Raw genomic sequence first — 61,737 nt, 5'->3', positions numbered from 1 at the left:
TTGTTTTAATGGCTTTTGTTATTGTTAGAACATATTTTCCCAAGGCGTAGGTCACTTGGTCGATACCAGAGGCCTAGAAATCTTCCACAATACACTCTTCCTTTGAAACCACACCCTGCTTTGTGAGCAGCAGCCTTCTGCTTCAGGGCTCACTGTCAAATACCAACAATTCCTCCATCCTGTTCCTCAAGAGCTGGAGCCTGAGGCTAGTAGCTAGCCCAGGTGTCGTGGGGCAGCATCTCTCATGCAGATGTCCTCTGTACCAGGGTAAAAAGTATCTAAGGATCTCTTGCACCAAATGTGGCAAGACCAGGAATTAATCTGGCCGCAAACAACCTATGTGGAATGATTCAATGTGGCACCTGTGGCTTTTAGGTTCACAGAGTGGTGGGTTAGTATCCTTTGAGATGCAGTAAAGAATAACTCAGCAGGAGAAGGACAGCCTGAATGCCAGAGTTGAGACTGCTGCTCTAACACCCCAAATTCCTTTGGCAATTGCATGGAAAGGTCGAAGTCAGGGCCATCTTAGGTGATGTAGTGCTGATGGTTGTTAGATGGTAACTGGGGGCTTTTCATGGACATGAATCTCTTCACCACCACACAGAATTTCTTGTCCCAGCAGCAGTGCAACTGTAGAACATTGCTCTCCCCCTTGCTGTTCATGCCTCTTTTTGTGGCCCCTTGGTTTGCTAAATGCTGCTCTGATTATCTGTCTTTGTGGCTGGGCTTAAATGCAGGGGCTGGAAACCTTTAGTGGAACTGCATAAAAGTCAGTTTGGTTTCGACTTTTAAAAAAAGAAAATCAATTACTGGTCGTGCTTCCAAGGCAAAATTAGCCACTGAAGCTGCCCTTTTAGCACTGCCAATTAGAAGTTTTAGAATAAAGCAGGTGTTCTGTGCTGCAGTTTGACAGTGGTCCCTGGTCCAGGTAGGTCAAGAGATACATGCTTGTTCCATTTTTTCTCTTTGGTCAGCAGTTTGACACTGCTGTTCCCTGGATGTATTTAATGGGATCTGAAAAGGGATAGAGTGGCTTGAGAAGACTCAAAGCAAGTAGGACCAGGACTGTAGGGAGTGTGTGATGCCAATACTGGAAACTCCATTTTTCTTTCAAAGGTCAGGGGTTGAGGCATGGACCCTGTGAGGGTCCCACTGCCCTCAGACAGCTGGTCTCCTGCAGCCTGCCAGGCACGTGCTGAGTGACCTCTCGCTGCCCTCTCATCTCTTTTGGAACCTGTCAGGAGATGTCTGTGGCCTACGAGGAGCCAACAAATAACAGGTCGAAGAGGAGCCAGGGCTGTGTCAGAGGGTGCCCTGCTTTCCATGGGCACACGGCCTGGTGTCCACAGATGGGAAATTGTCTAAGTATTAAGAGATTTGGTTTGATTAGCTAAAATCTCCTGTTGGCAGCACATTTCCAGTCCCTGGAGCAATGGAGATCAGACAGGTTGCCAAGGCAACGTGCAGCCTTCAGCGAGGGGTTTGCTGTTGCATCGTCCTTGGACAATTGATGGAGTAGGGTTTATTTAGGTCTTTGGAAAAAAAAAGAGACCAAAGCTGCTGTCCAGCCTTTTGCTGTGGTGAGTCATTGTGCCTTGGGTCAAATTGGTGAAACTAAGAACAAGGTTTCGTGGATGAGAAAAATAAGTACATGAGAGCATAAACATCCCAATTAGATTCTTCTTTGAAGAGGTGAGAGCACTTCAGTTCTGAGTGGAGACAACTTATTCTTTGTTATCCCTCAAATAAGAGAAACAGCAACTGAGATCCTCCTTTCTCCTCCTTCTCCTCCCCTTTTCTCTGTCTCCCAAATGTAAAATACTTATTTTTTTTGCTAGAGGACTCTCTGTTCACTGTTGGATTCTTGACTCATACCAGAGATCCTTCCAGTTTGACCTTCTGTCACTGCTTTGCTAGTTGCTCTCTCTTCTCTGTTGCAGAAGCCTTGTTCAATTCAGCTGATACAAGTTTTCATTTCCACTATTCCTCCTTTTGCACCACCTGGGAGATGAAAAGCTCATCATTGCACCACTGTGAACACCACTCTGGCAGTGGTGTATGATGAAAGTCATTGTGTCTGTGATGTCCTATTCATTGTTCTGGACTCAAAGTCCAGGAAGTGTACTGGGATGTGGAGATCTCTCACTAGGATTGTTCCCTGGATTTACTGACATAACAGAATTGCACCAGTGGTGTGCAGAGCCTTCTCTGAAATTTTGGGAGGGATCTGATTAGATGTTCTTGTATGCGTGGTCAAGGACGGAAATGCCATTGTGCTGCATGCAAATCTTTCACTTGCTAAGTTTCGGTCAAGGACGGAAATGCCATTGTGCTGAGTGCAAAGCTTTCACTTGCTAAGTTTTTTTTGAAAGGAATTCTGGCAGTGACAGGAAAGATTCCAAGGCTTGTGCAAGACACACGTGGTGAGCTCCAGGTGGTATATTTGAGACGCCATCAGAGGACCCCTTTTTTTTTCTCTTACTGTTGAGATGAATGTGGGTTGTGCTCAGCAGTAGATACCTTGTTAGTTCAGGAAAAAATCACTGTACAAGCAAGAATTGCATAGCAGTCATTGCACAGTTTAATGTGGGGAGCCAGACTGGCATTTTCTGAACATGCAGGTGCTGTTCTCTTGTGAATGTGCACCTCAGCTGGTGTCATGTAGTATAGGGGGAAAAGAAAGAATTAAAAAATAACTCTAGACACTGCTGTGAGACAAATTCTGACCTTCTCTGTCATAAAACCAAGGCATGAACTTTATAGACAGCAACTTGTATGTGAGAGGGAAAAATTTGAAAGGGTAAAGGAGCCTTTAAACGTCTGCATTGGCATCCTTACTTATTTACCCTTTTTGAGAGGATGGCACTTGATAGATGTGTCACTGTAATGATGCATGGTTATCTTCTTTCCCTGTCTCAAAATACTGCATTAGTGATACCATGGCAACAAAGAAGTTGTCTTTTAGGGGAAGGAGGAAAAAAAAGCATGACATCAGTGTTCAAGAGAGGTGGCAGACTGACAGCCCTAGTCTTCCCTTTCTACCAGTAAGGCAGTGTTGGTGTCAGCTCTGACAAAAGGTATCCAACTATAAACTCTGTGTTGTACTGTGACTGAAAACAAGCCTGGGACATGTTCAAAGACAAACCTATTACAGAGAGAGGGCTGAGAATCTTCTGAGAAAATGCTCTCTGGTTGGACAATTAAATTCTCTTTAAATTACAACTTTTTCAAAGAAATGCATTATCTTGAAAAAACCTTCCTCGACCCAAGTTGTGACATTTTTCAGGATGAAATTCCTCTCTGAGCAGAGCATGTTGATAGTGAGAGAAATCAGCTGTTCCTTGCTATTGTGGTAGGTTTTCTGGAGGTCAGACAGTAAAAGCTCACATGGGAGGGGCTAGTTGAAGCCTCTGTCCTGCTTGATTCTATCTTGCATTTGAATACAGGTCTCATCTCTAACATGAGAGCCCTAGGCAGCAGGAGATTGGCTTTTAGGGAGTCATTTCTTTCTCTCATATCACAGAATCAATTAGTTTGGAAAAGACCTCTGAAATAATCGAGTCCAACCTGTGACTGAACATCACCATGTCAACTAGACCATGGCACTAGGTGACACATTCAGTCACCACTGACCTGGACACCTGTTCCAATGCTTAACAACCCATTCTAGGAAGAAATTCCTTCCTGATGTCCTACCTGAACCTCCCCTGGTATAGCTTGAGGCTATGTTCTCTTGTCCTGTCACTAGTCGCCTGGGAGAAGAGCCTGACCTCCACCTGTCTACAACCTCCTTGCAGAGAGTTGTAGAGAGTGATAAGGTCACCCCTGAGTGAATTTGACCAAACTTGATCTAATCCAGATTGTATAGTTACCACTACAGCCGTTTTCTTGCTTTCCTACATGTTAGTTGAAAGCCTTGACCTCCAAGTTAGTCCCCTCACTGCTTTGTGTGATGGCTGTTTTTGCAATGGAAACTAGTCCCAGCATGCAAAACTGAGAAATTAAGCCTAACTTGGAGATTAGAGTGAATACTGAGATAGAGAAGAAATAGCAGAACAAAGACTTGAATATAAATGTATCTCATAGATTGTGAACTAGGAAAGTAATTTCCAGCCTGGTTCTGATTTTTCTTCACTGGTCTGAAAAAGGACTGAGACAAGCAGTTGTGAGGCTGCAGGTTTCACTTTGATTATCTCAGCTGTGGGCCCAATTCTCAGCAATCCTGGCAGATACTAGTGGTGGTACAGGAGGACCAAAGCCTGGATAGGTACCATGAGGTTCCTTATGCTGTCCCCATTAAATCTATTCAGCCCTGACATGGAGGGGACCAGCTTTCAGTTAATGAATGACAATTCAATGGCTGTGCTGCTCAAATTCTCAGTCTCCCTGACCCTGTTAACTTCAATGAATTTTGAATACCATGCTGAACTGGAGCCATTTCGAAGGTTATTACTAAAATTGACAATAAGTCTCTGAACCACCCTTTGGAGTGACCTCTATTAGACAGCATGAATGCTCCCTGTCATTAGGACACACTGTTCCCTTGTTCCATATATGTGGTGTGTGTGCTCACAGATGGAGGAATGGGGTGCAAGCCAGGACTCTTCTGGATGCAGAACATCAGGTATCATTGCAAACATCATGTACTTGCTGTTGTCTTGAGCTAGTGCTCCACACTTCTTTGAAACTCATGCAGCAAAACTAAATCTTCATCTTTTCTAATTGGAAAATGCCTTTTGTTGAAGATAGAATATTTCACAGAACTGTGTCTGCATTGTAAAAATGTCATCAGGAGCATTGCTCAAGGCCAGGGTGGGATTTCTGCTGCTGGGAGATGCCTGGACTCCTTAGTTGTTGCCATGGTGTCATCTCTAGGAAGATGCTGTAGATGTTCTATTTGGGAGTCTCAGCTTTCAGGTGAAAAGTGAGGTATTTCTAGACACTGAAGTGCCTGTGTAGATGGATGTAACTTTTCTTGATTTTTCTTTTTGGTCCAAGTTCCATCATTTTGGGCTGTGTCTGTGCTGTGGCTCCCCTTCTGTGGAGCAGTTGTGTTAGTGTTTCTCTGCTTCAGAGATGTGCTGGGGGGCTAAGAGCATTGAAGCCTGCAAGGTGTTTGGGCATTGTGGTTCTGTGGGTTGCAGAAGAAAGGGAGATGAAATTGCTGAACTGCCTGTGAGATCTTTGAACTTACATGCCTATGTCATAGGCCATGAGAGCAGCTTAAACTTTTAAAGGTGACCTGCAAATACATCATTAGCAGCTACAAGTGGGCCCATTCTTCCACCCTTTGTTCAGTGAAATTTTGCAGGCGAATAGAAGCCGAAAGTGCCTTTACCCTTTGTTCAGTGAAATTTTGCAGGCAAATAGAAGCCAAAAGTGCCTTACAGTTCTTCATCTTCCTTATATAAAAGGACTGGAGAACCTCCTCATTCTTTCTATCTGTATATCAGCACATAAAAATAAAGGGTGTGAAACTGAGCTTTGACGCAGGGCAAGTCCTCCTGCCTTGGATGGGAATTTCACTTCTGCTACAGCACTGAATGTGGTCTGATTGCATTTTAGATAATGTATTTGTGGATCACCTTGAGGAGAAGAGGAGGAGTTATACAACTGTTCCCTCACAGTGCTGTTAGGAAGGGTCGGGCTTTGTCTCCTTTGAAATAGATATCAGGAGAGAGCTGCAATCCTGTGAAAACACACATTTATTTCTGAAGTGTTTGTGTATTGTGTGTGTGGTGCACATGAATAGAATTGCCACCTGTCCGAGGCTGATAACGACGAGCAGTGGTCATGAGCTCCTTATTCTAGCAGTTTGCTGTATGAAGAATCAGCTCCTGCAGCTTCCCTCAGCCTGAATTTATGAAATGTTGCATGCAAGGAGTCACTTCACCCTTTGTTGCACTTTCTGAGCTTGCATAGATACAGATTTTTTTTGAGATTTTGCTATAATGGATACAGTGTTAGCTGTGGCTCCTGAAAGCCCTTCACCTTTTTTCTGTCTTGCTCTCTTAGAAAGATCCCATTAGTTACCCTATTCCTTCAGGAATCCACATATGGCACTGTTTTCCTTTCTAACCTTGGCCTCAGCTTGTGAGTGGGCAAAGTGACAAGATTCTGATACCCACGTGCTTTGGGCACAGAGTAGAGGAAGTGACTGAGAAACCTCCTTGGTGTTTCCATTGCACCCAGCAGGGAACTTGTCCTTGCAGAGAGGCTGCTGTCATCATTTCATCCCACAGAACTTTCCTTCAGCAGTTGCTGAGCCTTGATAAGCACAAGGATGGTTGCAGATGGACTCTTGGGCTTTACTGTGCTATGACACTGCTGATAGGGATGAGGATATGTAGGTATGCAAGTAGGTGGAAACTTTCTAATACATCATAATAGTAATAATAATAGTGTACACTTGTACTGCCTTGCAGTTTTTGCTAGAACTTCTGCCCACGCATCAGCCTACTTGGTTCACAATGCAGTGTGCATGCTAGACAATTAGTGGCTGATAATGAAAAATGTCATGGGAACCAGCAGGAAAATCATAGCTTACTCCAAATATATAATGAAATGTAATTAGCACAGACAGCAAAACAGACAATTTATGGGTTTTTTTAATAATTAAAAAGTACCAGTAAACATCCCTTTTGCAGGAAGTTTGGTATCAAATGAAATTAAAGAGCTATTGTCAGGAATAGGATTTTATGCAGAATTTAACCCTTGTGTAGCAGAACAGATTAAGGTCTTTCTAGTTGCAGACTCTCCAAATGAATCTACTGTGATGCTTCTTGCATTCATTCTCCTGGTCCTGGTCTGTCTGGAGGGGCCAGGTCTGCTAGCAGAAGTGCTGTGAAACCTGCTACAAGCCAAACACTCAGCTGGATTCAATGCATGTAGTGGTGTGAGCTGTGAAACCTGCTACAAGCCAAACACCCAGCTGGATTCAATGCATGTAGTGCTGTGGCCAATACTTCCTTCCTACAGACTCTCCCTGAACTCATCTTGGAGTGTGGAGGTAGCTTTGAGGGAGAGGATGGAGCTGGAACAGCATTGTAATGCCTTGTGCTCCCTGTGTCCTCTGTCAGATGTCTTCTGTTGACCTCACTTCCATTTCTGGTCTTCTCTTTTCTACCTTGGGGCCATTCACACTGCACTTATTGTTTGTGCTTGAGCAGCGTATGCAAAGGAATGTGTGCAGTTACATGTGTTCCCTCAACTTGTCAGGAGCACAAACACCACTTCTTGGCTTGTGCTCTCATCTGGAACAACAGAAAGTGTCACTCCCTGTGGCATCACACAAAGGCATCTATGGCATTAATTTCTTGGTGTAAAAATGGGAGACCATCTTAACTGAATGGACTCTTTATGTTCCAAAGCACATGGTGGCCAGTTCCTTCCCTGGCCCATGGGAGCCTAGAGTTGAACCAAGATTTGAATGTCTCACTATGTCTCTTCTTCTTGCTCTTAGGTACAGTCTGTCGTCTGTTGATGAACATTTTACTTGTGTGAGAAACCAACAAATTCCAGCAACTCTATAACACAAGGGACGTGTGTGCATTTCTGCTCCTTTCCTCCTCAACTCCCTCTCAGGCTCAGACATCCCACCACAAGCCAGAACAGAGCTCCAAATCAGTTTTACAGTCATTTCCAAGGTGTAGCCTTAGCCTAGAGTCTCAAGTTTGCTGAGAAAGCCCTTCAGCTGAGGGTTGAAAGGAGAGCTGGGATGCCTGGTCGGGGACTTACACAGGTGCAACATGTTTCCTCTTGCTGATGGAGGAGCAGAGCACCAGCATTCCTCCCCTCTCAGAAGGATACGAACTTCCAGCTGGAGTCAGGTGCACAGACTGTAGCGTTTCTACCCACGTATGTGAGGCAGTGCTCAGGTGCAAACTCAGAGCTCTCCTTCAGAGTCACTGGCACAAACTTCTAGTATCTGGCACGAATAATGTGAGTGGGAGAAGAGGAAAGTTCTGCTTAAAGCTGTAGAACAGGATGCATAAGCTTTGTTGCCTTGCGCTGCAAAAGTCCCAGCCACGTCCTCACAGTCAGACAGACCATATTTAGAAGAGGGACTTGAGTTTGCTGCAGCAGCAGCACCTCTGCAGAAGGTGTCAGTTCTTGCCAGAGCTGCAATGATCCTTCTGGGGCATCTTTCCTCTTCGCTTGGTGCCTACAGTGGAGGGAGGTGAAGGGATCTCAGCCCTTGTTGGTAGCTGGCTGATGGTCTTTGCTACACAGGGAGGGTCTGTGCAGTTCCCTCTTACCTGTTCTCCCCAAACCTTTGCCTCTGTGTGGACTTTCTGTGTTTGGCTTTGAAAGCTTCCTCCTAGAAGTTGCTGCCAGACCTTTTGTGAGCTCTGATAGGAAGTGCCTTTTATATTTCTACCCCAGGGAGTAAGGGAAGCCTGGAGGGTTGTCTCAAGTCCTATGCCACTGAGCTACTACTTTGTTTTATCTCTCTAGCTGACCAGGAAACAGGAATTAGACAGGCAATAATGCTGTAGCACTAGTCTGAGTTTCTTTGGAGCAAGTAGATAGCAGGTGATAACTTGTCTCTAAACTTTCTTTCAGAATGCCTGGCCTAGTAAAAGATCTGCTCTTTCCTTTGCAAGATACTGTGAAGGTCTGTTGGAGAAATGGGCACTTTGAGGGTTTTTAAGCTGCGGGTCTTATAAGAGAGCATGTGTTGTAAAACTTGTGTTTAGAATTCCTGATGGCTTGCTTGTGCCCTGTCTGAGAAGGGGAAACCCTGGCATCTCCTTGGGCTCACTGAGATTTTTATGAAAGGGTTTAATAAACAGTAATAGTGGTGTCCTTGCCACCCCTTTATATCACATCCTCTGCAATGAAATTACTCACATAGAGCCTTCAAGACATGATTGTTGGTTTGCTACATACCTGCTGCAGCTTCCCACACAGACACATATGTGTATGCATGTGAGTGTGTGCACACAAACATACACAGGTGCACACACACACACACACCAACACACCTATACACACACTGGTGTGCTGAGATGTGGTGATCCCAAGTGTTTTATATGTAAGGCAGAGCATAATCCTTCCTGCCTATGCTATGCTCAGGAGAGAGACGAGTCAGTGGTGGGACCCAGCTAAGCTTTCATGTATATTCTGGGGTTATGGCCACTTGGATTTATACTCATCTCCTTTGATTTATGCTTGGCTCCAACCACCACTTAATAGTGACTTCAGCAGCTGAAAATAGTCAGAGTCGATGGATTACTCAGCCACTCTCTCATCCCCAGCCTTGCTCCCTGGGTTGAGGTGTGAGGGGAAAAATAGGTCTGAAATGTGCCTGCCAAATTATCTAGGGAAGCTGTGGTACCAGATTTCAGTGCTGGCAGGGAGACCCACTGTCTATGTGGGCACTGCTTAGTGCTGGTGTGGCACAATGCAGGCACAGAAGGAATGGCCAAGGAAGTGTTCAAGGCCAGGCTGGATGGGACTCTAAGCAACCTGGTCTAGTGGAAGGTGTCCCTGCTCATGGCAGGGGATTGGATCTAGATGGGCTTTAAGGTTCCTTCCAACCCAACCCATTCTATGATTCTATGAAGTGTGTGTGTCCATGCAGAAGAGAGCAGCGGAAATGTAGACTTGATCTTGTCATTTAAGCTGCTGCAATTCAGTGCATATTTCTTCTGTTCCTTCCTTAGGCTGGAGTGCAAAAGGTCAGAGCCACCTCCAGAGTTTGTATAACACATATTCCTTTGGGTTCAGTCCCAACCACTTATCGGTTTTGCACGTGGGATGCTGCTATGCATTGGTGATTTTTGTTTCCTATTGAGACATGTTGGCTTGTATTAATTTAAATTTTTTAATCCCCTAGATTGTAGTCCTACTGTGTGCTATCAAGGCTGTAACTGGAGACAGTGTAGCTGTTCTAGCCTAAGTCTTTCGCTGAGTCAAGTCTTATAAATTCCCAGTGGGAAGTTTCACAGGCAGGGCTGGCTCTGTTTACATCCTTTCATCCCTCTCATCTCATCTGTAAGCTGCAGCTTTGTAATCACAGGCATCCCTGGTGTGCCACTGATGCTGCTGATGTTTCATTTTTATGGGGTCTTTGACTTGAATTGAACAGCTGAACTTCACCCCTTCCTGGTGAAGTAATTACCAGAATAACGAGCCAATTCTTATTTTTTTTGCAGATGGCACTGAAAGTTTTTGACACGTGCGCCCTTGCCATCCACATTAGATGATGTATGCAGTGTTTGTCCCTTGTTTTGGCATTTTGATATGTGTGAGAGAGGTGAAATGGCTTTAAAAGCTTTTTGCTGGCGCCTGTGGTTTGTTGCAGACCCAATGGTATAGGCAGAGCATGATAAATTGAAGTAAGACTCTTTCTCTACAGTTTGACATAAGGATGTTGATGCACAGGGCTAGGGCATCAGCTAATGCAAAACCACTGTGCTTGTCATCTAAGGCCAAACCTGACATTTAAGGGGCTAAACTGCATTACCTGAGCTGGAGGCTTGGATGGGGTTTTTGCAGAAATTAATGGTAATTATGTTGTACGATAATATACTTCTTACTTAAGGGAAAAGCAACAGTTCAGTGAGGATCATAGCCTATACATTAAGCTGGTTCTTAGTAAAGGTAATGAAGTTGGTGAGTAACATTATGTGTAATCTGATTGTTTTAAAGAACATGCATGAATTGCAAAGGAGGTGTTGGGGCCTTCACCCCCAAAACTAATCATCCTTGCAGCATCCCCTGAGGATTTGCCCCAAGCTGCACAAAACTGGTTTATGACCAACTACCCTTTCTTGGCTGGATCCTTGTTGCAGTGTAGGTGGAGAGTGTCCCTCTTGAAGTTGCTGGAATTCTGCATTGATACAAGAGTTTATTAAAATCAGTTAGTGACTTTCCAGTGTTAGGAGTCATCATGTGACAGAAATGAAGACCTTAATTGGAACCAAGTCTGGGGTGTAATGTATCCTGTTGTTGATGTTTTCATTAGACTGGCCCAATGTGAATGTTGTATCCATTCAATGCAAACCCAAGTTCTGCTGGATTTTATTTCTCTTTCTTCTGTGGACATGATGGGGGAGCAAAGCCATGGATACAGCTGTGGTTAAACCAAGTCTTTCTCTGGGCAGTTTTTCCCCCTTGCACTGATGTTTTCTTTCTGACTCTGTTCCTAGTTACTCCTGAGGCCACTGAGTTTTTGTCTGCAGCTGGAGTCTTCATTATCCTCCCTCCAGTCCTTTTCCACTTCATCAAGAAGAAGCTCTCCTTTGAAAAGAGAGGTGGGCTCCCATGCCTGGAACAACAAGGGCAAAGAGAACACTACAAAGAAAAATCCAGAGCTCACAAGGGCCTTGGTAAGTATCACAGTATTTTACTCCCTTTGATGTACAGAATCTTCTTGAGGCATTGATTGCTGGGATGGCAGACCCATTTGCTGTGTCTCAGGTTATTTGTGTGGAAAACAGCAGGGGTTTGGGTAGGCTATAGTAACCTATCAAACTTGATCATATGGCTATGCAATTGCTGCCATGCTCCCGTTATCTTTGTTGTCTGGAGTAATCTCTTGAAAAATGGAGGGCAACACTGGGGGAAAAAAGCACACTCCCTGCTCTCTGTCTGTTGTGGGAGTGTTTTGTTTATCCAGTGAAGAGCAAAATGTGAGCAATTCTGAGTAATGACTCTGCCTTTCTGCTCACAAAGGATATGCCTGTCCTGGTTTTCCTATAGTAGCTATTACATGATCCTTCATGTGTCTGTTCTTTTCTGGAAACGTTATGTCTTGAGTAAACCCAGGAGCCCTGGAGTCAAAATAACTGGGAATTTTACTGTGTTACAAAAATAAAATTTTCATATTTCTCAGCAATCAAAAATGCATCCATTTTGGATGGATGATAACCGAGAATTTGGTCATTTCTTCATGTATTTGTTTGTAAATCTGCATGTTGTATGTGTATAATCAATGAAATAATCACTCAAGAAGAGGCCTCCGAAACCTCCCAATTAAAAGGTCTTCTTTTTGGACCTTCAGTCTTAAAGCTAATTGCAGATGGACACAACCACAAGGGGTGGAGCCCCTACAGGGTTATTTTCTTGTACATTTTGCTTTGTACACTGAGTTCAGTGTATCTGTTGCAAAGGGCATGATCTGCTCATACCTTAAAAGTCCAGGATTCATGGACAGCCAAAGGCTTGGATGCCACGTGTGAGGGGAAGTCTGTGGGACTGACTGCTTCTTGTAAAATGCATTAGTGAGCCAGAGACAGGCACCAAAAAGTTACAAGTACCAATGGTACTTGAAACGATTCCCACCCACGCCCCTCTCCATTGAAAGTCCTAACTTCAATGCTTCTAAACAAAGACTATGAGTTTTTTTAAATAAGTTTCCTTCATTGCTATTATTTTTAAGTCTTTCTTCTCTTCGCCTCCCATCAAGTGGTGTAAAAATGTGGCTTTTATTTCGGTTTTTAAGATGACACATCTCCCAGGAGCATGTGGGTGTTGACATTCTATGGAGCTGTCACAGGCTATCATGTAAACATATATTTGCACTGCTTTTTAAAATGTGAATTATTAATAAACAGAGTGGCTTGCTTTTTTTTTTATTTTTTTTGGTGTTTTGTTGCTTCCAGATTTTGAAGGACAAAAAATTGCTTCCCAGCTGACACTCTCAGTGGTAATTTTCATTTCAGACTAAATCTCATGTGTCTGAGTGATAAACCTTTGAAAACATGGGTTTATAATGGAAACACTAATTCAACTTTAACTACAGCTGTGCCGTACAAGCAAAATACCACATACATTAATGAGGTGCTAAATCTGATACAGCAGAGGAATGTGTTGTAATCATTAATTACAATGGAAGCTTAAAGTTGGAGTCTGCTTTTTCCGTTCTAACAAAATCAGCTTGGCGAGTTGGAGCTAAGAGTTATTTAAAAATATCATCTCTATATTTAGTTTAAATTTCACCGTAGCGTTTTGATACTTGTAAAGCCAATATGGGATATGTGTGTAGGAAATGCCAGTGCTTTTAAAGGACAGCAGCATGAGGGAATAGATTAAACCCTGGGCTAACATAGTGTGTCATATGGCGAATGTAGAAACCTGGAGGCTGAGCTTGGGCTGGGAAGCCAGGGAAGGCTGTTTCTAGCACAGTAGTTGCCTGGCGAGGGAACTCTCTCAAGAGGAGTGTTGACAAGCAAGAGTTTGCTTCAAATTCTCTGACTTTGCTTAGCAGAAAGGAGCAGGATGGGAGTGTTTGCAATGTGCAACTTATTGGTTAGGATTCACTTTTTCACTTAACTTCTGGTGAACTGTGTTTGTTACAAGGAGATCCTGATTCTAAGGACTCTGCTGTTCTTTAACATGTAACCCACTAGTTTTAAGCTTTCAAATTGGGGAAATCTTTTTGCTTCTCCACATCTGGAATTAAGAGTGGTTAGAACATATCTGTCTGCTATGACTATCAGCTTTGTAACTATCTGAATAGGAGAGAAGGCATTTTCCATTCTGACCCCTCTGGCATCCCTATAACATTTGCAATGGGATGAACCCCAACATGTAACCTAGAGGTTTTCAAGATGAGACTGGATGTGCACTTAGTGCCATGGTCTAGTAACCAAGGTAGGGTTGGACTTGATGATCTTTGAGGTCTCTTCCAACCCAGTTGATTCTGTGATTTTGTATAACAGCTTAGGTAAATGAATGTTGTGGCCTGAGAAGGTGTGTATGGGTTCTGTGCATGAGCTGATTCTCTTGTCCTTTGATCTAGTTGAGTTTTGAGTTATCTACTGATGAAGAAGAGAGTTGGTAGACAAACATAAGCAAATCTGTCTACTTTGCAGGTGCACAGGCTGACATTCAGAAAATGTATTGTAAAATGTCATAGCCTTTTTGTTGTTGTTGTTTTTGCTTTTTTTGTATAGAGCCTGACCTCAGAACAAGGCAAATGACAATGTAATAGGTGTTTCCATCATCATATGATTAGGATACCTCTGACTGGCTTGTTCCTAATTGAATTTTAATTGCATAGTTTGTCTATACAAAAGGAATGAGATAAAGAAGAGATCCTGTGAAAATGAAGAAGTGAAAACCTTTCAGGAGACTCCAGGACAAGGACTCTTAATTACTGGGACACAAAGGATAGTGGTTCTTTGGTACTTGAGGCTTTTGTGCATCCTATTCTTGACTGGTTCATTGACCTTAGTGATGAGTCTATCTCTTGAGCAGGGATGTGCTACCCTGATTGCTTCTCACTGAGCTACAGGAGTCTACTCACCAGGAGGGCTAGAGCTCATCTGGACACAGCCAGCATTTAGGATGCACTTGGCACAGCAAAGGAGGCATCAGAGCAGGCTGCAAACAGCAGAAACATCAAACATGCAAACACCATGAAGTTTGAAGAAACATTTTTTTTCCATTTTTCCTTCTATTTTATCAGCCTTGAGAGTGCCTTCAGTTCATGTGCTCAAGCTGTTCTGCACAGCCACTGCTCCAGCCTCTGGGGCTAGCAGCACACTTAAAATAAATACACAAACTGAGATGCAGTTCTTACATAAACCACTCACCTCCCATAGCTGAGGCTTTACGGAAAGCATCAACACTTATAACACTCAACAAAGGCAGGAGTGTTAGCAGTGCTGCCTGGGAGCTGACCTCTTTCTGTCGGTGCAGCCCTGGGCCCAGCCAGGCCCTGGGGACCCATCACATGCAGTGTGTGGGACTGTCGTATGCTAGCAGAGGCAGAGATTCATGTTTAGAAACAAGCAACGTGGGTGAGCATGACAGTACCAGTCTGGTGTGTGCAGTGCACTGGCTTCTTCCAAAACTGTGGTAAGTTGTAGAAAACCCAGGAATGAAATTCTCAAAAGAAATACAATTGTGGCTGGTCTTTGTAACTCTGATGCTGAATACCCAGTAGCTCCAGTGTCCTCAGCAAGTGCAGATGGGAAATGAGTAGCTCAGCCAGGGCATTATGTTCTTTGACCAGTCATTGGCAGGAAGGAGAGAAGCTTCTGAAAAGGAAGTTTCTCAGTGCACAAATGTAGTTGCTCTTCTAAATTGCTTTTTCTCTCAGTTGCTTCTGTAGAGGCATGTAGGAAGAGAGATTGGACATGGGGCAGTGTCACTATTGCCACTGATGCCTGCCTCAGACTCTAGAAAGTCTTGTTTGCAACAAGGTTGAATTAAATGAAGAATAAGAGTAGCTGAGGGAGCAGTTCCTAAGATGGTAGGGACAACTGCTTGCTCATATCTAGGGCTCCAAATGCTTTTAAATTCTTTGAATCTAGGGCTGGTTTTCCCAGTGACCCCTCAGCATCTCAGTGTGTCCAGCTGGGCTGGTGGTTGAACTAGTAGAAGCAAAATGAGATGGGAGATACAGACTTAGCCATGTGTGCACACAAAGATGGATAACCAGGAATCATCCACTGCATTTTTGGTTCCCAAACAGCACTGTCTGCACTGCTTGATGGTGGTCCATAAAGAGCAATTCCCAGAGGCTCTGTGAGGATGGAGTGTGTGCGTGGGGGAAGGAGTAGCAGTAACTGGGTGACTCCTCAAACTGTTTCTAAAATATCTTCATTCTGTTAAACAGCTAGACATGTTCTCCCACTGCTAATTTCCATGCAAGTAATTGCTCTGATTGACCCTGGCTTGTTTAGTTGCTGCAGACTGGGTAACATGATTGCAGGCAGGGTGGAGACTGGGTCTGCAGGGTCTGCTCTATGGAACAGCTTGACAGCACAGGTGGGTGGGTTCGAGGGGTGGTGTAAATTGGTGTTTCTTCAGCCTTTTGAACTTGTGATTTCCTTTTGGCTCTTCTGTCTTCTTGCAAGCCAACAAATGACAGCAGCTCAATTATGGAATGTGCTGTAATTTCTGACTGCAGGTTTCTTCTTTCATTCCCCTAATCCAGTAATTACAGATGTTTCTAACTCCTTTATCCTGAAAGAGCACAGTTGCCACTACTAACAGCACTTTTCTAATACTCCAATGATTTGTGAATTTCTTTATGCCCTTTTTGTAACCCCTGGTTGGAGAAGTATAAATAAAGTTAGTCATTGCTGCTTTTTCTCCTACGACTTGGCACAGAACTGCTAGCTTTTTTGTGCCTAAGGTGACAAGTGGCTCTTTAAGCACAAAGGGCTTTATTTTGATTTGGAAGATGTGACTGGCTTTAGTGGAGTGACTCTGGACTTAACACCAGTGCCAAGTCAGAATCTGGCTCTCTGGTATACCAGGCCAAATATTATGGTCAAGGAAGGTGTTTCCATTTTCTCTCTCCTGAAAATTCCCTCAAGTTTTGTATTGATATTTTGGTGGCAATAGGATCTCCCTGTGACAGATTTCCTGTTCTGTGGGCACACTGGACTTACATGAAATGAACACACCTCTGAGTTCAGGAGGCCTTAGGTCTTACAGTCTAGGCAAAACCAAATGTGTGAAATGGTCAGCATAGTAAATCACCATGAGCTCCTCAGCCTCACTGCTGGTGGAGCTTCTGAGAATAATACTTGGATGCTGGTCTTCCAGGAACATTTGTTTTGCTTGAATTTATCATCGTATACTCTGTATGATGAGAGACCTGGTTCTTTTTGGAAAAGGCTCCACAATTTTGAACGATTAATGTCACATTTGCATAATTCCTTTTTTCTTCTATCCCTTTCCTCTTCTTCCCATCCCACTGAAACTGTGAGGATCAGTAGTTGTTGCCATTATTAGTGACAAATGGAGAGCATGAACAAAGGAATGGGAAGACAGGAGGAGGCATCATGGGGCTAAATATCCTGATCAAAACCACTTCTGTCATTTAGGTATCAATTTTTACAACTAATTTGGCACAGCATCACTAGTGAGCTGCCTACAAAGACATGAGATGATTTGGGAGTGAGAAATAAGTCTGCAGGCTTCCTCTGCGTAGGCTGAACCCCGTGCAGCCAGGCACATTGGTGTCTGTCTGATCTCATCCTTGTTTTCACTTCACCCTTTTGGGGCTTGCAGGACCAATGTGTTGCAGCAATGAGTTTATTGCCGTGTTGATTTGTAACCCGTGAATGTTTCCAATGAGCTGTGTCTAATTTATTGGCATAAACCATTAGATTTTCCTTGAATGCCCTGGAGTTTATGATTCACCAGCTGAAAACTATTATTACAGAGCACATAATCACTTGGAAAGTGCCTCTGTCTTCTCTTTTTTTTATGTGTTAAATTCAGCTACATAAATAGCATTTTTATAGCACTCAGGCCAAAAAGGTACCAAGATGTTCTGCATTTCTGTTTTATTTTTACCTTAGGGAAGCTTGGCCAGTAGTGATGCTCACAGGTGATGTGAGCTTTGGGCACTGTGTATAAACTTACCTCATAATGCTTCTGCAAGGGGCTCCAATCAATTGAACAGCTTCAAGTGCACAGGCTGGGTTTGGCACTGTGACAATTTTAGCTGGAAGTACATTTTCATCATAGCAGTGTTTGGTTATCCTTCACTGTAAGGGTGGAAGGGCTTTGCTAGCATCTTGTTGGAAGTAATTCCCGCAACTACGAGAGTAGCAGAGAGCCCAGATTGTTCCCAGAACTAGGATAGAGGATTTGTTGGCCAAGTGTTGCTATGCCTGCCTTCAGCTGAGTACATTTCTAATCTCTCCTCTGCTATTTTAAATGAATGGTAATTGGGCTCCAGTCCCGAAGGAGGATCAGGCTCATTATAGATTTTAATAGCTTAAAAAGAGTTATTAAATCATCTTACCCCTCCAAACCTTCCTTCCTTCCTCCTTTCATGAAAAGCAAAATGGCCCTGCCTTTTGCACAGACCCTGGGTGTTTTGGGTATCAACTTAGTTTCACATCTTATTTTAGGTTTTTCCCCCTAAGCTTGGAGCAGAGCTTAATGGTGTGTCTGTCTACTGCTATTCCTTGATGTCCTAGGCAAATCTTTATCAATGTCTTACTTAAAAGTAGAGAGGTAGGGAAGGAGGGAATCATTCCTCTGGGTACATGTAGTATAGCTGTTTTAAGTGGAGACCCAGCACAGTGCTCAGAGCTGTGGTTGTAGACAGATGGATTCAGCAACTTGGCCAAACTGCTGAGAAAAGCTTCTCGGTACAATTTTCTTGGCAGTGGTGAAAGAAGTGCATCATTCTAAAATAGTAATGTGACAAAGGTGTCTTCTGCTCATTGGAAGGTGAGAGCTGGCTCCCTCTTCTGTGTCTCTACAGAGGACAGGATATTCCCAGGCAGAGAGGTGAAGCTGTGCAATTCTTCCTCATCTGGTATTTCAGAAAGAAGCACTCACTTGCAAATTGTTCAGTTGGCTTATGCTGGTGCACTATTTTTCACCTGTGCTCCACCAGCCTCCCTGCAAGGGAAGAGTTTAGTAGAAAACTTTTGCAAGGGCCACACAGAAAGTGACTGAAGAAAAGGAAATTTGTGCCTACACTCTGCAACAGATTGAATAAGGGAAATTGTAAGAAAAGCACATCTGATGGCAATTTTTTAGGAACCTACATATCTAGGAGATTGAAAGACACTTTGCTAATATTACAAACCTCTGCACTGTGGTAGTGTTTGAAATTCTGCTAATAGTCTTCTTTTTTTAGCCATACAGTAATTGCACCTCTCAATGGGAATCCTACTCAGGAATAATGATGCTATCAAGACAAGGGAATATAGATTGTAGTAAAGGTTATGATGGTTTCTGTGAGAGGTTTAACATTGATCCTTTCAGCTATCTGATTTTTCAGGAGGGGACAAAAACCATAATAACTTTGAGTTAAGCATGTGATTTGGTGTGAGAATTCTCATGGTTGTTTTCAGAAGATGAGACTTGAAGTGAATTCGCTAAACTGTTTGGGTTTTTTCTCTCTTTTTTGATGAATACTTTTAAAAAGAAACCGATTTTTATTTTCCACACATTTTATGCTTTTCTCAGTTCTTTTTTTATTTTTTTTTCTAATGCAAGTCAAAACTGTTAGAGAATTCAAAAGTTAAAATCCGTTATGTTGAAAAGGCCATGTTGTGAAATATATCATAAACACCCTGTTAGAGAAGTGTCTCCTAATTAAGGGAGAGAGCTCCTGGGGAACAGCAAGCCTGCAACACAGCTCAGCCCCCTTTGATCCTCGGTTGAGTTTGTAAAATTGCTGCCCGCCTAAACTTGTCTGCAGCTTGTTACACATTTTATCCATCTGCTGCGAGAACAAAAATAAACGATTTATAATTCAGTTGAACTCCAGTTGTTCAGCATATGACTGACTGTGGAGTCTTCAGTAAGAGGAGGAGGACTGGAGGAGAAGCAAAGCAAAGTCTAAACAGAGTCAGGCACCCTGGAAACTGCATTTCTTTTGCCTGTAGGCAATATATAGTCACTGGGCTGCAAGTTATATAGGAGAGTTGCAGGTGTTGCTGCAAAGTGGTTTAGATTTTTTGGGGTGAAATAGAGTTCAATGTCTATCCATTGTCTATAAACTAAAATCAAACCACTTGTAGGGGGTTCTCTGGCTTTAATCCAGATAAATTTCCAGCTCTTGGGTAGAACTGTGGATTTCTATATATGAGTGTATATGTGTCACGTTTTCCTCTAGCCTACTTACAGCAAGGTGATCCAGGCAACTACTTGGTATATGAAAGTTCTTGTTCAGGTCTTATCTGCCTCCTTGGATGACTGGGTGACCACATCCAAGCCCTGCAGGTGGCTGTAGGTCACTACTTTAATTCCCTTACTGAAGTAAAATCTTGCCTTGAAAAATTCCTCCATCTTTATGGCTGTGATACCAACCTCCCTGTACCAGAGTCTCTTGTGCAGGACTGTGATGTTTGCCTGAGCATGTTGCAGTCACCACAGCATCCAGGAGAAGTGGGATGGCTCTATTGGACCAATTAGATATCAGCTCTGAAATCTAATAATGAGAGGAGCTAATTATTCCCTATGCAAATATCACAAGGCTATGTTCTGTTGATTTTTAGAACAAATCAGCACTTAATTTTAGCACCCATATATTTTATCTGCTTGTTTAGCTATCATTCCTGGATGCTTGCATCCCTCTGAGGGCTACTGCTGCCATGTATCTTGCTGCTGAGGTGGAGGCAGAGCATTATGATATTCTCCTTTCATCAGAAATCAGAGATTCATTTGTTCTTGCAGGTGAATAAATGACAGGTTAAAAATGTATCCAGTATTCAACACTTACCCACCCGAGTTTGTCTCCTTCCATGCCTGGGAGAATCCCACTGTTACAAGTAACATCTCCCAGTGACTTCTCTGGTGCTGTGATTTACCAGTAGTGAATCTGCATTATGCTAAAAATGTGTTCTTTGGAGTGTGTAATCTCTTTAGGTCTATGAGAAAACAGGTTGCACAAAGCAAAGAGGTTTGCCAAGGGCAGGGTTGGAAAGAGGAGAGTCAATGAAGGGAACAGCTCAGCTGGGAGGTTAGGCTATGACATTGTCTGTTCCTTGCCAAAGATTTAATGCATGGCAGGGAGCTTTACCTGGGTCCCAGCGGCTGAGCCAGAGGCTGGCAGCTGACAGATGGATACTGGAACAGTGTATGCCCTGAGCCCAGAGAGTCTGTAACAGCCATCAGCTTCTAAAATGGCTTTAGTAACCTACATTCATTTACTGACCTTGTTAGGACTCCAATTCTTAGTACACACTGAAGCTGATAATAAACCTGTTGGAAGTGTCTGCTGCATAAGTCAACATCACTGAACAAGATTATCTGGCATAGTTATTTTAAAAGGTAAAGTTCTCTTGAGTTGCTGATCTCATCTGTAAGAGTTGCTCACCAAGTAAGGTGGAATCTGCTTAGTCCATGCTCCATTTAAAAATCCAAAACAATGGAATTCCCACTACATTTCCCTGGAGACCATTGCACAAGGTAATACAAACTGTTGCTGAGCTTGTTTTCTCGCAGCTTACAATGTATTTACCCTTTTATAATTTGATTGCTCTTAGACCTCTCAATTCAGTAAGGCACTGAAGCTTCCTTTTTGCTTCTTTTTAGTTGTCTTGTAGTCTAAAATCTGCAACTATTTAATTCTTTCTTCCAAACCCATCATCCTATTTGTAGGTTTCCCCTTCTTCTCAGAGTTCCTAAAAGCATATCTGTCTTGTGATAATGTGGGAAGATGTATATCGGGCAAAAAGGCACACTAACTTTCTGCAAGATATGTTTTTATTTAGAGTTTAGATGAATTTTGAGAAAACATCATATTGACATCATACCAATGCTTTTGTTAACTTGCTTCTGTTCCCAGTAATTTCATACCTGTAATATTCCACCTCCTCTGTTGGTTTTTTTTCATACTATGAAGGGCAAAACAGCTCTGGGTTGTGTTACTCTGGACAGAGAACTTCCTTAGAGCCTTTCTGGAGCAAATAATTTGAGATAGTTGTCTGCCATGGCCTGGTATTGAATGCTTTAGGCCTGTCACTTTAATCAATCAAAACACTTCTCCCCAAATTCTTCTCCCTTCAGTTTTCTCACCTGGACATGCTAATATTAAGGATATGGTGGAAGTTGGCTCCAGGAGATTATTTGACATTTTTGATTGCAGGTTGTTTTTGTACCTTTTTTTTTTCCAGGTCCATTGACAGCTGTAACCAAAATGTGTGTGCTTCAAAAAGGTACTTGTGTTCCAATGTTCTATGTTTTTACTTTTATATAAGGTTTAGCAATTGAATAAAAGCTTTCCAGATCTCTACAGGAATATGTGTAATTTGTCCATCATTTCTGGATTTCTAGTGGTATTCTCAATGGGTAGAATTGCTTTTCCCATTTTCCCTCTCAGTTCTAGACATCTTATGTAGATAGTGTGTCGACAGGTGTTGATGGACAAGCAATTTACAGTAATCTCTTATGGTGCTTATTCTGTAGCTCCCTGAATTATAAGTGACATGCTGGCAAAGCTGAACAACTGATCTCCAGATACTGGCATAGTATTAAACATGGCTTCTGAGGCTGCTCAGAATTTCCTTCAGCCACTGTCTTCTTGGATGTCTCAAATATACGAAGCTATCCAACAAGCAGGAGACTCTATATCTACTTCACTGCTGAATTTGAGTGGAGTGGGTCGTAAGTCAGAAGAAGAGAGGAAGGAGGACTTGGAGAATAATGGAGGAGTTTATGAAGATTATTCTGAGGAATCAGATGATGAACAACACCTGGACCTCTGGGATGAGGAATATTTATATCCTAGAGAAGATGGTTACATTGGGGGTCCTGATCTTGCTTCACAAGTCCTCCCTCATGGCTCAGACATGGGTCCACACAGGCAAAACCAGGTTAAAAATACCAGCAGCTTACCAGAGCAGTGTGTTGAAAGCACAAGGTCTTTGACAGTCAATGGATCCTACTGGACGAGTGAAGATCTCCAGCCACTTGATCGTCTTCCTCCCATCGCTGAGGAAGAAGGTGAGCCCTCTGTGAGGATGGGAGGTCATGAGCACAACCTCAGCTTGGGTGGCTCCTTAAAAAGTAATAATGTCAAGGCAAGTTTTGCAGGTAAGCAGCTAGCATGTACCCTGACACTATTACCCAGACCTTTCTTTTCTGGTATTGATTTCATTTAGTTGCTAATCTGCTCATTATGTTCTGTGTTGTCTTTGTTTCCCACGGCTAAAATAAAACTCCCCAAATCCCAAAGAAAAATCTAACCTTTCCAATTCTTCTCTTGTTCGTGAGACTAATCTCAATGAAGTAAGTGGAAATCTCCAGGGTGAAATGCTGTGTATTAGAAGGCAATCAGGCCTTGTTGCTGTAGCAAGGAGTGTTTTGCTCCCCTCCTGTTTAGTTTCTGGTAGCAGGACCCTTCAAAGGGAATGTTTAGCCTTAAGCCTTTGCTTTGAGAACCATCTGCCTTTGCGTCATTGCTATTAAAGATATATATAATCTCAAACCTTGTTTCTTTGTGCCAGGAATCTCAAGATGTTACTGTGCCATGTGCTGTGAAATGCTGTACTAAAAAGCCAGCCATATCTCATGATTTTATGGATGAAAGGCTCCCAAATCGCTTTCCTCCCCTCCTACCACCCCCACAGGCTTTTCAAATAAGACTGAAGAGGACAGCAGGCAGGAGATTATGGGAAGGAGAACTGAGTTTGATATTTCCAGTTTTAAATAGGCCTAACTGTGACTTCTGATCATTAAGTGACAGGAACAGCTTTTCAGGCAATTGTGTTCAGGACCGAGTTTCAGCCGTGTGACTTGTTCTCACTCACTATCTCTGCAAGTGTGGCTGGAAGTTTCCTGGGTCACAGAGGTCTGATGGAGATGTGTCCTGACTACACACAGGAAAGCTGCACTCCTGCTGGCACTATCCTTGGCTCTAGCTGGAATAAAGTCACTCTTGATGAGCATCCTAGGAAGGGGGATAAGGGAGGAAAGGGGGTGGGGAGGAGTGGGTCTACGCTATAGAGCTGATGAAGACCTCGAGACTCACTGAGGATCCTCAGAATTTGGCTTCAGATATCTAAACTCAATTTTTTGAAGCAGGCAGTAGATGCTCTTGAAAATGTGTGTTTTATAATGACCAAGAGCTTTTCATCACTCTTGGCTTCTAGGGAAGTCTTACATATTTAGCCTTTTCTGAGCAGACTGGGGAAGATCAGCCTGTTTGTTTTTGTATTCAGTAGAAATATCAGACTGAGAGGGTATAAACCTTGACGGTGTTCTTTAATGAATATTAAAATTACTATTTCTTATACTGGTATGGCCAGGGAGTAAATAATAAAAAAGAGCTTTTGCTCTAGCTGTTCTGTCTCCCAAACTGGGACTGCTTGTTTCATATTCCAAATGAACGATTGCCAGTTCTCAGGTTAAGTGCCTCAGAGCTGTATCTTTTGGATCACAATCCCCCTGTACGTTGCCTGTGTGATATCCTTCCCACAGGGTTTGTTCATAGGCACTGAGTCAATGCTGCTGCAGGGCTGGATTTACTGTGTGTGCTTGGATTATGTTCCCAATGTGTGCACAGAAGTCATGGAGCAGGACACACAGTGTCCTTTCAGGGAGTGCTGGGGCCATGGGTCCTCCTGGGTAAGTACTACCCAGTGCTTAACCTTGTCTCCTGCAGAGTCTGTATCCCGCCAAGAGGAGCTGTTAGAGTGATTCATGGCAAATTCTGTGGCTCAGCCAGGTGTCATATGCATCACTCCAACTGCAGCCTCCAGACCTTTGTCCTGTCTTTGGACTTCACCCTTGCTCACCGTGGATGGGAGGAAAGGCAGTGAGCTCTCAGGGAAATGGGGTCCAGTAATGGGGAGCTGTCACTGTCAGAGCAGTTGGCCACCTGCAGGCTTATCTGCAGGGACACCTGAGAAATGGTCCTTAGGAGTGTGTGATGGACCTCATCTGGTTTCCTGGTGAGGGACCTTAGAGTGACAGACAGATGCCAGAGCAGCCCACGACTGCAGCTGAACAGGAGGGTCACTCTGAACCCCTCTCCCAGCTGAGAGGAGCAGGCACTGATCAAGCTGCTGTTGGAATCTGTCTTAATATTTATTGATTTTCCTTCTCAGCAAGCTGTCTGGAGCCATTGTGGACTGGAAGGCTGGTCTTACAGAGCTCCCCAGCACCTACATTGCTGCTTCCAAGAGCTCTCTGCCTCCACAAGAAACACTTTAGGGAGTATTGCATAGCTTTTTACACCAGAGGGAATGTCATTCCTAATGCTCTCAAATAGGCTTCAATCTTTTTATCTCTGCAATGCACTGCACAAAGGACCATCCAATGGTCTCAAGACTTCATAGTCATAAAGTTGGTTGTTTGAGGGTTAGAGGGCTGGGAACTTATACCTTTCTTTCTCAGAACTAAGTTGTATAATGGGAGAGAAAGTGTCGAACTGTGATTTGAAAATGTCTTCCACAAGCTCTTTGATGTGGAAGAACTCGTTTTGCTCTTCTAAGTGAACTTTCACTTCCAAAACACACACATGCTCTTTGTATTTTATTTTTCAACTCTTTATTTCCTCTTTTTCCTTTAGATTCATTCTCTAACATCAAGAGTGTGAACTCTTCTGATGGTAACCTAGACATGCAGAGAGACTGTAATACCCTGGCAACTTAAAATTTCAGTCATGGATTAAAATGATCAAGAGAAGATGTTTGAGGTACCCTTATTTCTGTTAGCTTTGTTACCTAACCCTAAGTGACAAAGTAAGTGAGCCTATGGACTTGCTGACATTCAGCAAAGCCGTTCAGTAGCATCAGTATTAGCTTTGAAGATTTTTTCCTTCCATTTGGCATTTTTTCCCCCCATTTCTGCAAAATACATGTTTCCTGTTTATCCTTATATTCTTTTCAGAACATTGCATCTTGACTTTATTTCACTTAATGTACCATATTTCTCTCCACAATAGAATATTTTAAAGCTAAATTGGCACAAAACAGTAGCAATGCTGAATGCTTTTTGTTGCCATGGAAATATTTCTGGGCACTTACTGAAGACCTGGTTGCCAATAGTAATGTAACAGAGAAAATAGATATGCTTCATTTAGCAGCCACTGGTGATTAAAGAGCCACAGAAACCTGTTCCAAGGTCATTCCAATATATAGTTTATTTGGTTTAGGGGAAAAGTCCCCACAGCCCTAGATGAAAATCATTTTGTTTTAGAAGACATGCAAAACAAAATCCAATAGACGTTCCCTTCTCTTAAACTGACAGCATGCTTCTGAGATGAAATAAAATAACATTGTAGTTAAAAACCATCATTACTCCTTCTCCTTTTTATCAAATATGCTTTTGATCATATTTTTGCCTCCCAGGAAATGTTTCCTAGCTCCCAGAGTAGATTTTCTTAGCCTGTAAAGCAACACACACATTATTGAAAACCATTTTTAGGCTTAGGAATCTAATAAAATGTTGGAGTAATGAAATTTTTGGATTCTTAAGTCAAATGTCTGTCAGACACTGTGAGGTATGCTAATCACAGGGTGCAGGTTTGGCTGCTGCTGAGTCCTGGGCTGTAATTAAATGATGCTACTAAAGTTGTAGCAAGGTTTCAAGCAAATGCAGGGAAAAGTTTTTAACTTTGGATACTTTTGGTCTGCAGTTTAATAAGGAGAACGTAGTTCAGCAAGAAATATTGCAACACGGGGTGTTTGCTTTAAGAAGCTAGTGATGAGAAAGCAGAGCCTTCTGTGCATGCAGATCCTTGCCACCACTTGCAAATCATGTAGATGTGAATTTTGCAAGTACAGATGAACTTGCTCTTGCAGACCCTTGTCCATTGTCTGACCTGTGTTTCTGACAGATAAATGCACTTACATCACAAAGAAGGGAGAGAGTAGCCTCTGCATCCCCCTGTGGCTAAGATATTGCTGCTCAGCTGACTAGGGGTGGCTGGCAAGAGTGTAGCTGCCAAATCCATCATTGCACATTTGGCTTAAGAATTGGAAAAATATCAGTGGAGCAATAAGCCACATCTAAAAGTAGTGCACTGCAAGGAGAGGAGTATTGCTGGCCAGTCCTTCTGCTTCCCAGCATGAATCTATAGGGGGGAAAAAAGTAATAATGAAAAAGGTGAAGAACAGCAATAACTGTGCCATGAGAGCAATGGCTTTAGCCCACTTCTTCCTCAGGGCCCATGTTCTTGGCAAAGAGAAAGTCAAAGTGACCATTAAGACATCAGTTTTGGCAGACACTGCCCTGAAAAGGCACAGGGACAGACACACCAGCAGAGCTGAGTTTTCTGAATCAGAGTTGAACTATTTTTGCATCGTGAATTCTGTGATGGAAGAGTCTCCCAGGCTGTCTGACACTGTGTTCCTAACACTGGGGTAATATATAGGTGAGCACAACACTTCAGCTGCATGAAGTCCCTGGAGATTTTTCCTCCCATCAATTAGACAATCTCAGTGCTAGCTAAAGGTTGCATTTCAGTTGCACCAGAATAATTTTTGTGACCTTGGTATGCTTGGAAGTGTGACATCCTAATAAGAATCTTGTCTGGATGGCTGGATAGTTCTCAATGCATGTGTAAGGGGAGGCACACCTCTGAGGCTCTGGGAGTTTTTAAAACTAGAAAGCACGATTGCATTTACTCACCTTGGCCTCCAGCTTAACAGGGGTCATTGATTTTTGCCAGTAATTGCTGTAGTAAAGGAAATCATTCTTTCTGCAGTATATGAACACTCCTGACCTCAGTAAATGACCCTTCATATGGCCAGGAAATCTAAGCAAGGAGTGAGTTTTCATTAGGACCTATGAACCCATATAGCAAAATATGGGTTGATATGCTATATGATGATCAGCATCAACAAAATGATGCTGATTATGTGATAAATTAAGCTTCTGCTTGAACCTGAGACTGAAATAGATAGATGGCCAGTTTCCATGTAAAGATGTAGAGTGTTTATGAATTTTATCACCTGGAGCCAGCCAGTGCTCTAGCCAGAATGGATCCCTATAAAAATCAGTGCCTGTAGCCCAAGCTGGACATTTAAAGAGGCTATGTTGAATCAATACCATCACAAGGACTAAGTGGAGGAAAGCAAAGAAAGACAGTGGACAAAAACACTTCACAGAAAATACTCCTGGCAGCTCAAGTGGGACGAAGCACAAACGTGACTGGGGACATGCATTTGGCCTCTGGAGTATGCAGTACAAGTCTGCAGCTTTCTGAAATGAAGTGCAGATGTGAGTTTGAATGCTTTCTCTCTGGGAAATTCAGAACCACTCAAAGTGTTTGTGCACAGACTTTTGTCCTTGTGAAGGTGGCAACATGTTCCTATTTATATTGAAAGTACTCCTTTGCAGTTCTGTCTCTTTGAAGTTTCAAGTTCTAAGGGATCTTCATCCATGATGCCAGAAGTGAGTGGCAATGAGAATACACAATAGCCCTGAAAGGAGGGTGGATGCAGTATGTTAGCTTTACAGCTGGAGAAATGAAGCCAAAGAGTGGTTCAAAACACAATTTTTCAAAGATGGTGCCATTACCAGCTCTGCCTTGGGCCTGTCAGCATTGCTGTTCATCCTCAGTCGGTGATTTTAGACACAGTATCTTTGTCAGCCCACAGTAGATCAGTAGTTTGGGTTTTCACCAAGTTCCTTGTCTGGTGGGTAGAGCTTCCTCATGCCTATCTCCCTAGGGGCATGAGGAAGGATGCTCTGTTCAGGAGTACTTGTCATCAGCTCTTGTCATCTAGAAGGTTGCATAAGCTATATGGAGAAGGATGTATTTGAGAGGATGAGATGGATTTTGCCATTCAGTGCAGTTACAGAACAAATCGTGTGTGTGAGCGTGTGTGTTTGTGCATGTATTTTCTGATCCACTTTTGCTAAGTGACATCCTCTTCCCACTCCCCATATGGCAGTTGCGACTCTATCTTCCCCTGGGAAGGTTGTTTAGGACTCAAGAGACTTCATTTACCAATAAACAGCATCTTGGCAGCATCTGGGAAGTGCTGCCTCTCTCCTAGAAACCCTGCCTCCTCACCTTCCATCTCCTACTACAGCCGAGGCAGGTGTGAATGAGCTCATTGTGTTGTGGTGGAGGTTACGTGCAGGCAATACTAGCAGCACTCTGTGCAGAGCTGGAACATAGTATTTCTGTGTGCTGATACAAACAGTAGTACTTTTTGTCTTTCTTTTGTGTTTTTGTTGGGGTTTTTTTCAGTTGCAGTTGTTGCTAGCTTGGCTCACATGGGCTTGATGTAAGCATGGATAATCCATCTCAGTTCCCTCCTAGCCTCTTCGCATTGCTTAATAGCACAAAACCACTCATGTAAGCTTATATGAGATGGGATCACTCTGCCATAGAAGGTGAGCTGGTGCTGACCTTCACATCTTGCCAGATAGGAGTGTGGATATGACTTCCTTATGCCCAGTTAATTTTTGGCTATTGTAATGACCTGGTGGCAGCAACCTTCATTTTGAGTGGCCTCACAGAAATAGGTTTAGTAACCAAGGAGAAAGTTTGCAATGAAAGAAATTACAGTCATGGAGGTAAAACTGGGCAGTTTTATAGACTATGTCACTGTTGGGCTGTGGGTTTCTTCCAAGTAATGAGGAAGGTGTGGTTGGACTGTACCTCTGCAGATGCTGTTTGTGTGACTCTCATGCAGATTGACTTAGGGAGACATCATCTGTACTTATTTTTAGACTTAGGTTGAATCTTAAATCAGTCCATAGCAAAATCTGTAGAAAATCCTTTCTAATGACCATGAAAGTAGCTGATGTTCTCATGGCATCATCACCCTACCTAAAATTTCCCTTATGTTCAGGCAAGTGCTTCCCTGTCTAGAGAGCTCCATACTCATGTGAGATGAAACATCCCTGAAGGGTCTTGTTGCACTGGGCCTGAGGACTTGCTCCCTCAAACTGGGTGCTTGGAGGCATTTCTGTCCTCAGGCTGAAAGAGATTCAAACCTATGTAGTCTATACAGTAGCAGCATAATCTATGTGGGAGTATTTTCCAGCAAACAGTATGAGAGTGGTGGTGCTGGAGAGAAAGCCCTGAATTTGGATTAATGAGAGAACTGAAGTTTGTTGAAGCTCTCTGTCTCAGGGTCAATTTTGGGTCTAGGCTTACTGCCATAAATAATGAACCTGTAAAACCCTTGGGCCTGAGTTTTGCAGTTGCCACTAACTGATGTAAAACTGAAACTGAGTTACAATGTCCTTCCCTGATCACACTGTTGTGCTACTTGCCATGCCTGACCTCCCTCCCTGTTACTTTTGAATCAGGTGAGTTGGCCACAGGATTGCTGAAACTGAAACAAGGGGAAGAGGGGAAGGGGAGTAGCACAGGGTTGTCCCTTTTAGGTGTCAGCTTTGGTCCTGAAGGCATGTGAGTCATGTTGCATCACATCCTCTCCCACTGCTCCTCCCAAAGTCAGTGATTTTCCCAGGAGTCCTATGGGTGTTACAGCAGCACTAAAGGGGGACTATGGTGAATCAACCCTCTGGCAACAAAGTTTCAATTAGAAAAATCAGTGGGAAAACAAAAATCTGTCTTGTTTCGATCCAGTTGTTATCTGTAGCAAATCCAAACAAATATCTCTGTGATGGAGTTGATTTCCACACTGTTAACAAAGCAAACAAAGGCTTGTGGGTGTGAAGCTGATGGTTGTCAGCTTGTGTGCATGGCATGTGTATACACAGGTTGTGAGTGTGGAGTAGTGAAACCACTTTAAAGAGGAGCAGGAGTCAATGACCTGGGTTTCCTGAGCAGTTCCTTGGCCAGTTTGTTTTCTGCTAGGTAGAAGGAGCTAGTGCCAATTCAGAGAAACTTCTTAAATGTAGTGGAAAGTGCCTCTCTTGCATTATAACTGCTTAGCCAAGAGAAGCCAAATAAGTAGAAGAGGCAATGGATGGGGAACCTTAAGAAATTCAACACATTGGGGCACAAAAACTGCCATAAAAACAATACTGATAAAGCGAAAGGTTTTTTTTTTTTCTTTGTAAGGAAATGACAGTGTTTTCTGCTTCACTGCCATTGGCATCCAGCAGTTTGTTTAGTTTCCAAGTCCATGAGCATTTACAGCCCCATGCCCCAGATCACACACAGATACACCTGTGCCCTGCGGTGTCCCCAGCATAGACACAGCATCTGCTGATGGAAGATGCTTTTCTGCCTCTGCAGCTGCATGTTTTCTGCAAACAACCTAACCTGGGCTGTCAAAGAGGTGTAGGCTGACTCATGGTTCTAACTGCATCCACACCAGGGGTTTTCCTGGCTTAGCAGTCTCCTACAGTGTGTAATCTCTTTTTTCTTTCACTTCTCCACAAATCCTGGGCCTGTGCTAATAGAACCTAGTAGCATAAATGAAGCCTGACTCATACTTACTCCACATGTAAAATGTAAAGTAGGTGATTGGGAAAATCAGGGATGATTGTCGTTCAGCCTCTTGTCTGCCATTTCCTATAACTATGGAAGAACTTTAGGCAGCAAAGTGAGAGTCAGTTTGAAGTTGAGTCCCATGTTCCTATTTTTAAAATCCAAATTTGGGAGTATGGAAATATGAACAGGGAAATATGTTGGTTAAAATCCAAATTTGGGAGTATGGAAAAAAACCAACAGGGAAATATGTTGTTTTTCATGCTGTTTTCTGTGGGCAGTTCCCTATTTCTTTGCGCAGCAGTGTGCAGAATTGGAGTGTGTTGCTCTGACTGCTGTATTGTTCTGCTGTAGAGATGCTTGATGGTCAGAGCCAAATGATGTCTTCTTTCTGATTGCTCTCTGACTTCTTTTTTGTTTTGTTTTGTTCATTTTTTCTTATTTGTGTTGGAAATATCCCCTGGTATGAAGGCTGCCAACTTGTGATTCTCTCTGCCTGCATTGCATATGAACACCCAAATGCACTTGCCTCGGAGAGCTTCCCAGTTGGCTTGATCATGGGGTGAGGACAGATGAAGAGGCAGAGACTGGTGTGTTGCAAAACTGTCAGCTGACATTCAGCAGAGAGGGGTTGACCTCACCTGTAACACCAAATGGTTCTCTGGTTGGTATACCTAGCACAAAGGGGCAAAAACACACAGGGGTGGGTGCAAGGACAAAGTCCAACTGAAGGCTGCCTTCTCCTCATTAGTAAATGACCAGAGGGTGTAATTCAGTGGTGTCCAATCATTGTACACAGTCTCTTTGTCCATAATGGCATGTGAAGATGCTTGGGTCTGCTCCATTCGTTTCAAATACATCTGGGGTCTAGGGGAATGATTTGGATTGGGTGCTCTCCTCATTAGTCAAGCCTGCAAATCAGGTAGTTGTGTTACTTTTTGTCTTCAGTTTGACCTCCCAGTTCAAATGGCTGAGAGGATGAGCAAAAAGATGACTCCAGAATGAAAACAACTACAGAATGGTAGTTCCATTGGAATTGGTAGGAGCAACTCCACATGGGTTGCTGCAAGTTCCCTGTACAAAATGTTCCTTCTTTTTCTGAGAAGCTTTAACAAATCCCTTGTTTTCACCAGACCTCTCCATTTCTCCAAAAGAAAAGCCCTTTTCTTTCTGTGTGCAGTTCTGGGTTTTGCTGAGGTAGGAGCTGTTGCAGATCACTGTTTCTCTCTGTCATCCTGATCATGAAAATTTTAAGGCCAGGCCTATGTGACTGTTTCTGTAATAGCAAAGAACATGGCAACGAGTGCTCCTGGGATCCTCAGAGTCTATGCATTATGCATAGATGTACTGATATTGTCTTGGTTATATGATCAAATACATTTTTTTGTATAGTACTTCTGCTTCCTTCAGGGCTTGGTGATGTTCCCATTGAAACTCTCACTGACTTCTGAAGAGCAGAATCCAAATCTTTAAGAGGAAAGTGGATACACAAGGGCTGCATTAAAAGTACAGCAAAACAGAAATTTGGCATTTTCAAAGTTTTCATTGCTCAGCCAAAATGACTGTTGTTTGTTGGGTTTTTTTTTACATGCAGGCAGACAGATGCATGCAGTACATCTACAGTTCACACCTACACTATGTATTTCATTTGGTAGTTTTTTTTTCCTTGGGTAAGCTTGGAGCAAATGATGAGTTATTCTTTATACTTGGTAACACTGCAGAGAATTCTTGAATTATTTATTTCATGCATTTTAGCTTAGTGTATTTGGCTGCCTGTAAGCTAACTTTGTAACTGATTGGGTGTTTGAAATTTCTGAATAAATAGTGGTAGTTTGGAATACCTTGCCAGAAAAAGAGGTCACCCTCCTTCCTCCCCCACTGTCTCCTCTGGGGAAAAAAAAATAAATCCCACATGCCTCCTTAGGAGCAGTGGGAAGCTGATTTGTAAAACAGATGCTGCATAGAAGTAATTGAGTTGAAGTTGCTAGAAATATGTATATGCTACACAACATCTGCAGATCTCAAGATGTATTCATTATCTTTCCAGAATTTAGATTGTAATTATGGGTCCTTTATTTAAGTTTCCATGGTGATATAGAAAATGTTTCCTCCTTGCCCTTTGCTAATCAGGACACTTGTATCTTTGAATGGTGATCGTTTTCCTCTCCCCTGAGTAAAGTTAGTTTTATTAATACAGAGATATTAAGTTGACACGGAGCTGTCTGCTGCTCAGGCAGCGATTCAGCAGCAGACGTATCAAGTATTTGCTACAGATTCCCCAGTGCCACCATTTAATTAGCCTGTATGCTTCCAAATGTTTGTGAGAAATAGCAGCCACTGTCATAACAAGTGATGCAGTCGTGCTTTGGGGATTGGTAAAGTTGAAGTCAAAGTCAAGCAGCCAATAATATATCAAACCAGGATTCTCTCCTCCATCCCTTCCCCTTCTGTCTTAGGCAAAGGGCTCTGCTGTGTTTTGCTGGGAGTTATATGCAGGTCAGTGGCCCAATAGGAGTGGTCCGGGAGTGCTGTGTCCATGTGAGCTTTGCAAAATTTCTTTTAAAACTCAGAATTATACACTACATTAATGCACACTTATTTAAGTATACAGCCTCCTGCCCATGGACACAGGATTTTAATGTTAGAGTTGTTTTTAAAAATGGTGAGAGATGTGGTTTAATTACTAAAGATGCTATTTTACTTAGGGTTTTGGGCAAACTGTTTGAGTTGAAACTGGAGTTTTGTTTCAACTATAATAATTTGATCTTAATCACCCAAAAGATATACATATATAAATGGAACTCAACAGCCTTTGCTGAGCATCTAAAAAAAAATTTCTAGAGCTTGTATGAGCTGCAGGTAGTGAAATGCAGGTAGTCAGCTGAAAAGGAAAGTTTAGTTTTATGTGTTCTGATTATTTTAATAGATCATAGCACATTTAGGCCACAGGGTTGTTATAGCTTGAAATAATTTTGATTAAAGAAAATTTCAAAGAAGATTATTTTTGACATCTTACATAAAAATAATCAAATTTTATGCTGGCTGGTCACTGACAATTTACAAATTAATGTCTAAAACTTTGTTTTGTTTTTCTCAGAATTGGAACACTTAGCTTTTTCCTCCATTTGAGAATAATTTTCTAGAATGAACAGCAGGTTTATTGTCCAACTGTGGCCCACCAGCCCAGAGGATCAAATCTACCAGCATGGCACTATGAGAGGAGGTGGTTTCTGCTGGGCTGGTGGTGGGAGCAGTTGGCTCTGATGGTCCCAGCTTCCTTGCTCTGTCCTCTCTGCCCAGGGAGTTGAGTGCTGTCTTCTGTGCAGCAGCAGCCAAATTTATGGAGCCGTGACAGCAGTTGTCATTAAGTTTATACTGCAGATGTTTAATAGACCTAACACAGTGTGTAAAAGCAGGACCCAGTTTCCCCACCTGCAGCTGTGTGGTTGATGTGAGGTTTGAGGTAGAAGAAGGTGCTGTCCCTCCCAAACCAGGCAGTGCACTCTACCCATTTGCCTGCAGTGCCTGTTTGTTCAGCTGCTGAGGTTTGCCATGGCAATTATCAAAGTGAGTCTTGGCAACCATATCATACACTTCATGCTCAAGAGCAAGCAGCATCCTGACCACACTTGACAGCTGGCTTGTTCACACATGTGTCCACAAACATGCACACACACCCCACCTGCCTGCTGTCCCCACTGCTCCCTTCTCTGGGCACGTTGGCGGGTCAAAACGTCCTGCTATTCTGCTCCCTTGATGCTGCTGGCAGGGAGATCAGCTAAATGCCTCTGCATTTCCATCCTGATAAAGCAAGGCCAAGTAAATATAGTATGTATTGAACCCTCCTTCCCCCATCTGGTGGGTATTCATGCACTAATGAGGGTACAGTCATCTCCTATGCATAGCACGTGCTGGTAGCAGGAGGGGAAGGGCACTCACAGGGACGTGCTCAAATGTGTATCTTCACTTTTAAAGGTTATAATTTACATTGGTCTCCCGAGTTCATCTGCTGCTGGCAGATGGAGTCAGCAGTGCCTGTTAGCCACGTGCTGTATTTATGTGTTCATGGTACTACCCAGAGCAGGTTACATCTGAGTTGCTGCTTCTGCATACAAGAAGTTCCCTCTCCACCTTATCAGGAGCTGCAGGGAAGCATGGAAAGGTTTTCAAGTCCTTTGCTTACTACTTTGTCTTTGCACATACCAATGATTTTACAACTGGTTCTCTGTGTGTTGTATCTTTGTGTTTTGCTCTGTTAAATATCTTGATTTTAAAAAGAAAGGTTAACATGCAGAGTTGGGCAAGGTCTGATAATATGTAAACATTGCTGATACAATATGACATTCACAGGCTTTGCAGAGGTTTGAAGAAGCAGGTGATTCTCAGGTTCATTCCCCAGTCCTCTCTAAGCTGTTGGTCCCTTTTTTCTCCCCAGAAGGTGCATCTCAGAACCAGAAGTAGGCCATGTCATCTGGCTTCTTGGCCAAGGGCAGCAGACTATCTAAAGTCCAAGTTGTGTTTTTCTCCCAGTGAACAGTTACAGGGAGGATGAAGAACAGAGAGCATCTTCAGACAACAACGATGAGGTGATTAAGCAGTTTGAGATCTCTGTGTCATACTCACTAAGTTTTCAATTAGAAATAGCTGAAGAAACAACCCCAGTAGGTGTGGAGCATTTGCCCTCCAGCTACAAGGAGTACAGTACAGAAGTATCTGAACGCAAAGGTTCTGTTTGCATAAAATAATGTTAAAGAAGTTGGAGTCTAAGATCTATGGCCTCAACACGGACAGGTTCCCTTGTGGAGATCAAGTCCTGATTCTTGCTTTCTCTCTTACTAAACCTGATTTCCTGATTGGTTACCTGCAGCTAAAAGCCTTGGAGGGAAGAAAGAGTCTGGATCCAAGATTTACTGAAGTCTATGAAGGTCTTTTCATTGATTGTATATGGTTATTGAATTCTGTCTCCTTAATCCACAGGGATTTTCATGGATTTTTATTGGAAATTTTGCCAGAGTAAAGACTGCAGGACTTGGTTCTAATTATTTTTGATCTGTGCCACATAAATCATCTCTTTAGCAAGCCTTTTAGCTTTAGAAGCTGAATGTCTCCTTTTGTAACAACTTTGCAAACACAAGGTGAACAGTGAATGAATTATGCTGTATCATTTGCCAGCACATACACCAAATGTCAGGCAATGACAGAAACTAAAAATTTATGGCACAGGAGGGAAGACTTTTATGATCTTCTATGGACTAATGTAATGACTCTTTTATACAAACAGAGATGAAATGCATTAAAAAATGTAGTTATTTAGAAAATTGGCCTGAACACATTCTAAAATCTGGAGAGGTTCATTTGAGGGAAGAGCCATGAAAGTGCCCTTTGTTTTTAGTTCCATAGAATGTTTTTTAATTTTGAAATATAATTGCTTGATTTTAATGCACCCTCCAAATGGAGCAATCATTTGAAGATATGTCTCTCTATTGAGCTCTTCTTCTGGTGCAGAACTGCTCTTACTTTTCTTTTCAGAGGTAATGTTAATACTGGTTAAATAGGTGTTCAGAAACTAGATGAAGCCAAGTGTTGAAGCCTGCATCACTGAGACATTCGGTCCTCTGCCCCAATCCTCACTAAACTCGAGATTAGACTCTGTTACAAATGCCTATAAACCAATCCTTGGGTTTGCTGAGTGGACCTCAAACATAGAAAGGCTTCTGAGCATGTAGAGCTGCTGTTACTGGGTGTACAGTGATAGTTGCACACCCCTACAGCTCCTGATTTGAGAACTTTATCTGGGAGAAAATCTGAGTGGTTGGGGTAAATGCTAGAGAATCTCAACATCCTGCTACCCCCCAGCTGCTGGACTGAGAACTTCATGTGTGTGTGAGTCCATTTTGGCCCCTAGTTGGTGCCATGGTCACAGAACAGAGAGATTTATGGGCATCAAGCTGTCATTGTGCCCCGAGGGTGTATCAAACACTGTCCCAGCTGAGCAGATTCTCAGGGCCTCTCTGGGTGGGAGGGATGAAAGATCTTTTGAAAGTGCTGAGTCCAGGATGCAATCATGGCATGTTTATACCTTCTTTAGACTCTGCCTGAGACTTCTCTTCTCCCTGTGTTCTCTTAACCGACCTTTTACTCATATTGCTGATAATTTTCATTTCTTACAGAATCAGAAATCTCTTACAAACTTCAGCACACAGTGAAGTTGAGCATCTTGGAGAGCCCTGAATAGCTTCTCTCCCACTCAGCCTTGACATACGGCAAAGTCTTCTCACATCATGTTCTTACATGAGATTTTCCTTGACCCTCTGTTTCTGTTATCAATGCCATGACAGTCTGCACTTTGGACTCATTTAGCTTTAACTTTTCACCTGTTAAAAATCTTTGTAGTAACCTGAAAAGATACTGGAAAGAGGAGTGCACACCGCAGGAAGGAAATGTTTGGAGATGCTCTGGGGAGCTGAACGGCTTGAATGCCAGCTCTGCCCACAGCCTCTCTGCAAATCACCCTGTTAATAAAGAGCCTATTTTAGTTCTGGAAACATGGAGTCTTCTCAGGCTATTACCCAGCATGTGGTAAATTAAACAATCTTGGCCTGATTGCATAATGTCACTTGAAATTTAAGATCCTTTTTCTCTTTAACCCCTAAAATTTACAAGCCATTTTTGTTTAGATTTATTGTAATTAGATAATGATTCTGCTCCTTTGAGGCTCTCCTAGGAAGCTTTTTAGCACTTTTTGATGACTAATCTCAAAACAACCAGGGGCAGGAGCACTGCTCTGTCTCACTGCACCAGGTTTGGCTTGGTGTGAGGGTGCCCATGGTGCTGGGGTAACGCAGAGTGGATTTGGAACTGGGGCTGTAGCAAGGGCCAGGCAAGAGGTTTGCTGCTGTATGAGAACAAATGTATCTCAGCCTCACTAACTCCTATCTCTGCTGCTGTTACTGTGTTTTAGGAAGAGGGGCTTGAAAATCACTGCCTGTAGCTAGGAGGATTTCAAGTATAGGAGTACCTAGATCCATACTGAAATCCTGGATCATATTTTAACAGGTTCTTAACTTTCACCATGAGTTTATATACAGTCTAAAGAAGAGATCACATTTCTTGCATTTTGGAAAATCACAAAGAAAAGCGTAGTTTGGGGTTTTTTTGGTGAAAGCACAATGATTCCCTGGAGTCCAGGGAACAAATATGGCCTCGGTCAGCACAGGTAACAGGCACATATAAACTCTTTATCTGTGTGTCTTGCTGATCAGTGAGCTATGTGGTGTTAATTTAGCAAGATCTACCAGGCTTCATCAGCTCTGGTACTGTGTTTGAGGAAGTGATGAGACCTCTCTTGGGCACATTGTAATGCTTCATAGAACTGAGAGATTGTGTCATTGAAAAAAAAGAAAGATACTGTAGATTAACCAGAGCATTTACCTGCCAGTATGAGAGGGGACTTCACAGTATTTTCCATGCTGATTTCTCAGTGTTTGATGTGCCAAACCTTCCCTGTATCTTTGGAGAGATGCTTCCATATCCCAGTTCCTGTTAGAGTTCTATTAGGAAGTGATGCTCATCCTTTCATCTGACAAAATTCACAGTTTCTTCGCAGCCAACTGTGAATACAAACTTTTCTGATTTATTGGTGATTTCTGTTCCCCACTATTCCCCTTGTATCCTTTGTAGCTCGTGGACATGTGACATGGCAGGGAGAGTTTGGGGGACAGGATTCTTAAGAGAAATTACACTTTTTTAGTGTACAGTACCCTTAATTTTATAGTTGGCTGCTATTGCTCTGCAGGGACTCTTGGCTAATTAAAGTTCAGATGGTTAGATAATGCTGTCTCAACCTATATCCCTGATGCTGTGCTGTTTATTCACGTCAGGTATTCATAAGACAGTTGACATTTTCTTCCTTAAAGATCTCTCAGGTAAATTACAGGCATTTTACTGCTCTGACCTTTTCCTTTACAGGAAGAACTTTTGTTTTCACCATTTATTTTGTGAATATAATGTTCGAATGAATGTAATTGGAGAGGTGTAGTTGCTCTAGTCTGTATAGTTGGGCTATTACCTGCAATGATCCTTTAATACTGGTATTTATATGTTATTATCTCTTACCAAACTACTTTAAATTTAAAGAAAAAGCCAGACTGTTTCCCTGAATGGTTTTGGTGAATCACCTTCTCCCTTCCTTTCCCTGAATACTACATTTGCTTTCCTAACACATTCATTTTGTGCCTGAGTCTTGGGGAGATGGCTTGCTCTATTAATATATTTCTGGAGTTCTCCTGTTACGAATAGACTTTTATGGCTTTAATGTAGTTTTTGAAAATTCCTCTATTATTGATCTAGATATTATCCCAGCAGGAGTCAAAACCACAAGACAATTGTATGAGGATAATTTCTTACTACAGAAGCATTTTGTTCTGAAAGCCTGCTGTGTGGTGTGTGCTTTGATGGATGACCCACTGTTTAAAATGTGTATTAGACATTGGCTTGCTAATTAAATGCCTTAAGGAGTGCCTGCATCCATTCAGTCTCAGTAAATGTGTGGAATTTCTGTTGTTTTATTTGTTGCTTACGCTCTTATGTTTACTTCTGTTTCCTTACTTTGTAGAGAAGAAGGGAAGTAATGGCAAAGAAGTCAAATTAGTTTCTACCCTCACTCAAGACTTTCAGCTCAGGGCAGAGGCTAGACAATGAGGGCTCTTGGTTTCAGGACTGGGTCTGCCATCTGGGAGGCTGAGGAGGAGAAGAGATGGGGTTTGCAAGTCAGAAGGGAGTGAGCAGAGCACCTACCTGGAATTTGAGAGATATGAATTTGGATTCCTCTTTGCTCCTGAAGGACCATCTCCCATGAGGAAGAGGACCATAATTACAAAGCTGTGAGATGCTCCCAGACTTCTCTATTGAAGTGCCTGTGTTTGAAGCATTTTACTGGGAGAATATGAGATCATTCGCAGCTGAAGAAATGGGATAAAGTTATTCTCTTAATTTCTGAGCTGTTAAATTGAAAGAGCAGCCAAAGAGAGAGGCAAGGACTACTGTACACCTCCAGGAAATGTTTCCTGAGTAAAATCCCCATTCTTCTTGTGGGAATTGTGTGTGTGTGTGTGTGTGTGTAACAGATATGCATCAGGATACATTCAAGGCCAAATCATGATGTGATTTTCATCTGTGTCCCTGCACATGTGATTGTCTGTGCTGCTCCATGCAGAGAGCTCTCACTGGTGCCTTTGAGTAGCAAAAAGTGCCATGTGTTCAAAATAGAGACTTCAGTGGTGTAGAGCAGGAATCTGTGGCCTGAGCCGTAGAAGATTATTTGTCATTAATGAACCTTACTTGAGCCCATGGAGTAAGTATGTAGGATCAGATGAATTATAACTAATAAAAGCAAGCAGGTAATTAGGGAACACATCTCCTCTCAGTTGTCCTTGAGACAGTTTAGCCTGAACGTGTGATTTGGAGATTCCTAGTTGGCTTGTGGGGCTGGTCATGCACACACGAGCTCTCCTGGTGGCACTCTGTTACCTCCATGAAACTCCTTTCCTCACCAGCACTATCCCCTCGAGGACAATGCTACCTCCTGTCTTTTCCTCCTCCTTCTCCTCAGAAAATTGTGATACCTGTTCATCAGGCCTATGCTGTGCTTTTCTGTAATTTGTCTGACCTGTGTTTTCATAGAAGTGATTGCTTTGGGGTCACAAAGCAGTCCTGAGGCAACTGAATATCCCAGACATTCCACTGATCATTGCATTTGGTGGTTAACCTCTTCAGGTAAATGCACAGGTTTCTCAGTTCAGGATGGGGTGAGAAACAGACACATCCCCTCTATCAAATGCTGATTTACACAGGATTTGTTATTTTATAAGTTCAGTGCTGTAGTACTCAGAAATGGCCTCTTGCAGGAATTGGCGATGAGGGGGGAAAAAAAGGGAAAAAAAAGAAAAGAAAGGAGAGAAAGGCACATTTTGGAAAATATAGGGGGAGGAATTTGTTCTAATCCTTCTGAAATTATTTTCTTGCTGAAAATTGTTAGATCTGGATGGACTAAGCCAACTGAGTTACCAAGACAACATATCCTATCATGAAGATGACCATGTATCTGTTGATTCAAGAACAACAACCAGGAACAGGGATGCTAGGCAGCATAAAGGGCCCAGGATGGAGCCCAGCATTGTGGATGGTGTTAGCCGGGCAGACATGGAAAGACATTTGGAAATGGAGACAGCATTTGCCAACCAAAGATTGGAAGTAAATGATGCTACTGACAGCTCATCGGCTTGGAGCCCTGAGGTATGGTGAATTGTCATTTATTACACATGGTGTAAGCTTTTGAAGTATATCGGGGGCCAAAAAATATTAGTGGAGAAAGGAAGTGAAAAACGGATCAGTACAACACAAGATAATGGTACTCCTGTGTGCATGTATGCATGAACATACACCCCTCTTTTTGTTACCCTTTTTCTGGTATTTTACCTTTTGCTACTAACGTTAATTCACAGAAACTGTTTTATTGCTTGATTTCTGACTGCAGTCTCTGAACTGAAATTGGAGCCATTAGCTTCCTGACAGCATTTACTGTCATTTAGCAAAGAGCACTCTATTTTGGTCCAAGGCTTTGTCACTGGCTGTACGAGCAGGGTGTGTGCCTCAGGACATGGTATGTGGTCACTGGGTCAGACCTCTGCCTCTTTTTCCAGGTGGTTTCTATGACTTAGACAATGGGAAGTACCTGGAAAGCTGGAAGCAGCTGGTGAGGGTGGCCTGTGACTTGGCCAAGTGACCATCACTCTGGTCCCAACTGATACCAGGCAACCTTTTAGGGAAGGAGAGAACCTGGGGCTGCTTTCCCATAGTTCTGCACCTTTCTTATGAAGCCTCAAGAAAACATTACAGATTTTAAGGCGTTGTAAACACCTGATGACTAGGCATCCCCCTTTTCCCTCCTAATCTCTCTGTATGATGTGTTGGCTTTCATTATTTTACCACAAGATTAAATTTCTGAAAAAATATCAGCCTGCATCAGACATATTAAAAGAACAGCACAAAGGTCACATCTTCTGCCTGAGTTAAAAGTGGCTGTTCTTCAGCTGTGGAAATTAATGCCTCCATCACACTCTGAGCAGCAAGACTTTGAGGGAAATGTTCCTTTCCTCAGAGCATACTGTCTGCAGCCAGTTAAAGAGATGGAAGGCAGCTCCTCAGTGCATATGCTCCAGCCCTAAGGGGTGTTTTGAACAGCATTTTGGTTTGCTGCACAGTCCAGTCCCACAAAACACTGCACAACACATGGGAACTCTGCGTGGCAGCAGCCCTTCCCTTCTTTGCTGTGTGCCTCTGACACTGTTTGCCTGCCCAGCTGAGGCTCATTTCTCCTTATCCACATTTAATGTACATTGCTGTGGTTCCCATACGCCACACTGTCTCCGGTGTCCTCTTTTATTTCTTTGGAATACATCTCTAATTTTGCTCCTGGTTATCTACATTTTAAAAATGCAAAGAATGGTTATAGCATCAGGGGGCAGATATGCCCAAGACCCAGTTTATCTACCACAAGCAGCTTCCCATCCAAAGGTATTGTGTGGATTAATGAAAGAATTTTTATTGCAGGAACTAAATGTTCTGACATGCCAGAAATGTCCAAGCGCTATTATGTTCCACTCAAAGGACTTCTCTTTAGAGATGAAATGGTAATTTTATGCCCCTGCAGTGGAACCACAAGTACCATTTCAAGCCTTGTCCATAATTAGCTGCTCTTTCAGGTTTCTCTGGCAGAAATGGACTTATTTTACTTAGTGAAGTGGTTATTGGCTGTCCTGAATGACCAGGTTAGACATACAATGTCAATCAGTATGACTTGGCTTGACCTCTCATCAGCTGTGCTGGGAAGAGGAAAATAAAGATGAAGTATCTAAGCCCCACACTTTCCTTGGATTCCAATTTAAGTGTCTGTATAACCAATACATTCACAAAGCACTTGTAGCCCAGCAGAGCTCTGAACACCAAGGGGAATTCTGTCAATGACTGCCACAGAAGGAAGATTACTATGTGTAGTAAGCCTGTACAGGGCTGAGTCCTGGATAGCACAGTGCTCTCTGAAAGGGCCAGTCCATGAGATCTCCAAAGCCTGGTTGACCATGGAAAGGTTACTGCCATGGAGTTTGGCATTTCCCTTTCCCTCTCTGCCTCCAGTTTTCTGTGCAGTGGATGTGGTCACAGCTCTAGTAGCACAATCTGACATTTCCTGAAATCCTAATCTCTTTTAACTGTTCGGACAAAAAACAGATAGCTAACCTTCAGTCTGCCCTACACACTGCCAGCAAATGAGATACTCAAGCCCTGCTGGGGCAGGAAAGTGCCTCTTAGATTTTTGTACCTGTGGGTTTACAATGACACACTGGAGTTTGTGTTCTCCAGCTCAGATATGGAGATGAAAGCAAAGTTATGCTGCAAGCACAAGTTGTCTCTACACCTTAGCAGCAGTTCTTGAATGTGCCTTGATTCCATCTCCTCAATAGCAAATGCAAAGATGAAAGCAGGGTGGGATGAAAATGTGGAGGGAAATATGAGTCAAGCTCAATCTCATTACGTTTCCTTCTTAAATATTATTTCATCAACCAGGCAGAAATAACTTGACAGCTACACAGCAGCACTTAACGTTTGCATAACACCACGCTCTCTCCAGGCAGCCTGGCCTACCTTGCAGTTTTGGGTTTTGCAGCCTGCTGTTCATAAAGAAGGCTGTTTGAGTGGCCAAGTCATTTTGTGTCCTGTCCAAGCAGTGCTTTTTCACCCTTTGACATTACTTCTGCAAGACATCTAACAACAGGTCTCCATCAGTAATGTGCACACATGGACATTTGTGTTCATGTGCACAAGTCTTAAACACCTCCAAAAATGAGAAAAGCTGTAGCTTTGTGCATCATGGCAAATGAATCTGAGTGCTTAAAAAGTAGATTGGCAGGAAGGAAATATAAATTTTGGTATTTATCCAAGGTCTTGTTTGAGACACATACCACCCTAGACACTTCTGAAGGGACTGACATCAGAAGTCCCGTGGCCCATCATCTGTTCTCTGAACAATAAGATTCCTGTGTTGGAAAAAAAAAAAGTGTTACTTGAAATGCGAAAGAAGATAAATGTTTGAGGAGGAGGGTGACTCAGATGCTGGTGACAGGCCTTAATTCACCCTCTGGCTATTAACTGAAAATCTTTCCTAGTACAGTGTATACTCATGTTTAAATACAAATCATTGATCACTATAGCAACCCCTTTATCACATGAAGCACATTCTAGCTCTAAGATAAAAAAGCACTTTTGAACAGAAATGCGCACGCCCACTCAGCAAAAGGTAAGGTGAGCATCCATGTTTTTATCTTGTTTTATCAAGATGGGTTTTGTTTTTAAAGTAGGTAAAAGATTGTGTGTGAATTGGTCTGCACATATTGTGATTGTTTATTTTGAATTTTTATTCTGAATGTATTAGTATCCAAACTGAACAGAAGGAGCAGATGCTTCTCTTGGGAGATTTAAAAAGGATACAAAGAATCAATATGTATTTAATCAGACTGTTTTTCTAGATTATCATTGCTTTAGCTGCGAGAAAAGTATTGAATTATAGAGTTGAGTCTAGAGATGGAATTTCCATTCTGCAAGAAATTCTGACACAGTGATTTCCTCTCCCATCAAATTGAACACAGCGCTTAATTTTTTTAATTTCTAGCAGAACAAAATATCCAAAAAGTTAGCAGGATTGTCTGAATTGTTTGATTTTGATCATGTAAAAAAGTCCATTTTGAAAAAAATTTTCTAGTGTACGTTCAAAGTAAAGGTTAAATTGGTAAGCAAATGAAACCAAAACATCTTGTTAGTGCCTCAAAATTGACATGAATGAAACGTAAAAACCCCTTTATTCGGTTTTTCCCTATGTAGAGTGTTTGTCAAAGTAACTGTCTCCTGCAAGACATTTAAATATTGATGAAACTTTGCTTTGGAAATGTTTCAGCATTACTAGAGTGTATGGGGAATATTACACAAAATCAGACAATTAACTTAGCCTTTCAAGAAACAATGGGATCTGTACTTTGCACAGCATCTGCCTATACTTGCAAGCACAAGTGAGGAGAGCAATTTTTTTTTCAAATGGGTTTGGGGTCACAGAGGCAGTTGAACTCCAGTGGAGGTTTCACTTCTTCCTTCTCTTTGCAGGAACATAATGAAGTGAACAGTGTGCCAGCTCATCATGGTTCTCATGAGCCCATCTGCAAATGTGGTGATCTAGATGTCATCTTCCACTACAACTCCTCAAGTCAAAAGCTGGTAGTCACTATCTTGGAGGCCAGGGATATCCCAGACAAAGACCGCAGCGGTGTGAACACCTGGCAAGTGCACATAGTTCTGATGCCAGGCAAGAAACAGAGGGGTAAAACGAGTGTTCAGAGAGGACCCATCCCCATCTTTAAGGACAGAATCACCTTCAGTAAGCTGGAACCAGAGGAGTTAAGCACCCATGCTATTCGCTTCCGCCTCTATGCAGTACACAAGATGATTGGAGAGAAGATGATGGGAGAGCAGCTGTTCTACCTGAACAACATCACCCAGGAAGAGGAGATGAAGGTGACACTGGTCTTGGAGCCAAGGAGTAACCTGAGTGTAAGTTTGATGAAAGATATATGGAGTCTTTAAAATTATTCACCCAGTGAATGGGGTCCAGCAGTATGTGGTGTCTTTCATTCAGGGCTGTTAGGATGCAACTAGTGGATCTGTCCTGCTGTCACTTAAAGTTATCAGGTAAGGGGATGCACAGGGCATGTCTTCCCTGCACAGAGCTGTGCTTTATTAACAACATCTCAGCTAGCAAGCTTGCACAGAATCATGTGGATGTACTACACCTACACGAGTTGTCACACGCTGTGCCATTCAGAAATAGTAGGTTGGTTCAGGAACCACCAAGGCTAATTATGTCTCCATTTCAATCAGGACAGTGGTTCTTGTGTACCATTGTGTTTGTGGTCCTGCACTACTGCCAGTGCAAGAGCTACCTCTAGTTATTAGCTTGTGGATCTCCACATTATGCAGTTTCCATATTGCCAGATATGCTTAGTAATGTTCCTTCTCATGACAGATTGGAGAGGTGGGTCATGTGAGGAGGAACTGGCTGTGCTGCTTCCTAATCTTCCATGCACATCACAGTTGTATCCAGCTCTGGCTATGCCAATCAATTTGTGTAGATGAGCTCTGTCATGATTCATTGTCTACAAAAAGCTCAGTGAGAGGCTGTGCACATGAAATGAATAAAACATCATACTCCAGGTGAAGGAGGGGATAGAGAGAGCATTGTGGTAGCAAGGAAAGAAAGCAAGAAAATGAAACAGTACATGACCAAAACACTCCACACTGCAAGCTGTATTCCATCCGAAATAATTATCAAGGAAAGTTATTGTGCATTTGATGTAGTAGAATGTTTGCTTGTCCCAGAGGCTTTGGTTTACACTTGTGATAACACATTATGCAGAGCTCCTCATCTTTAAAGAGAAAGCTCAGAAATGTGTTTTTGTAAAACTGATGGTCTGATTTCTTCTGGTGTCCCAGCGTAATTTCATAAAAGACATCTTACTAAACAAGGCTACAAGATACAAATTGAGGGAGGGTGGTGGTGGTGAATGTCCTGATGATTCTCTCAGTGCTCTTTCCCCGCAGAGTGCAGATTCTCAGCTTAGTCTGTCAGCAATCTCTCACAGTGATAGCGCTTCTTCAACACAGTCCCTGTCGCATGGAGGGGTGCCAGAGCTGCTCGTGGGCTTGTCATACAATGCCACTACAGGGCGGCTGTCAGTGGAGATGATCAAAGGCAGTCATTTCCGAAACCTTGCAATTAATAGGCCACCTGGTAAGTACTTGCACTGCTATTAAATAACACCATCGAGTCAAAATTTTCTTTTTATTTTCTTCCTCAATATATTCAATTATGCTGTTTCTGAGCTGGGTTTCCTTGCAGAATACCTGACTGAAAATTAAAAGCATTATTTCAGATACGTGTGCTGGTAAATGTTACAGGGTAATTGGAGGCAATCATATGAAGATGGGACAGTAATACCTGAACGTCTGTTTTATTGCATATATACCTCTACAACATCTGATTATGGCAAAAATGCTGTTTTACCCAAAGCACAGAGTAATTCTCAGCAGATCCATAAAAAGAAAGATGCACTTTCCAAGTGTTTATATGTTGCCATGTGACCCACAAAGACACTGCCTAGTGCCATTAAGTGTTCCCCGGGGCTATACTTTGTTTAGTCCCCTTGCTGTGCTGCTGAGTGCTGGGTGACCTGGTGCTTTGGACCCTTTGGGTATCTTCCTGCTGTGAATTCTCTGCTGCCACACAAGAAAATCTTTAGCAGAAAGAAGATTTGAATGTTGTCACAACAGGGTTGTAACAGTTGAGTTCCCCTCCTCCAATCCTAAAGGAAAAAATGAAAAATTGCCTTACAGTAGGTTTAGTTAGTGCCTGAGCTGTAGCTAGTCCTTGAGAAGGACAGTGCTGCTAATGTCCATGATATAGATGGAGTCACGAGCCATAGTGCCTGGTGTTACCTGCATTGCTGCTGGGGTGGCTTATGCAGGGACGGAATGGCAGCACTGAATTCATCTCATGTGGTTCTTTGCCTCCTGTCTGGAACCAGCAGCTGATGGCAATGTGAAATAATGTGAGTTTTTTGTTTGTTGGTGTGTTTGCTTTTTGTGATGTTTGCCGACTTGTCGAAGGTAATAACCTTTGACAGTTCAGTGCCTTCACTGGATTTGACATAATGTCTCTAGCTGCAAAATGTTGAGATTGCTTTTGCAAGATGCTGTGCTCTTTGGCCCAGATCTAGCGAAATATTTATGTATATTTCAGTATATGGATGTGAAAACTCAAGTTTCTACTAAACTATACTTGAGTATATTAGAGAAATAATCTGTATCAGTCCCTCGAGAATTAAGGGCAAGTCTGTGTAACTGTAAAACACCTGACCCCAGTCTGAGTAGACCTAACACATCTTATATTAGCTGTGGCAACACAGGTCTCCGTGAGCAGCTCTGTAACTCATTGTGTCTGAGTGCTGGGGAGATGTTTCTGTTCTGGGCCTCTGGTGGCATGGGGTTTGGCAGATTAGCCACGTGTGCACACGTTAGCTTTCTGCATGGGAAAGTTTATCTACCTTGATTAAATGTCCCATCCAGCTTTTCAGCAGTGGGTGCTCAGGAGTGCAGTAGCTCGGTTGGCAGCATCTTTAAACCTGAGAAATATTTTGTGTTTGTTGATGAGGAGTAGGATATGGGAAAAGGAGGCTTTCCTTGAGGGACCTTTCATTTTAATTCATGCCTGAATTTTCCATTTCTGTGTTTATAGGGCTTTGGATAAACCTAGATTAATCAGTTTGATAAGCTGGCCAAAGTCTTCTGTCAGCCATCCAAACTAATAGTCCTGACACTGTTTTAGAACAGTTCTTCCATCTTTGCTGTTAAGGCTATCTTGAGTTGTTTCTTCACATCCTTTCTTTATACAGATGAACTTTGGCATTGTCAGACCAGTGTCTCTCAGTGTTAGATCAGCTTTTAGGTGAAACACAGAAATCCATAAATGATTACAGGCTAATTCTGAACCCATCACAATCTGCTTCTTTTATTCCAAGTCACATTGCTGCTTCTGCATTCTGAATTGTTCTTCTGTGCCTATAAAGTTCCCAGTAGTGTGGTGAGAAAAGAAAAACCCAGTGAAGCAGAAATTGAAAGAAATTAAAAAGAAGGAAGAAAACCAGTACTTGTCTCAGATGCTGGAGTAGCATTTCACTGATAACTCCTCAGGCATTGCAGAGGAGTGCTGTGAGGTCTGATCGTTACTGTCTGAATCGTGCTGGTGGCTCTATGAGCTGCTCAAAAAGTCCTTCATGAGGTGAAAACTAAAACTGCTATTCCCCTTTCTGGAGGGTGAGGAAAGAGCCCTTGTGTTTTCTTAAATAGGCCCTATTTGCAGTTCTGTTTTTTGAGGCTCTGAGGGAGACATTTCTTTAAAGTATCATAGAAATTTCAGATATAATCATGCTTTGGGACGCTTAAATACCAAGCCCAAACTGCCATTCAGGGCAGCCATTTATGGTAATAGAAAAAGAAGTCAATGGGCAGTATCCACCTCTCTTCCCAGTCCTGCATGCACTGACCCTATACAGGACCTATATGTAGTCCTGTTGCAGACCAGTGGCCTCAGTATTGGCTGCTGCTGACAGGGGAATGGCAGGGGAGTCTTGCACAACAGCAAGGTCTCCAGCTGTGCTTTTTGCCCATCTTAACCCTCTTCTCTGCCACCTGTAGTCCTACAGCATGTGTGCTCCCTTTTTGGCATCCTTGCACAGGGATTTCACTGTGTGCAGAAGAAGGAACTGAACTGGAGCATTGGTGATTTTAGGTGTAAGACTCTAGAGGCTGAAACACTTGGTTTTCTGGAGAAGAAAAGAAAGATTGTGCATGTCTCAGCTTTTCCTTGGCACATCTCCTTCTCTTATACCTTTAAACTGAGTCAGGTAAATATCAAAGTCATGGGTGCTTATGTGGGTAACAAATGGGTTAGAAAACAGCTGGACAGCTTAGAGAAACTTTAATCTTGCAGGCAGTGTCTTCTCTTCAGGTCACATATGTGGGATTTAAGGATAGTTTGGACAAGGATAAGTGTCCAGGTATTGTTCTGGGGAACATGCTGAGTTATAGGACTGAGCCTACAATCTCTGATCCTGCAAATAGATCCATTATCACTCAGAGCACTTAAGAGCACTCAAGAGTATGGCTGCAGCATTGGACCGTAAATTATCAGTGTGTGCCAAAAAGCCTCATGCAGAAAAGCATCTACAGTTTTGTCAGATGTGGACACCCTTAGTATTTTAGTGCTAATGGCTTGTGTGCTATGCTCTTCATTCTCTTTGGTTCTTGTAAAAATCATTAACCTGTGCTAGTATTTTGTAGGAGTTCATATTTTGGTCTGTGGTCTTGTATCTTCTTAGAATAAAACACAGTGGGTTCATTTAAAGGATGTTTATTATATAAAAAAGTAGTAAGAGAAGCCTACAGCACTGGCAGACATGTCTTTAAAAATTTATAGACAGTTACATACTATGAGCTGGGTAGTAGTACCTTGGGATCTTAGTGATGGACCAGGAATCATTTGAGCTAGTCAGTGTACAAACACAAAATAGGGAGATGTCTCTTCCCATGTGATGCTAAACCTTCATCAGCTGCTCTGCTGGGTGCAACTCTCTTTCCTCTAATCCAGCCTTAGTTCTTTCTCCTTCAGTGATTTCTTTTGGGGTTTATGTCTGCGTGTAACACAATTTGAGAAGAACTATTGCAAAGTTATTCCCCCGCCTAAGAAAAGTCCTCCAAGCTTTTCAGCAGCTGTAGAATTAATCACACATAATAATTACATCCATACATGATCATTATTATACCAGCAGCATATTAACCCCATTAAACAAATACAATAGCATTAATGCTGGAAAAGACAGGAGGGAGAGAAGAAGCTGTCAGGATTTCTATTGGGAGCAGGAGATATTCTTGAAGTAAATACTTGTCTGAAAACAAACATCTACCTGAGCCACAGGTAACAATGGCAAGAAGTACAGAAGATACTCCCATAGAAATATTAGCATTCTTACATTAGGATCATTGTTGTTCTGGTATCAGAGTGCTTTAAAGCCATTAGTGGATTTTATTTGATCAGGTCATTTGTGAGGGAACGAAAGTTATTATCCCTGTTGCATTCCTGGAGAACTAAGGCACAGGTTAATTCCTCTAATTACTCCATATCAGACCAGGAAGCTGAATAAAAAAAAATAACCTTTAACTTGCATATTTTCCTCTGAACAGGGAATTTACTTGAGCTCCTAAAGCTTTGTGATTTCTGTTCCCATATCATTGGTAATAGAAGGAGGACCTGTGCCAGGCTGAGCTGGGGTGAATTCAGTCCTCCAGAGAGTTTGGTTAACAGAGTAGTAGATGCTCTGGGAAGCTTCTTGCTTGCCAGTCAGTCACAGGAATATTGTAGAAAACCACCTCTCCTTCTGCATCTTCTTCTTGTCTATCCTTGAATATAGCCAGAATAAACTTACAATAAGAACAGCTGAGAAAGCTTTGTTCTGGGTGGGAAAGATGAGGCCAGATGCAAAGAGCCCCAGAAGGATGTGGCAGTAATGAGCAGCTGGGCAGTGAGGTGGAAGATGAAGAGTGGATGAATGTAAGTTATTGCATGGGGGCACTGGTGGAATTCAGACTTAATCTGGACGGACACAGAGCCACTTGGGAGTGAAATATTAGGCTTATAGTAAATAGCTCTGGGAAAATGTCAACTCAAGGATGAGCAATAGTAGTGAAAAAAACCAATAAATTAAAAGTGGAGAAAATAAAAACTTGATATTTGATTGTAAATATGCAGTCACTGGTGTAATGAATACTGTGTACAGTTCTGGCTCCCTCTATTCAAATAGAATATGGCAGAACTGAAAAGATGTGCTGAGTAGTGTCAGAGATGATCAGGGATGTGGGAACACCTTCCAGTGAGCTGCAGCTGAATAGACTGTGCCTCCTACGATGCTACGACAAAGGGAGATGGGGGAAGATTTCATGGGGATCTATAAGTGTCATTGAGAAAGTGAATTGACAACAGTTATTAGTTGTCTTCTCCTGATACAAAACCAAAGGATCATAAAAGGAAGCAAGGAGGTAGCAGGTCCTGAAGAGGAGACAGCTCTTCACTTATGCTGTCGAATTCCTCATTACAGAACATCATGGATGTTAGAAGTCTACTTGAGTTCTGTGCAGCACAGGAGGAATTCACAAAGAAAGTGAAGAAGGTCCACAGAGGACCATTAAATGTGAAGATGCTGCCTCTGACTGAGGAAGTTTGTGAGTCACAAATTAGTGCAGACTGGGAGAGTATTTGGGAGAGAAACAGCATATGCCATATTTGCCAATTTTTTATAGATTTACTAAAGTGGATGATACTGGGTAATGTTGGATGGATGGACTGGCTTGGTACAGCTCTTCCCACCACATGTGAGACCTGGGACTGATTAGGCTTAGAAAAACAAGTGTCAGGACAATGGACTTTCAAGGAATGACTGTGAGATTTGGGGGGGTTGTTCCATGATAATTAGATATCCAGTGATAGAGTGGAGTTATCCAGTAATGTTTTCAATAGCTCTATATTTCTAAAAGGTCTATGAAAAATATAATCCACGTTACAGTTGCTGGGTATAAAAATTCAGACATTTCTGAATCAAAAGAGTGCATTTGAAGTGGATGTATGGTGATGCTCTCCCACTCTTACAGCTGTGACAAGAAAAAAACCATTTTTTCCCCCTCCCAAAACAAATCGAAGAAAAAAATGTTGATATCAGGGTAGAACTCTCCTAATTCCAAATTTCATGTGGAGCTGAATGTTTAGTGCAAATCTGCAGTGACTCTACAGAGCAGAGTTTGCAGGAGATTTGGTGACAGGCTGTTTAATAAAGCCATGCCCGTGGGCACCACTGCTGGAGGTGACAAAAGCCAGGCTTAAGCATCCTTACATCATGCAGCTACCTTTGCTCTTGCTCAGGTGTATCCATGCTTTCTGATATGCTCTCTGTTCAAGTTCCCACCCCCTCACGGAGGCAGCAGCAATGCTTAAGCAGGGAAAGTGTTGAAATTATTAGAGGAGAGTCACCTTGTGCATCTGGAGAGGTGTCTGCTTTAGCTGTGTCAGCCCAGACTAAAGCTGCACCTCCTGAGGGCTGGGGAGTGCAGGCAGGTGGTAAATTGGCTCTGTAGCCCAACACAAGTCCCAGGTGAGAGCTGGTGCTGTAAAAAGGAGTGGACATGTGGAATAAGGTCCCCTGATTCATGCCAATACGGAGCAATGTTAGAATCTATAGATATATATCTACCTCAATATTGTTTTGTTAATATAAGCCTTATATTATTTGTGATGCTGGTGCTTATTTGGAATTGGAACCTGCAGTTAAGCACTAAAAGCTGAGAGGGCCGAGAGATTGGTGAGTGCAGAGCCTTTGTCACCGCCGAGGCCTCAGCCCCGGCGCGGGCACCGGGAGAGAGAGCAGAGCCACGTCCATAACTTTTTGGGGTTCGTTTTTGGGGTTTGATCTGGACAGGAATGAATTTCTAGCTGAGTCTGCAAGAGGAGAAGGGTTAAATTTAGGCTGATGTTTTTAGGTGTTTACTCATGAGCCTGCGCAAGTTGGAGAAGACTGAAGGAGGTGAAGTGAACATGCCCCGTCAAAGACCTCCCTCTCCTCGGGACAGTCATGAATATGTATTAACAACAAGTTTCTACACCGAACCCAGGCCCTGTGCGGTGTGTGTTGGGAGAGCAGAGACTCCCCGCGCACCCAGCGCTGTTTGCTTGCTTAAATTCACATAATAAATGGTAAATTTTGTCTGCAGTCCTGTTTGGGGACTCAGTCATTTATAACAGGCACATAGGGTGTTGTGGCAGCAGAGGAGGATCACCAAGGAACTGAGCCTCAAGGTGCTCTGAAAGTGGCTTTCCTTCCTGAGAGACCTGGGCATTGCATCTCCTTCCCCTCCTGCATGTAGCAAGTCACTGATACTGGCAATTCCCACCCCTCAGGCCAAACAGTCATTCCGGGGAGCAGTGCATTCCTTTCTGCTTCATTTTAAATTAAAGGCACTCCTGGTCTGTTCTCTGATGACTCACATGTTGTGGAAGTTGCCAGATCCCAGGCCCTCCCTTGTGTGAGCGCTGCCAGCCCCAGGGGAGGGGACCTGAGCTTGGTGGAAAAGTTGGAAACTTTGGAAAACTAAGAAAGTTGGCTACTCAGCAACGTAGTAGGCAGCTCTCAGCTCCTGTATGATTTATAGAGCAGTCCACAAGCTGCCTTACTCCACACTTTCACAATGTAAGGGCTGGGATCAAAATCTTGGGTTTAATTCCTCTCCCTGCTCCTTTGCTGATCTGGCTGCAGTGGGCCCAGTTCAGAGTATTTCTGCCCCGCTGCTGGTTTAATGGGGAGGTAAAGCCAAGACTAATGGCCTCCTGGGTCTCAAACTGAGACCTCACATTGAGCTGCCTGTACAGAGTAGCACAGAGTCGAGCTCTGGGGCTGCTTTGCCACACAACGCTGCCATTTATTCTGTAGGCTGGGAGCGTGGGCATGCCAGCTGGGGGAAATTAAGCTCCAGGCCCAAGGCTTTATTCTACTGCGGCTGTTATTAGTCTGGATTGCAGCATGCTGACATGCTTATACTACTTTTGGAAATGAGCTGGCTTGCCTGGAGCACGGGTTGGAAAGTCTCTACGGCACTGTGTGGTACCCTGCAGTCCACAGACATGAGGGGTCAGGAGTCTTCAGTTGTTTATTTCCTTTCAAAATATAAATTCAAGCAGGGGGTTAGGTGCTTTTATATTTGCTGTGGTTTTGTTCACAGGTCAGCTTTACTAATAATGGTAGTGCTTAGGGTAAATGAAAGCAGAATGCACGCTATGATCCCTGCTCCAAAAATGAGAACGCATAAATTACAGTTGATTATTCCCCTGAGTTGTCATTATCAGTTAGTTCCCTTAGAAGGATCATGACAGAAATGGGTCATTAGAAGAATCACGGATAAACTGATTGCCTTTGCAGATGAGCTCTCAAGAGGTGTTTTATGGTTGGGGCAGTGTTGATGGAGACAGAGCAGTCTGCCTGAGGAGAGGCTTGCCCAAACCTCTGGAGTAAGATTATGCAGCACTAGCCCAAAATGTGTCTGGCTTCTCACAGCATTCCTTGATTTAGTGCTTTTCACTCCGGTATGAAATGCAGAGGTGTTGATATTTTATGTAGACATGAACATTGTTCAATCTGCGCATACCAGAGATGAAAGATGAGTTTAGAGTAAAAATTATCTTCAGCAAGAACTTATGTTCCAAAACCTATGCGGAAAGAAGAGCCTGGTAGATGCGGTGCTAAAATTGAGCTTGGCAAAATTAGACTTTGCTCTTGAATCTTCACAGACTTTTGTGTAACCGTGGGCAAACTGCAGCCTCAGACACTCCCAGAAATTAAGAGGTCTTGCTCTTCTTCATGTCAGTGAGCTGGGTACCTAAATAGAAGGTGAGCACTCAGGCGTTTTAAAGAATGTAAGCCCTAATCTCTCTTCTCCTTTTGTGCTTGATAGAAGTGGCATGAAAATAAACACCCTGAAGAGCACAGAGTGCTGAGACACCACAGTAATGAGGCCATTACTGAATCTGAGCATGTAATTAGATGGAAAATGTTTGCCTTCATAATGAATAGATGCTCTTACACATACATTCCTCAGTAAACTGTCAAGTTCATCTTTGCCATAGTTCCACTAATTTCACTATGTAACTGGGGATGGATTTTCTTTGGCAAAGTCAGCAGGAGGGGGAGACCCTTCCATCTCAGAGGACCAGATTGGACTAGAAGAAGAACGAGGAAGTGTTTTCTTATGAGACACCTAAAAAGATGTTGCAAGGAGCATAATGCAGAAAGGACAAACTGCAATCTTAAAATGTATTTGGTGAAGCAGAATAACAGCTCAGCCTCATATGTACCAACTCTGCAAAGCAAATTTCAGATGCTAAATATATGATCCACACCTCCTCTTTTATTTTTGTTCAGGCAAGCTTGATTCTTTTGGCTGGTAAAATACACCCAGTGGAATACATTTGAGGAGAATTAGCAGTCTGATTTACTTGTCACTTGCACTGGTTTTGTGCCTGTGTTTTCATGGGGGTGAATAGGAGTCCTGGTATTAGCTCTGCCCTGAGTGTAGTCTCCTTCCAACCTGAATGTTCCTGCCTGATCCTGATGATGCATGCAGAATCCCCACCAAACTTGGTAGTATAGACAGGGTCTTGGTGCAGAATTGTATAGCAAATCTGATGCGTATTAAAGAAAAAGCCAACTTTTCTGACTTTGATTTAGGTCACTGGTGGTGTGCTGTGCAGTTTTCTTCAAAACCAGGTATATTACCCCTCACTTGCAAAAGCTGAGTGAAGCCTCAGTCAGGGATGTGACATCCTAGAGTTTATGACTATGAGAAACTCTTCTGTTCATTGCCTGGAAAATTAACTAGGACATCATGAAACAGTATCTTATGAGGTGTTTTAGGTGTGGCACTTGCATTAATGTTAAAACCTAAATCACCTGTAATGGCAGGATTGGCTACTAGATCACTGCTGAATCATGCAATGTGCTGCTTTGGGGGTATTGATTATAAACTGGTTGGCTCCTCTGGGAACTGCTCAAATAAATGCACCTGCAGTTAGGTGTCATGAATCCCACCTGAGCTGCCAGTACTGGTGCAAGTCAGAAGGAAGCGTGATAGGAAGGCATACTATGAGTAAAATGTAGACCTCACTCCTCTCCCTCTCTTCTTAGAAAAAGAGATACAGGTATGTGTGTGACCTAGCCCTCAAGTAGCAAGGGAAGATAATCTAAAAAAGTACTTTATTTGCTGTTGGTTATGTTGCACATTGCTATGCTTAGGTGAGATAGCAGTGAGGGTGTTGGTGGCAATCCTTGCATACTGCTCCTCCTCTCTGCCCATCCCCTGCCCTAGCACAGCCAGGGAAACCCTCCCAGGAGCTGCCAAGAGGTCCAGAGGCTCCAGTGCTACTCCATGCCCCAGCTCTGCCCTTGCTGGCCATTCTCAGACCCTACTGTGACCCCAGTCAAATGCCCTCAGCAAAGCAGTTCTCAGAGGGTAGAGGGAAAATTGGTGTGACACCAAGGACATGTCTAGAGAAAAATGAAAGTATTGGGTCAGGAGCAAAGAGAGAGGGTCGCACATCTGTGAATTCCTAGGTCTCAGCACTCACCTCTCTTGCATGTCAGCAGAAACGGGATCCTTCATCTTTCTGACTGTAAATGGGATTGGTTTGGAAAATGCACTGAAATGATGTGAAAATGTAAGCTTTCAATTTGAAAAAAAGAAAAATTTTGAAGTTCAAACAAGGAATTGTACTAATTAGCTGCTTGTTTGTGTTTAAAAAATCAGCCTGGCAGAGATCTTTCACTATTTTGAAATCCCCTTCTCAGGAAAAAAAGGACAAATACATTTAAAAATCCATCAAATCCCCACTCCCCACTTCTCTTTGTTTACAGGGAGTTCCCAGCAGCCTAGACTAGCAGCCAGGACTTCTACATGAGGAATGCTTCAGTTCATGTTACGGTTTGTCAGTACAAAGCAAAGTGACATCTCTAAGGGTACTGCAAGAGTTGTGTCTGGTGGTTATCTTGCATGGTTTCACATTGAGTTGAGCTAGAAAAGAGAGTCCTCTCTTGGCCTTTGTGTTTCTGAAGGGTCTGAAGTTGTTACAGGTTTCAGTCCCTCAGCACCATCAACATTGAATATTAAGGTAGAATTAGTCCACCTGTTAATAAAGCAGTACTTTCCTTCCCAGATACAATCAGGAAACTAAATCAGAGCTCTGCTTTTCTGCCTAACAAGTAGCTCTTTGTTGGCAAGATCTACTTCATCTCCAGTGTTATACTGGGAGCCAAGCTGGCACCCACAGCTAATGATTGGGCTGAACTTTCCCCGCAGTAACTTGATAGCTGTACAGCTGTGCAGGCTCACAATTTGCTCCTCGATTGTCAGTCTCCTGACAGCTTTTTCAGAGGAACAGTTTGAGAGGAGCGGAAAGCCCTGCTTTGGAGACATAGAAGTGTTTTCACACCTGAAGTGTAATTTCACACCTTGTGTTGCTCAGTAGATAAGTGCGTAAAATAGCACATCAAACGGGAACAGAAGAGGATAGAAATGCTGTAGACAAGAGACGGAGGCTTGTTATTTATTTCCTATCTTCAGCACACTCTGAAATAATACTCACTTGCTAGAACTCAGGCACAGATTACGAGGGGTTAGCAGGGGACTTGTCTAGCCAAGCAATCTGTCACCGTCACATGCAGAGCAAGGTGAAAACTTGCACTGAGCTGAGTCTGTGGAGCATTGGGAGCTCTGAGACCACAGTATTAGCAAACACATAACAGAGGTGAAGTAATTAACACAGGAGGCAGCAAGAGTTTAAAAGGTAGATTTACCGGAACACTAAATTGGACCATCCCTTCCCTGTAACTACTAAGCATGTTTACTCCTTGTATTGAGTTAACTAGTGAATAAAAGTGACCTTGAGTCCACAAGAAAGAGCAATATGAGAATTTGGAAAAAGCTTGAAACTATCATGGGAGATCGCATCATTTCACTGTGTATGTACGTTTCTTTTCCCTCTTTTTCAAGACCCTTTTTGTTAGGTATCTCAAACAATAGGTGATAGAGGTATTCTTCCAAAGGAGGGTGGTGGAGAGGCAGCCAAGGGAAACCTGAGTAACAGCCTCAATGAAACTTGATTGTGAGGAAGAGGAAGAGAAGGTGGAGACACACCATTTGACATGGAGAATCCATAGAGATGCTCAGTCTCAGTTAGTCTTAGACAGGTTTGCTAGGCTTGGCAACCTACTGGATATTCTGCTCTTCCAAAAGAGTAGAGCTGAAACATGCATTCTTCTTTTCCACAGCTGAGTATGAGAAAAACCAAGAGGTACAACCTTATTCCATGGATTTTACCAAGATGAGTAGTCAGAACTCATCTCTTATTCACTGCAGACAAAGCTGCTGTACTTGGAGGGAGTTTGGATGGGTTTTGACCACTTGGCATGTTCATTTATTTTGTAACCTGTGCTAAACATTATTTTCTCTTTTTTTTTTTCCCTTTTTGTCCTAGATACCTATGGAAAGCTCTGCCTGCGCAACTCTGTGGGTCAGGAGATGTCTCGGTGCAAGACCTCCATCCGTCGAGGGCAGCCCAACCCTGTCTACAAGGAAACTTTCATCTTCCAGGTTGCCCTCTTCCAGCTCTCTGATGTCACCCTAATGATCTCCGTATACAACAGGCGCAGCATGAAGCGCAAAGAGATGATCGGCTGGATTTCCATGGGGCAGAACAGCAGTGGAGAGGAGGAGCAAAGTCACTGGCAGGAAATGAAGGAATCAAAGGGGACACAGGTCTGCAGGTGGCACACGCTGCTGGAGTCCTAGTGGCTGCCAGGGCAGCCTGCAGATCCTGGGACAAAGGGCTCTCTTACCTTGTTCTCAGTCAGAAGAAAACAGCTACCCTGTGACAAGCACTGAGCTCTGACAGGGCACATTCGCTGTGACCTCACTGTTCACCATCAACAGCCATGGGTATTAAAGCTGGCAAGGCCTGGGAAGCATGTTTAGTTCTTGTCTTTCCAGGTTGTCCTGCATTTTCTACATCCAAATAATTAACCCTAGCAGGAAGCAGTGGGAGTACCTACAAAATCCTTTCCTTGGTCATTCTCTTGCTCATTTTGTCATAGGCATAAACCATCACAGGCTGATTCTGATGCTGTTTTCTTCTGGGCTAAACTCTCTCTTCCCTCCCTCCCTCCCCTTATTTATATTAATGAAGTTTGCAAATATTCTTGACACGCAGATAGCTCACAGAAAGGCTAACCTGCATGCAGATCACATCCTCTCCCTTTTATTATCATGTTTCTAAGACCTAGAAATAAGCATTTGATACCACTGTAGACTGGATAATATATTTTTCAGGCAGCATGAGAAAGCACTCTTGAATTCTCTCTCAACTTTTAAGTGCCTAGACATTACTAAGACATTACTACTGTTTTCCTGTACTAACAATTGATATTAGGACTAAACACTACTGGTATTTTTAATTAGGCACCCTGTGCACTTGTTAGCCTGCATTGCCATAGGTTTGCACGAGAGACAACTAGCATCAGTTTTATATTGCATTATACAATGCATGTTTAGATGTTTACTTGAAGTTATGGCTTCTGTCATCACAAATACCAAAAAAAAGACCCGAACCAGCTGCACATCCACCTTTGTGCCTGAATCACTCTTTTCTGCATCATTGTTTTGCCCATGTGTTAATTTGTTTTTTAAAAGTGAGATTCATTCAGAAAAAAGCATTTCTGTGAGGAATACAAAGGAAGGCTTCAGAGCTATGGTTTCTCTGTGATTCAGCTAAGCACTACTCAGTTTGCTGAGGGCTCTTCTTCAAATGTGCTATCCTGTAATATCTTCTTGGGATATGACAGGAGACTGGTTTTGGCACTCTGAGCAGTAGAGCATGCCAGACCATGTCACCTCATCTTGGGGGCGAGATCTCCTGCAGGCACGGAATAGGATCCAGAGGACCCCCCAGAGGTGCTGCTGGCTGTGCTGAACTAACCCTGGAGGAAAGTATTGTGCTTCCTGCCTCTAACTGAAAGCAATGCAAGGAGCAGACTTGCTGGATGAGGTGATGACACTTTCACATAGTTGCTTTTCAGACTATATTGTTATTTTCCATTTTAATCTGTTTTACTGTCTCTGCAAGTTGAAGCTGTGGAGATGATGGATAGGGGATGTGTCTTAATCTGCTGCTTGGCTTACTGGCTGTTGTTGCAGTGCTCTGTGTGACACAGAGGAGGATATTCATCCTTAAGAGTAGTGATGGGATGTAGGCAGTGAGGTGCTGAGATGTTCAAATGCTATCAGCTGCCCAATCTCCTGTTCTCCACGCTCTCTAGGAGAGGAATTTCTCCATTTGCTGATGACAGCAAGACACAGGAAATATTTTGCTGAAAAGGTTTGTCTGTGCTGAGTCACTTCATGGTTTGTTTTTGTCATTTACTGAGACCTGGCACCAAATTCTGCCTCCTACTGCACCACAGCTGTCTCCTTCCCTTCAATGGTGCTGTGCAAATCTAACTAATGCAAATTTTGGCACTTGGCTGTTTGACCAAAATTGGGCTTTGGTGCTGGTTTGCATCACATCCAGGCTAGCCAGGCCCTGTGGACAGTGCTGTGACACACACAGGTTATCACTCAGTGTCATACACAGGCTCTGTCTGTCCTCATGAGGCAGACAGAATAATCTGCATGCAGAAGGACTTCTGGTACAGGTGATAGAAATTATTCTACAGACCACGCTTTTGTATATTCTTATCACCTGTCTGAGTGTCATTATTCCAGTGAGACTGGTGGGTATCCTATGCAGGAGGGTTGTCCTCCATGTCTAGATAAGCTGATATATCTGCTTTGCACTACTGGGGGCTTTGTATCACAAAGCAGGATGTAACCCAAATACAACTCAGCAAACAAACACGTTTTCCACTGCACTGCTAATGCTACTGTGTTGCCAATGTGAGAAAAAAATGAACATTTGAGTAGTAGTCAGCAGAATAGAATTTTTTTCATTATGCATTTTTTCTGCTGGGAAAAAAGAAAGTAGAGGAAACAGCCCAATTCAAAAGGTGCATTTGCTGATTCCAGTTGTTTTCCAGTCTCTGTGTCTTTTTTTCCTGAAGTGCATAAAATGTATATACAAGTGTTTATAATTAATTTTATTACCTGGAATGTGAGTGTATAATAAACTTACAGAGATTCTCTTCATAACTTCTGGAACCTGCAAAGTGTTGCTTATGCTTCATGATTAGCTAAGGGAAAAGTGCAAGCTGATAATATGTTTCAGCAGTGAACTGGAGATAACCCAGATTTATAACAGTATGATTTAAAAAAAATTATTGAAAAAGATCATTTTATAAAGCAATGAAGTAAACTGGTTTTGGACTTCCATGCTGTTTTCACATTAAGATCTTTTCTGGAGATATGGCATTAAGGGAATTGAAATTTAATGTATAATTTCAGTGTAGACTATTGGGAGTCAGAGGAAAGCAAGTGAAAACAGCTTACTTAGAGTAAGTTAATATCTGAACATGTGTTAAAACTTTGCTGTCCAAGGGAAGGAGGTTGCTGTATCCTTGCTACAATATTTTGGCCTGACAATTTACTGGAAAAATTTGGAGGGAAGGGAAAAGGAATGTGGCAAGGGGACCATTGGGTTTTTGAAGCTGCAGCCAAAACTGTTGGCACATCCATGCCTTGAGCTTTTGTGGGGT

The 61,737-nt window shown here is 42.7% G+C and overlaps 1 protein-coding gene across 1 annotated transcript; it reads left to right on the top strand.

Moving 5' to 3' along the window:
* The first annotated feature begins 21,920 nt into the window (after positions 1 to 21,920).
* On the top strand, positions 21,921 to 58,950 carry SYT16 (synaptotagmin XVI). Its single transcript, XM_009079787.1, has 5 exons — positions 21,921 to 22,476; positions 40,788 to 41,044; positions 44,960 to 45,403; positions 46,451 to 46,640; positions 58,530 to 58,950. Exons 1-5 carry the CDS (start codon positions 21,921 to 21,923, stop codon positions 58,841 to 58,843), a joined length of 1,761 nt encoding a protein of 586 aa, XP_009078035.1. The 3' UTR covers positions 58,844 to 58,950.
* Positions 58,951 to 61,737: the final 2,787 nt, after the last annotated feature.

This window comes from Acanthisitta chloris, unplaced genomic scaffold (assembly GCF_000695815.1).
Source record: "Acanthisitta chloris isolate BGI_N310 unplaced genomic scaffold, ASM69581v1 scaffold12788, whole genome shotgun sequence".
Classification (NCBI taxonomy): Eukaryota; Metazoa; Chordata; class Aves; order Passeriformes; family Acanthisittidae; genus Acanthisitta; species Acanthisitta chloris.
This window is presented reverse-complemented; position numbering and strand designations above follow the sequence as displayed.

Bases quoted from the DNA above. Each gene is read 5' to 3' on its own strand.
- SYT16 (XM_009079787.1), top strand. From the start codon at position 21,921: ATGGCTTCTGAGGCTGCTCAGAATTTCCTTCAGCCACTGTCTTCTTGG. The intron at 41,045-44,959 runs GTATGGTGAATT...TTCTCTTTGCAG, and splicing joins CATCGGCTTGGAGCCCTGAG to GAACATAATGAAGTGAACAG. The intron at 45,404-46,450 runs GTAAGTTTGATG...CTTTCCCCGCAG, and splicing joins AGCCAAGGAGTAACCTGAGT to AGTGCAGATTCTCAGCTTAG.